We start from the raw sequence: 72089 nt of genomic DNA, 5'->3' as shown, positions 1-72089 counted from the left end.
TCACTAACAAGACCCTTGGGCACTCCATACCTAGTGAAAATGTGCTTTTTAAGGAATTGGAGGACAATCTGTGCATCACAGGTGGTTGTGGCTATGGCTTCCACCCACTTTGAGACATACTCCACTGCTACCAAGATGTATCTAAAGGAATAAGAAGGAGGAAAAGGCCCCATGAAATCAATTCCCCATAGATCGAACAATTCTAATTCTAAGATAAAGTTTTGAGGCATCTCATTCCTTTTTGTTAATCCTCCTGCTTTCTGGCATTCATTACATTGGTGTACATATTCTCTGGCATCCTTGAAGATAGTTGGCCAATAGAAGCCACTCTGCAGTATTTTTGCGGCTGTTTTTTCTGGGCCAAAGTGTCCACCATAAGCTGAACCATGACAATGCCACAAGATGTCTCTCACTTCACTTTCAGGAACACACCTTCTGATCACTCCATCAGAGCATCTCTTGAACAAGAAGGGTTCATCCCATGAAAATTTTCTTGCTTCATTGATCAACTTCTTCACTTGTTGCTTAGAGAACTCTTGCGGTATCTTCCTTCCCACTTTGTAATTTGCTATGTCAGCAAACCAAGGTGCTTGCTGGATCTGCAGAAGGTGCTCATCTGGGAAGCTTTCATTTATGGGCTGGGATGCTTTTTGACTTGTTTCATGTGGTAGCCTCGACAGATGGTCAGCGACCTGATTTTCAGTGCCCTTCCTATCTCTTATCTCAATGTCAAATTCTTGTAGGAGCAGTATCCACCTGATGAGTCTTGGTTTAGCATCCTGCTTTGACATCAAATACTTAAGTGCAGCATGATCAGTGTAAACCACAACTTTGGATCCTATCAGATATGATCTAAACTTATCAAATGCATAGACTACAGCTAGCAACTCTTTCTCTGTTGTGGTGTAATTTCTTTGGGCCTCATTCAACACTTTACTTGCATAATATATGACATGATGCAAATTTCCCTTCTTTTGCCCAAGTACAGCACCAATTGCAAGGTCACTTGCATCACACATGAGTTCAAAAGGTAATTCCCAATCCGGAGGTGTGATGATTGGTGCTGTTGTGAGTCTATTTTTTAAAGTTTCAAAGGCATGCTGGCAGTTTTCATCAAAAACAAAAGGGTTATCAAGCATTAACAGATTACTCAAAGGTTTGGCTATTTTTGAAAAGTCCTTGATAAACCTTCTGTAAAATCCGGCATGCCCCAAGAAACTTCTGACAGATTTCACATTAATTGGTGGAGGGAGTTTTTCTATGATCTCAACCTTTGCCTTATCAACCTCTATCCCTTTTCTTGAAACTTTATGGCCAAGAACAATCCCTTCGGGTACCATGAAATGGCATTTCTCCCAGTTTAAAACCAAATTAGTTTCTTGGCACCGTTTCAAGACAAGGGTTAAATGGTTTAGGCAAGCATTGAAATTATCACCAAAAATAGAGAAGTCATCCATGAAGACCTCTAGAAACTTTTCGACCATATCAGAGAAGATGGATAGCATACACCTTTGAAATGTGGCAGGGGCGTTGCAAAGCCCAAAGGGCATCCTTCGGTATGCAAAGACTCCAAATGGACATGTAAAGGCAGTCTTCTCTTGATCCTTGGGGTCCACCACGATTTGATTATACCCAGAATATCCATCCAAAAAGCAATAATATGCATGGCCGGCCAATCTTTCCAGCATTTGATCAATGAATGGGAGAGGGAAGTGGTCCTTTCTGGTCGCATCATTCAACCTTCTATAGTCTATGCACATCCTCCATCCAGTCACTGTTCTAGTAGGAATCAACTCATTCTTCTCATTAGTGATGACCGTCATTCCTCCCTTTTTTGGTACAACTTGAACCGGGCTCACCCATGGGCTGTCAGATATTGGGAAGATTATCCCTGCATTCCACAACTTCATTACTTCCTTTTGGACAACTTCCTTCATTGTGGGATTTAGTCTCCTTTGAGGTTGAACCACTGGTTTGGAATTGTCTTCCAAGAGGATTTTATGCATACACACTGCAGGGCTGATACCTTTCAGGTCATCAATGGTCCATCCCAAAGCATCTTTGTGGGCTTTGAGTACATCAAGAAGTTCTCCCTCTTCCTTCTTTGTCAGGGATGAATTTATGATCACTGGGAAGCTTTCTGATGTGCCAAGGAATGCATATTTGAGATGGGTTGGTAAAGGTTTCAGTTCTTGTTTTCGTACATCTCCTTATTGTCTTGTCTTTCATCTGGCTCAGTAGAGGTCTCAGCCACTTGTTCCTCTGTTGCCCCTTGATTTCCTTCTTGCTCTTGGAGATTTTCTTCCAATATTTCATCCACTAATCTGTCTATCATATCCACTCTTACGTAATCCTCTTGCTCAGGAACGTGTTGCATTGATTTGAACACATTTATGACCATTTGTTCATTATGGACCCTGAAGATCATTTCTCCTTTTTCTACATCAATGATGGCCCTTGCTGTGTGTAGAAATGGCCTTCCCAGAATGATTGAGTCGTTTCCTTCTTCTTCAGTATCCAAAATTTCAAAATCTGCTGGGAAAATAAACTCCCCAACCTTCACTAACAGATTCTCCACAATTCCACTGGGTGTCTTGATTGATCTGTCAGCCATGACTAGTGACATCCTGGTGGGTTTAAGCTCTTCTATTGCAAGTTTTCTCATCATTGAGAGAGGCATTAAATTGATGCTGGCACCCAGGTCACAGAGAGCCTTGTTGAGAATTATCTTGCCAATAGTGCATGAGACTACAAAGCTTCCCGGATCCTTAAGTTTTGGTGGAATACCCCGTTGAATCACAGCACTGCATTCCTCGGTGAGTAATACGGTTTCCTTCTCAAGCCAACTTCTTTTCTTGTTGATAAGATCCTTCAGAAACTTGGAATATAGAGGCATTTGCTCAAGTGCTTCAGCCAAGGGAATATTGATTTCCAGCTTCTTAAAAATCTCAAGGAATTTGTGAAAATGCTGGTCTTTAACCTCTTTGTTGAACCTCTGGGGATAAGGCAGTGGGGGGTGTGATGCTCTTTCCTATTTGCTGCTGTCCCTGAGCCACTTTCTTTGAGCTATGTAGCTGGTTGTCCTTCTCTTTAAGTTTCTCAGTGCTTTTGTTTGGCATCACAACTTGCTCCTTAGCCTCATCGTCCTTTGCTTGCATCTCATCCTCTGTTGGTTCTTTGATGTTCTCTGCTTGTTTTTTTGTAGTGTCATTGTTGCTTATCAATGTTCTCTCACTCCTTAATTGTATTGCCTTGCACTCCTCCTTGGGATTTGGGATTGTGTCACTGGGCAGTGAGTTTGAAGGTCTCTCAACAGATACTTGCTTGGAGAGTTGCCCAATCTGCCTCTCTAGGCTCTTTAATGATGCTTCATGGTTTTTGTTTGTTATTTCCTGGTGTTTCATCATTTTCTCTATCAAGGTCTCTAAGTTGGTGAGTCTTTGAGGTTCAGGTGGTGCTTGTGGTGGGTTGTGAGATGTGGGTAGTGGTTGGTAAACATTTTGGTTGGTGGAATGGTTATTGGATTGGTACTGGTTGAGATTAGGGTAGTTGTTTTGAGGTTTTCTGTATGTGTTTTGGTTAGTCTGCTGCTGGTTGTAGTTTTGGTTGTTTCTTGGGTTGTTTTGGTTTGAGTTCCTCTGCCATGGGTGTTGGTTCTGGTTGTGAGTGTCTCCCCATCTGAGGTTGGGGTGATTTTTCCATGAGGGGTTGTAGGTATCACCATAGAATTCATTTGGGCTTGAATGCATGTACTGGACTTGTTCCTGCTGTTGCTCCTCTTGGATTTCTTCATTTTGCCCCTATGTGGCTGATGGTTGGCTGGTGTTAACTGCTGCAACTTGGAGGCCATCAATCCTCTTGGTCATTTGCTCAAATTGTTGTTGAATTTGCTGCTGCATTAATTTGTTTTGAGCCAGGATTGAATCCACTCCTTCTAGCTCCATTACTCCTCTCCTTTGTGATGGTTGGCGGCCTCTTTGATAAGCAAAGAAATATTGGTTGTTGGCCACCATATCAATGAGTTCTTGAGCCTCCTCTGCAGTTTTCATGAGTTGCAAGGAACCTCCAGCTGAATGATCCAAAGCTTCCTGGGATTTCAGTGTTAAGCCTTCATAGAAGTTCTGCAGCTTCTCCCACTCATTAAACATGGCAGGGGGACATTTCCTGATTAGAGCCTTGTACCTCTCCCATGCCTCATAGATGGGTTCAGCCTCCATTTGTGTAAATGTTTGTACCTCAACCTTCAACCTTATAATCCTCTGAGGTGGGTAAAACTTGGCAAGAAACTTGGTTACCAAATCATCCCAGTTGTTGATGCTGTCCCTTGGAAAAGATTCCAACCATTGAGTGGCCTTGTCCCTGAGAGAAAATGGGAATAGCATCAGTTTGTAACTGTCAGGAGGCACTCCATTAGTTTTGACAGTGTTGCATATCCTCAAGAAAGTGGACAAATGTTGGTGTGGGTCTTCAAGTGGTCCTCCACCAAAAGAGCAATTGTTCTGAACCAAAGTGATGAGTTGTGGCTTGAGTTCAAAATTGTTAGCATTGACATTTGGAGCCAAGATGCTGCTCCCACAATGTCTAGGATTTGCAAAGGTATAGGAAGCCAAAACTCTCCTCTGGGGTGGGTTGTCATTGTTGTTGTCTGCTCCACCTGGTGGATTGGTAGAATGTTCCTCCATCTCTTGGAATTCTTCGTCTGATTCCTCTTCTCCAACAATGTTTTTCCCTCTTTCAGCTCTTCTTAACCTCCTGAGAGTTCTTTCGTCTTGTTCATGAAAATTGGGTGTGGTTCTTCCTGTGCCTGACATACAAGCATAGCATGAGAAATGCACAAAACCAGTGACACTTCAATCCACTGCTAGATTGAAGTGTTAGTTAGTTTAAGCAAAAAATCAAACAGTTAGTGGGTTAATCAATATTAAAGACAAAGTGCTTGATCTAGATTACCACCTCCCTTAATCATTGTCAATCTAATCAATCCCCGGCAACGGCGCCAAAAACTTGATGAGTATTTTGGTGGAAAAATGAATTTCTCCCAAAACACACAAATCTAACCGGCAAGTGTACCAGGTCGCATCAAGTAATAAAAACTCACGGGAGTGAGGTCGATTCCACAGGGATTGAAGGATTGAGCAATTTTAGCTTAGTGGTTAATTTAGTCAAGCGAATCAAGATTTGGTTGAGTGATTTGTGATTTGCAGAAATTAAATTGCATGGAAAGTAAAGGGAATGGGTAAATTGCATGAAGTTAAAGAGAGCAAGAAATTAAAGTGTTGAATCTTAAAGAACAAGAAATTAAATGGCAGAAACTTAGAATGCAAGAAATGTAAATTGTGGAATCTTAAAGTGCAAGAAATGTAAACGGCTGGAATTGTAAAGGGAATTGGGGATTGGATTTGCAGAATTTAAACAAGGAAAAGTAAAGTGCATCAAACAGAAAAGTAAAAGAGTGTTTGGGTTGAATCGGATCTGAAGCAAAACAAGTAAATGAACATGAAAAGCAAAAACAGAATGTAAATTGGAATTTCAGATCTCAGGGGTCCAGAGACTAGAAAACCAGGTCTAGATCTCACTACCTTCCTTGATCCAACAAGAACAATTGCAAGGGAAAAGTAAATTGCAAAGAAAGTAGATGAAGAGCAATTAACAGAAATTAAATTCAATCAAGTAGTAAATAAAGCAGAGAGATCCAAGGATGAGATTGAAATAGAATTTCTTCAATTCTCCAACCCAAGATCCAAGATAATTGTAATTGAAATTGAAAGCAATAAAACTAAGAGGAAGAGAAGTGAATTCTCCTTCCCCAAGACTACGAAATTAAAGATCACTCAATATCCAAAGCTCTCCGAAAACTATTATGAAAATTTAAAGGGAAAGCTCTCCGAAGAACTTGAATTCTATCCTATTTATACACTTTCTTCAAATGATCTTCAAGCCTTGAGTTGGGCCTTTGCTCTTGGTGGAATTGGGTTGAAAGAGGCCTTGGTTGATTGCTCTTGAAGTTTGGAGAAGAACCAAAGTGAACCAATTGAACCGGGTTGGAGTTTTGCAAAAGTTGGACCAAAAGTTGGAGCAAAAGTTAGGGTCTAACTTTTGGTCCAACTTTTCATATCAGCCAACATAACTTGCTGATACTCATGTTGGTGCAAAAGTTAGGGGTCTAACTTTTGCACCAACGTTGGCCTTCCTTGGTGCACTTGTGGCGCCAACGTTAGCCCAAAAGTTAGGGGCTAACGTTGGCGCAAACTTTTGCTCCTCCCCTTGTAGTTTTCATGTGCCAACGTTAGCCTCAAAGTTAGGGGCTAACGTTGGCGCAAACTTTTGGTGCCCAGGGGTGATTTTCATGTGCCAACGTTAGCCTCAAAGTTAGGGGCTAACGTTGGCGCAAACTTTTGGTACCCAGGGAGTGATTTTCAAGTTCCAACGTTAGCCCAAAAGTTAGGGGCTAACGTTGGGGCTAACTTTTCACCCAAAAGTTTGTGCAAAAGTTTGAGGCTAACTTTAGGTCCAGCTTTTTGCTTCCTGGTTCAATTTCACTTATTCCATTGTCTTCTCTTTACTCCTAGTTATTCCTTCTTGCTTCAACCTTTCTCCAAGCTTTCTTCACCTATCATTAATCAACCAAACACATCAAAGCTATGCTTAAAATCATGAGATATTCATTCTTTCATAATATGTGACAATTATAGTATAAAACCTCATGAAATAGCATGAATTCATACATGGTTGATTAAATCAAAGGAAACATGAAAATCTACCTAATTGGCTTGCTTGTAGCTCAAGAAAGTGCATAATTCTAATGAAATCAAAAGAAAAAGACTAGTTAAAATAGGCTAAGATGACTTGTCATCAGAATTCCATGGGCTCCTCTTGTAGGAGTCCCTGGAACTGGCAATTTTACTGTATTAAAGTGATGAGCTGTGGGTTGAGCTCAAATTTTGCTGCTCGAATAGGGAGTATACAAATGTTTCTTTCATAGAAGTCAGGAGTGGGTCTGTATATGACCCAAAAGTTCTTCTTGGTTGTTGTTCATACCATGGGTCGAGCTATCCGACCTGGGCTGATTGAAGACAAAGTAACCAACCTCTTCAGGTCAGGTGCCCCGACCTCTTCTTTAAAAGAGATCGGGCAGATCGCCACAAGAAGCCCAAGCAAGCCCAAACAAAAGGACACAGCCCAATCTAAAGGCAGCTAAAGCCTAGAAAGGTCAAGGCGGTTCCCTTTAAAGATAAGATGACTTCACTAAAAGATAAGATAAGATGACTAACTTATCTTATCTAAGAAGGTCAGCCCACACTACTATAAATACACTGGAGCACCCAGGTATAACTCATACTTTGATTCTACAATAAATCTGCTTAAAGCCCATGCTAACTTAAGCATTAGACTCTCTTGCAGGTACCACCACCCTCCGTTGACAAAGGATCAACAGCATCTCCAGCTCCACCAACTTCCAACAAGTCGAACGCGTCAGCTCCGGCCACCACAGTAGATCTCATCCGAGATCGACCTTCAATTTCAGGTAACCCTCGGAACATTGGCATCGTTGCCGGGGACTTGGAAGTCATCCCATCATCATGGCAGATAACATTGACAACGACCGCAAGTCTGATCTGGAAAATAGGACGCCGCACAAGAATGCGGACATCACCCCGAAGGATACACCTCAATAGAACGGAGATAAGCACTCTTGAAATACCAAAATTTTAGATGCTCTCCGAGAACAGCAAGATTGCCTCAAACAACTCAAAAAAGAGGCCGAGCATCAACGAGAAGCCAAGAGAAACCTCCGGAGGCAAACTAGGCGACAACGAGAGCTAGAGGACAAGCTCCCAAAACTCGAAGCAGATCTCAAAAACAAAACTGCTCATTCCAACCAGGAAGATAACTCCCACCAGGACCAAGATCCCTTCATCAAAGAGATCATGAAAGCTAAAGTTCCAAAAGATTTTAAGGCTCCCGACATGACTTCATATGACGGTACCTCGGATCCAAGCCATCATTTCAGCAATTTTCGAAGCAGAATGTATCTCACCGACGCCTCGGACACCGTTCATTGCAAAGCCTTCCCAACTACCCTAAAAAAGACGGCAATAAAGTAGTTCGACAATTTGCCTCCCAGATCCATCACAAGTTTTGTCGACCTAGCCAAAAAATTCCTTGCCAGATTCTCCATCCAGAAAGACAAAGCCAAACATGCCCTGAGCCTACTAGGAATCAAGTAAGGAAATTGGGAGAGTCTTCGCAGCTACATGGAAAGATTCAACAAAGCATGTCTGGACATACAAAGTCTGCCAACAGAAGCAGCCATCATGGGTCTCATCAATGGCCTAAGGGAAGGACCTTTTAGCCACTCTATATCGAAAAAGCATCTAACATCCCTGAACGAGGTACAAGAACGGGCAGAGAAGTATATCAACATGGAAGAGAATTCTCGATTAGGGAAAACATCAAAACCTGGACCCTCCTACCCCTCTCGGTACAAGGATAAAGAGTCCAGGAAAAAAGAAGATCAACTGAAGGAGAAGCCCCAAAAATACCACAATTACACCCCTCTTCGGGTGTCTCTTGTAGATATTTTTTGAGAAATATGCAACACTGAGAAGATCCCACCACCTTGCCAAATCAAAAGCAAAAAAGGAGGGAGAAGTCGGACAGGGTACTGTGAATACCACCGAATTTACGAACATCCCACCAATGAATGCTTCGACTTAAAAGATGTCATAGAGAAGTTGGCAAGAGAAGGGCGACTAGATCAATACTTAGCCAACAAAACAGAAGAACCAAGGAAAAGAAGAAGGGACGAAGAGGTCGGCCGAGCTGAGCGACCACCTCACACTCCTGAGAGACATGTTCACATGATAAATGGAGGATTTGCAGAAGGAGAGATCTCTAAGTCATCTCGCAAAAGACACCTTAAAGAAGTATATTATGTAGGGGAATGAGAGAGGTCATCCGACCTCCCCACCATTACTTTTACCCAAGAAGATGCAACAGGCGTCATCCCGGGACATGATGATCCCATGGTCATCACCGTTATATTAGCTAACGCTAACCTCCACAGAACATTAATCGACCAGGGAAGTTCCGTGGACATCTTATTCAAAACCGCCTTCGACAAACTCAGCCTGCAGGAAAGAGAGCTCAGAGAATATCCGAATAGCTTGTTCGGACTAGGAGATACTCCAATCCAACCACTAGGGTATATCTCACTACACACAACCTTTGGAAAGGGAACCCGGTTAAGGACACTTAATATAGACTACATTGTAGTCGACGTGAGCTCAGCTTACAACGCCCTAATAGGTCGGACAACACTGAACTAGCTTTCCGCAGTAGTCTCGACCCCACATCTATGCATGAAGTTCCCAACTCCTGAAGGGATCGCCACGATAAAAGGAGACCAAAAACTGTACGTCGCTATTATAATGAAAGTCTGAACCTTAAAGGCAACCCCAAAGGAGAGAAAGTCAACACTATTGAACTCAGTGGAATTCGAGCTCGTGAAGAACTTCGTCTGCAGCCTGAAGGTGACACTGAAGAGGTCCAAATCGGTGATGCACAGGGTAAGACGACAAATATCAGGGCAACCTAAAAGGGAGACTTAAAGGAGTCACTGATACAGTTCCTCAAGAATAACGCCGACCTCTTTGCATGGAAGGCCATAGATATACCGGGCATAGATCCCAAACTAATGTGCCACAAACTGGCAGTATACCCAGGATCACAGCCAGTACAGCAGAAGCGTAGGAAGCTCGGACCAGAAAAATCTCAAGCCGTGGAAGAAAAGGTACAGGCCTTACTAGAGGCAGGATTTATAAGGGAGGTAACATACCCACTATGGCTAGCCAACGTCGTATTGGTAAAAAAGTCAAATGGGAAATGGCAGATGTGCACTGACTACACCGACCTCAATAAAGCCTGTCCAAAAGATCCCTACCCATTTTCCAGTATAGACACTCTAGTGGATGCATCTTCCAGATATAAGTACCTCTCCTTCATGGATGCTTACTCAGGATATAATCAAATTCTGATGTATCAACCCGACCAAGAAAATACCTCGTTCCTAACTCCAAAAGTAAATTACTGCTACATCATCATGCCATTCGGGCTCAAGAATGCAGGAGCTACCTATCAAAGACTAATGAATAAAGTCTTCGCCGACTACATTGGAAAACTAACAGAGGTTTATGTTGATGACATGCTAGTGAAAACACAAAGTGAGGAATCATTATTGTCTGACCTCACTAAAGTGTTCGACACCATAAGAAAGCATGGTATGCGACTTAACCCCGCAAAGTGCACCTTCGTGGTAGAAGCTGGCAAATTCTTGGGCTTCATGCTCACACAAAGAGGAATTGAGGCGAACCCAGATAAATGTCAGGCCATACTTAACATGAAAAGTCTGACCTGCGTTAAAGAAGTACAACAGCTCAACGGAAGACTCGCAGCCCTGTCCAGGTTTCTAGCCGGATCGGCCATCAGATCCCTCCCCTTTTACCCCATATTAAGGAAAGGAAAGTGGTTTGAATGGACCACAGAGTGCGAGCAAGCCTTCCAAGATTTCAAAAAAATTTTGGGGCAACCACCCATTCTTACCCGACCACGGGAAGGAGAAGCACTCATATTATACCTCGCAGTAGGAAATCGGGCAATAGCCTCCGCACTAGTCAGAGAAGACGAAAGTGGGCAACAAACCATCTACTTCATCAACAAAGCCTTACAAGGAGCCGAACTGAATTATCAAAAGATAGAAAAGTTCGCCTACGCACTCATCCTCACCTCTCGCCGACTTTGCTTGTACTTTCAAGTGCACACTATCAAGGTTCGGACCAACCAGCCCATAAAAAGCATTCTACAGAAGACAGACTTAGCGGGAAGAATCCTACAGTGGGCAGTCGAGTTATCTGAATTCGTTCTTCTATATGAAACTCAGACAGCCATCAAGTCACAGTAGCTAGCCGACTTCATTGCTGAGTACACAGATACCCCGGGAAATCCCACAAAATGGAAAATCTACATGGACGGCTCTTCGAACAAAACTGGGAGTGCCGCAGCCGTGATAATAGAAAGTGATCAGGGAACCCAAGTCTAACTCTCATTAAAATTCGACTTCCCCGCTTCAAATAATCAAGCTGAGTACAAAGCATTACTAGCTGGTTTGAGGCTGGCTAAGGAGATAGGAGTCCAAAAGCTAACCATCTTCAGTGATTCACAAATAGTTACCTCACAAATAGAAGGGAATTACCAGGCCAAGGATCCCACCATGAAAAGATATCTGGACAAAACCAGAGAACAACTTGGACAACTCGGGGAATATGAGATCCAACATATACCACGGGAACAGAATTCTCGAGCTGATGCACTCTTAAAACTAGCCAACACCAAACCAGAGGGCAATAATAGAAGCCTCATCCAGAAAACACTGCAAAATGCATCGATGTTAGAGGAAGAAAAAGTCCTAACCATATCAGGTTAGGATCAGGGGCGGATGACCCCCATAATCAACTACCTCAAGACAGAGGCACTCCCCACAGATAAGAAGGAGGCAAAGAGGTTGGTACGAGAAGCATAGCATTACACCATAGTAGGCAACATCTTATATAGAAGAGGGATCTCAACACCCATCCTAAAATGCGTACCGACCTCCAACACCAAGGAAGTCTTGGAAGAAGTACACAGTGGCATGTGTGGCAACCACTTGGGGGCACGAGCTCTTTCCAAAAAGGTACTACGAGCTGGATTCTTCTGACCAACCTTACAAAAAGAAGTGACAGAATTCGTTAAAACATGCCCACCATGTCAGAAGAATGCTAACTTCCACGTCGTCCCACTAGAAGAGCTCATCAGTGTAACGTCACCCTGGCCGTTCGCAAAATGGGGGCTAGACCTCCTCGGACCCTTTCCCCAAGGATCGGGACAAGTCAAATTCCTTATTGTAGGGGTGGACTATTTCACAAAATGGATTGAGGCAGAGCCCCTAGCCAATGCCACTGCTCAAAGAAGTCAAAAATTTCTATACAGGAATATTATTAAGAGGTTTGGAGTCCCTTACTCCATCATCACAGATAATGGCACTCAATTTACTGATACGGGCTTCAGGAACTTGGTAGTCGACTTTAAAATAAAGCACCAATTCACATCTATATAACACCCACAAGCTAATGGACAGGCAGAAGCCGCCAACAAAGTCATACTAGCCGGGTTAAAACAGAGACTACAGGACACAATGGGAGCTTGGGCAGAAGAACTTCCACAAGTCCTATGGACATATCGGATAACTCTGCACTCCACCACAGGAGAATCACTCTTCTGACTTGCTTACGGAATGGAGGCAATGATCCCAGTGGAGATAGAGGAAGGATCCCCCAGAATAATCCTCTACCATGAAGAAGCCAACTCCCAAAATCAAAAGGAAGAGCTCGATCTACTACTCGAGGTCCGAGAAAGAGCTCGGATTAGAGAGGAAGCGCTAAAACGTTGAATGACTTCAAGGTATAATCAAAGGGTAATCCAGTGAAGCTTTACCTGCAACGATCTCATCCTAATCTGAAATGACATCAGAGTAGGTCGATCAGGAGAGGGCAAGCTAGCAGCAAACTGGAAGGGACCTTACCGAGTTGTAGAGGTACTGGGAAAAGGCTACTACAAGGTGTCTGATCTTGAAGGGCGAGAATTACCAAGGTCATGGCATGCCTGTAACCTAAGAAGGTACTATAGTTTGAAAGTGATAAAGATCTTAGGTCAAGGTGCACTCTTTTTCCTGAAAAAGGTTTTTTAATGAAGCGCCAAGCCAAGATCTACAAAATTGCCCGACTTAGAAGGGTAAGCACTTATATGTATATATTCTTGTCTATTTTTCCTACTTGAATAAAGTTTTTTAGATTTCATAAAAAAGTTACCTACCAAGACGCATTAATCTAAGTGCAAGAATTCACCGTCCGATTACGACAAGGTCGGCAAGATGAAAACCTAATTCATTGCCCGATCACGACAAAATCGGCAGAATGAAAACCAAATTCATCACCTGATTACAAAGAAGTCGGCAAGGTGAAAGCAACAAAAACAGATTAATACAAGAAGTTATAAAAAGTAATCTATAAAAAGTGGCCTGACGAGGTATTACTAAAAATAGACTACTAAAAATAACTTAAGAAGGAACGACAAAGAAGAATTCAGACCAAATCAATCAACGCAAAAGTTATAAAAAGTAATCCATAAAAAGTGGCCTGACGAGGTCTTACTAAAAATGGACTACTAAAAATAACTTAAGAAGGAATGACAACGAAGAAGTCGGACCAAAAAGTTATAAAAAGTAATCCATACAAAGTGGCCTGACGAGGTCTTACTAAAAATGGATTACTAAAAATAACTTAGGAAAGGACCTATAATAGAAGTCGGACCAACAAAAAGCGTGCGCTAAAAGGGACACAACTTTGCCCAAAAAGGCACGACCCCTCGACAAGGCTATCAAAATTATTCAGCCTAACTAAAAAAGTTCTACGAGAACACTAAAAAGTTGCTGGACAGATTAGCCCCAAGGGTCAACTCGCCCTACCAGAAGACGGGTAAAACAAGATCTAAAAGAGGTCGGACAGCAGAATGCCAACATTCTATAAAGATCTACAAAATTTGCTAAGGTTGCAAAAAAAGAATGATCAACATATCAAAAGAAACGAAGCCATCATTAAAAGGCTCAGAAGGCGACCTGAAAGAGGGCCTCAAGAGTTCAAAGTATTTTATTTTTCTACCTAATAAATTGCATAAAAGCAACTAAGAGTCACGGGAGCCAAACCATAAACAAATTACAAAAAACAGAAGTTCAAAAAGCCCACAAATCAGGTTATGCAGATAAAATAGAAATGTTATAAGGGGTTCAAAGTTTCCCCAGTAGTAGCAACGGTAGCCGAAGGAGGAGGAATGATATTCACAGGGGTGGTGTTCACAGTCCCATTATCCCGATTAAGAATCTGACAATCCGGATTAGGTTCAGGATGGCCGACCTCAGCAGAAGGATTTGAAGAAGTCATGGCTGTAGAAGCTTTGGCTGGCGGTACAAGGGGAGGAGGCTCGTCATCTTCGTCATCTGGAGCGGGCACTATTTTACCATCCTCCACCATATTGTCCAAGCTAAAGAGAGTCAGGTCGAGTTTAAGAGCAAGAACTCAGACCTGTGCCTTTAAATTCTCATAAGCAGCCGTTACAATATCCACCAGATGACCCTGGAGATCGCCGTAATTCACAAGAGCAAATTCAAGCCTCTCCCTCAGCTCCAACACCTCGGCATAAGTGTGGGTATAGCTCTCCTTGTAGTTTTTCGCTGTTTCCCCAGCCAGGTTGGCAGCAGCCTCAGCAGCAGTAGCCCGTGACTTCTCCTTCTCCAAATCGAGCTCCAATTTGGCCACCCTAGCATCAAGCTCATCCTTCAACCCCTTAATTCTATTGAACTCCGACTTGGCATCCTCAAGGAAAGCTTTCGTAGCATGAACTGGGGAGCCCTGAACAGTACGGAATAGAGCTGCTCCCATATGGGCCATCCGAATACTGTTATTGGTGATAAAATTCAAGTGGTGAATGATGGACACATCATCCATTAGAAGTCAACCAAAGGGGGCAATCTGATTATCAACAAATCCCACAGCATCAAAATCTGGGGCATCCAAGTCATAAGGTTCAACAGTTTTTTGTTTTTTAGGAGGAGGACCAGCAGTAGGAGAAGCAGCAGCACCAGTAGATGGTCGAACTGGGTCAGAAGGAATAATTCGGACCTGAGGGGTTGGAATAACCTTCCTCGTCCCAGAAGCACTCGATGTTGGTTTCCTTGGAGGAACCTGAGAAGACTCTCCCTCCGCAGTCTTGGCCGAGATGTTGAAGGCAGCTGTCACCTTCTTAGCCCGACAATAGGCCTTCATGGATACTGCAAACTTCACTATTTCTGAAAAAGAAAGACAGAAAAATTATATCACCAATAAGAAAAGTATAGATCGGCAAGCAAATGCAGAAAAGCTAAAAGGACGTCAACAACTACCCAATTCAGCCTTAAGAAGGGAAGGATATCCTAGAAACTTTTTCGTATCAAGAAGGGGAGGCTCTCCCCAATTTTTCTCTAACATATTCACAAAGGCCTGCTCAACTTCATCCAGACTTTCCCAGGAGTACTTAGCTACAACTACATTCTTCTGCCAGCAAAGAGGGAAGGTAGGCTCATCATTTTTATCCAAAAAAAGGGCTGAGCTCCCTCAACAGCTCAGACCTTGAAATAGTAGTTTTTAAAGTCCCTAAAAGACTCGTCGTACATAGAGAAAACTTTCTTTCCTTGAGTAGCTCAGAAAGAAACCCAAGAGGCTTTCTTCTTCGCTGCCCCCGGCTTCGTCAACACAAATAGGTAAAGGAAGAGAGTTTGGGTAGGTCGGATATCTAGTTCTTGGCACAGCAATTCGAAGATCTTTATGAAGCCCATGAATTCGGATGGAGCTGAGAAGGAGCTACGTTGCAAGACCACATCAGCTCAGTCTCAAAAGGGGTAAAAGGAATGGTAATATTCAATTGACTAAAAAAGTAGTCGTAAGCGTAGAAAAAGGGACGTTCTCCTTGAGTCAAAGAGGGAAAGCTAACCCTCTCCTCAGGGTCAGGTGACACTAACTCATAGTTCTTCTCTTGATCCCTATCACTATAAATCCTGTGGTGCCTCCTAAGTTGCACACAATACTCAGAGTCAGCAACGGTGACACACATCAACACAATGGAGTCCAGCCAGTCAAACATGCCATCCGGGATCTTAGTAGACATCTCAACAATATTTTTGCGAGAAGACATAGGCCAACTATTCCTACAGTAAGAAAAAGGAAAAATGGGTTACTACCAGACAACTCGGACAGATATAGAAACAAATCAGACAATAATATACGAATGTCAAGAGTCAAACACGGTAGTAAAACGGAAACCCCAGAATCTATACTAAAATCCTGGGGCACCCTTGGAGACAGCAACAAGGCAAGAACCCAGAAAGAGAGAAATCAACGGTCTATGCCCTAAACATCCCGTAAAACAAGAATCAACACTCCACAATGCGAAAGTCGTCATCATCAAACAAAAAACATCAAAGTCAAAGCCTTTCCTACCAAACAACAGTTCATCATCAGAAGCTATAGCCTTTTCAACCAAAAAATGCATTTGTTCAAACAGAAGCAAAAGGAGGGAATTACAGCATCATTCGAAAACAAAGACACAATCTTTTCGCAAAAGGATGAAAATTTTCAAAGACAAAACCAGTAAAAATCACATGCAACAGTGAAGACAATCAAAGAGGTGACTAAACATAAAAGGGGAAAGAAAAACACTCACCTATAGAAGACGAAGGAGTAAGCGTGAGGAAAGGATCTGGAAGAATCAGCGACAAAAAAACACCAACAATCACTTTCGAAAGCAAGGAAAGAGGGGAGCACGAAGAACGCGAAGAACAGAGGGTCGAGAGGAACAAAACGCTGTAGCAAAGCAAAGGCGAAAAAGAAAGAAGAAGAGAAACTGAAAGATGAGATTTTAAAATTCAAAATGAAATGAGAAAGAGGGAAAGAAGAAAATGGCAAAAGAGGAGTTAATGAGCATTTAACCCTTGCACATTCCCAAGGAAGCGCAACGCGCGTGGTAATTAACAAAAGGAAAAAGAAAAAATGCTCCGCATTTAAAAGAGTCCAGCAGGAGCTATATAGAGATTGACATGCTCAAGTTCGACTTCTCCAAAAGGGTCGAAGTCTGAAAGACACGACCCTAAAAGGTAAAAAATCGAGCTCAAGCAGAGGCACTGTTCATACCATGGGTCGAGCTATCCGACCTGGGCTGATTGCAGACAAAGTAACCGACCTCTTCAGGTCAGGTACCCCGACCTCTTCTTTAAAAGAGATCGGCCAGATCACCAAAAGAAGCCCAAGCAAGCCCAAACGAAGGGACACAGCCCAATCCAAAGGCAGCTAAAGCCTAGAAAGGTGAAGGAGGTTCCCCTTAAAGATAAGATGACTTCACTAAAAGATAAGATAAGATAACTAACTTATCTTATCTAAGAAGGTCAGCCCACACTACTATAAATACACTGGAGCACCCATGTATAACTCATACTCTGATTCTACAATAAACCTGCTTAAAGCCCATGCTAACTTAAGCATCAGAGTCTCTTGCAGGTACCACCACCTTCCGGTGACAAAGAATCAGCAGCATCTCCAGCTCCACCAACTTCCAACAAGTCGGACGCGTCAGCTCCGGCCACCACAGTAGATCTCATTCAAGATCGACCTTCAGTTTTAGGTAACCCTCAGAACAGTTGTGCATTCTCAAGTGGATTAATACTAAAATATTTTTTTTTGTTCCTGCCTACATGATGAGCGGATAATTTATACGCTTTTTGGCATTATTTTTAGTATGTTTTTAGTAGAATCTAGTTACTTTTAGGGATGTTTTCATTAGTTTTTATGTTAAATTCACATTTCTGGACTTTACTATGAGTTTGTGTGCTTTTCTGTGATTTCAGGTATTTTCTGGCTGAAATTGAGGGACTTGAGCAAAAATCAGATTCAGAGGTTGAAGAAGGACTGCTGATGCTGTTGGATTCTGACCTCCCTGCACTCAAAGTGGATTTTCTGGAGTTACAGAACTCAAAATGGCGCGCTTCTAATTGCGTTGGAAAGTCGACATCCAGGGCTTTCCAGCAATGTATAATAGTCTATACTTTGAACGGGTTTAGATGACGTAAAAGGGCGTTGAACGCCAGTTCTACGCTGCTGTCTGGAGTTAAACGCCAGAAACAAGTCACAAACCAGAGTTGAACGCCAGAAATACGTTACAACCTGGCGTTCAACTCCAGAAAGAGCCTCTGCACGTGTAACATTCAAGCTCAGCCCAACCACACACCAAGTGGGCCCCGGAAGTGGATTTATGCATCAATTACTTACTTCTGTAAACCCTAGTAGCTAGTTTATTATAAATAGGACTTTTTACTATTGTAAGAGACATCTTTTGATCATCTTGGGACGTCTGGTTCTTAGATCATGGGGGCTGGCCATTCGGCCATTCCTGAACCTTTCACTTATGTATTTTTCAACGGTAGAGTTTCTACACTCCATAGATTAAGGTGTGGAGCTCTGCTGTTCCTCAAAGATTAATGCAAAGTACTACTATTTTTCTATTCAATTCAACTTATTCCGCTTCTAAGATATTCATTCGCACTTCAACCTGAATGTGATGAATGTGACAATCATCATCATTCCCTATGAACGCGTGCCTGACAACCACTTCCGTTCTACCTTAGATTGAATGAGTATCTCTTAGATCTCTTAATCAAAATCTTCGTGGTGTAAGCTAGATTGATGGCGGCATTCATGAGAATCCGGAAAGTCTAAACCTTGTCTGTGGTATTCCGAGTAGGATTCAGGGATTGAATGACTATGACGAGCTTCAAACACGCGAGTGCGGGCGTAGTGACAGACGCAAAAGGAGGGTGAATCCTATTCCAGTATGATCGAGAACCTCAGATGATTAGCCGTGCTGTGACAGAGCATTTGGACTATTTTCACAAGAGGATGGGATGTAGCCATTGACAACGGTGATGCCCTTACATAAAGCCAGCCATGGAAAGGAGTAAGATTGATTGGATGAAGATAGCAGGAAAGCAGAGGTTCAGAGGAACGAATGCATCTCTATGCGCTTATCTGAAATTCTCACCAATGATTTACATAAGTATTTCTATCCTTATCTTATTATATAATTTTGAAAACTCCATAACTATTTTATATCCGCCTGACTGAGATTTACAAGATGACCATAGCTTGCTTTATACCAACAATCTCCGTGGGATCGACCCTTACTCGCGTAAGGTTTATTACTTGGACGACCCAGTGCACTTGCTGGTTAGTTGTGCGAAGTTGTGATAAAAAGTTGAGATTACAATTGAGAGTACCATGTTGATGGCGCCATTGATGATCACAATTTCGTGCACCACTACACAAACAAAGAACAAAGCAAAGAAAATGTGGGGGTCTCTATGTCAAGTATAGAGAACTCCCAATGAGATGTCTTATAGAGATATGAAGTGTATTATAGCAATAATAATAAGGATGACAAATTTAATAAAATAGAAATATGAGAGTCGATCCAAAATTTTTGAATTTTTAAGACTTAAACAGGAAAGGAGTTCAGAATATTTTTGAAATTTAAAATGGAAACAACTAATTGGGTACCAAACTTAAAAGTGTTGAAATCAAGGATACTGATTTCAAAAATAGAGAGAGAAAAACACTAAAAAGACACCAATCTTAAAGATTTTAAAATCACACAAGAAAAATATCAAGAACAATTCGAACAATAAGACAGAAACTAAGGACAATTTTTGAAAAATTCAAGAAAGGAAAACCCAACAAGAACTAAAGACACTAAACTTAATGATTGACATACGACTCAAACAAAAGAAAAAGATGGCTAATGATAAAAGCTTTTTTTTAAAGAAAACAATTAAAAGAAAAACAGTAAAGATACCTGATCTAAGGAACAAGGTAACTGGTAGCCTGTCAATCTCAAACAATTCCCGGCAACAGCACTAAAAACTTGGTGCGTGAAATTAAAACTCGCACAACTGAACTGGCAAGTGTACCGGGTCGTCCAAGTAATACCTCATGTGAGTGAGGGTCGATCCCACGAGGATTGTTGGATTGAGCAAGCCGCAATTATCTTGTAGATCTTAGTCAAGCGAACTAAAAGATGGTTGGTGTTGTAAACGCATAAAACAAATTAATAGAGAAAGCAATACTGAATTGACATAGAAACGATGATGGAGGATCAGTTAAGGCTTCGGAGATGCTTGTTCTTCTAGATTTACACTTCTTAATGTCAACTTCAAGAACGAATGATTCATTCAATGGCAAGGCTGTAAATGACTAAAGCCAGGGTTAGTGGTCATTAATCTCCTCAAATCCAAACCAAACGCCAGGGTCAGTGGTCATTCAATCTGGACGAGGGTGAAGCTCACGCATTCAATCTCTGGTGATCCGACTCAAAATGCGACAGACAAGGTCGGATCTTCCAGATTTGAGAATGAAGCTCTATGGTTCTAACCTTAGCGCCACAGGAATCTCAGTTACCCATGACTAACGAGATTTTATGTCACATATCCCAATTAGCCCATATACATGTTGGAATCTATGATGCACTCTCAAGTTGTAGCTCAATACTATCTTGTCGGGGACTTGCAAGAACTCATGTAGAATCAGGGGTCGTACATTAGTTCCACCCTAGATCCATAACAATGAAGAACGAAAATGCATCATAAAATATAATCAAACATAAATTAAAGTAGAAAGGAAATTGTATTAATCCATAGGAATCAGTAGAGCTCCCAACTTTAACCTTGGAGGTTTAGTCGCACATACTGTACAGAAAATAAAGTATGATATATTTTGAGGGGATGAAGATCCTAAACATGGGTGATCTTTGCCTATATATACTAATACTAAACCTAAAAAGACATTAATAATAATTAGAAATTACAAAAATAAAATAACAAAGCTAAAAGGTGCAAAAAATCCACTTTTGGGCCTACTTGGTGAATGTTTGGGTTGAGCCTGGCATCCAACTTGAAGGAGTGGGTGTTGAACGCCCACTAGGGGTTAGATATGCTGCTTCCTTGCTCCCTTTGTGCCGTTTAACACTGAGTTTGGGCGTTAAACGCTGTCTTGAGTCCCTTTGGGGCGTTGAACGCCAGAAAGGGGGTAAGTTGGGCGTTCAACGCCCATTTTGGATAGTCCAATCCAAAGAGAAGTATAAACCATTATATATTGTTGGAAAGACCTATAAGTTAGCTTTCCAAATCCATCTAGAACGTGCCATTTGGACCTCTAGAGCTCCAGAAATGCTCGTTTGAATGCATGGAGGTCAGAATCTGACAACATCTGCTATGCTTTCCTTGCCTCTGAATCAGACTTTTCTAAAATCTTGCCAAATTCACCAAAAATTTACCTAAAATCATAGAAAAATCGCAAAAGCTCAAATTAGCATCTAAAAGGTGGATTTTGCATGAAAAACTACTAAAACATAATAAAACTTAACAAAATATACTGAAAACACTAAGAAAACAATGTCGAAAAGCGTATAAAATATCCACTCATCAGTATGAAAAACAACAACATATGTATTGAATGAGAACCAGAAGTTCTCAGCATGGTAATGGTGCCCACATACATAATATATAAGGTCCCAGGAAAGCCAGAGGCAATCCTTGAACTTCGACACTCAGATTTAAAACTTAAAGATTAAAACTGGAAACCATAAACAGGGTAGTTTGTCTAAGACTCTTAATCCTAACTCAATTCTAACTTATTCCCTCAGCTCCTCACCTTCTTCAATCCTCCAAAACTCCGGTGAAACTGCCCTCGTCACTCCTCCTCCAGACGAGGGGCCTCTCAGATGCACAAACATACAATGCAGACAAAGAAAACACAGATAGAATGCAGTTACAGCAGGTATAACATATAGCAAATAAACATAGATATTCAAATAGGCAAACCCAAGTAATGAAAACTCAAACAAGACAAACAAATACATATGATGTATACCTTTCCTATTGGCTGTGAGCTCACGTATCGGTTACTTTGCCAGAACCCGACACACCCAATAGCTAACCCGGATATCGTCTCTCTGACATGCCTCCAAACACTTGGGATATAGTGCCTTGATGATTCCATATTTTACGATATACTTTGGTTTGATTTGAGTGGATCTCATCACATAAACCCTCATTTATTCATCTAAATAGTATGCTTTAGAGATTTCTTCCCAAATTGTGATTGAAAGTGAAAACATGCTCTTTATGCTTAATTTAGTCGATTTTAAGTTACTTTAATCCCATTTGGTGCCTTGATGTATTTATTAAGTGATTTCAGATTTCCAAGGCAAGCATGGGTTGAAGAAGTGAGGCAAAGAGCATGCAAAAAGGAAGAAACTATGAAGAAATAGAGTTTAGAAGTTTCAGCACCCGTGCGTATGCACAGGTATACATGCATACGCACAAGGAGGATTTGCAAGCGATGCATACGCATGACCCATGCGTACGCATGGATAGACTTTTGTGCAGCGACGTACGCGTGACCCACGCGTACGCATGACACGAATTACGTCAGCTTATTAATGCAAATCGCTAGGGGCGAATTTTGGGCCTCCAAGACCCAGTCCAACTCATTTCTGAACCTATATGAGGCCAAAGTGAAGCTGAATGAAGGGGGGCAGTTAGGGTTAGTTTTTATCATGTCTTAGTGTAGTTCTCTAGAGAGAGAAGCTCCCCCATCTCTCTAGAATTAGGGTTCTTTAGTTTAATTTCTTGTAATTTCTATATTTAATTCTTGTTTTCATTTACTTTTCCATGTCCTTTATTGTTATTGCATCTTTCTTCTTCTTCATTTCTCTTTATATTTTCTTTATTTTGTCATTTTATGTTTTATGAACACTCTTGTCATTTTAATTCCAATTAATGCAAATTTATGTTTCTATGTTATTTATTGCTTTCTTTAGTTGTCATTGTTACTTTCTTGCTTTGGTAGTTTTAGAATTTATTTTATTACAATTTAATATTATTTTATTCTCATACATACCAAGTGTTTGATAAAATACTTGGCTTAGTCTTTACTTAGTTTTTCTACACTCTTGGCTTGGAATTGTTGACTTTGGTGATCCTTGAGTCATTGATGTCCATTCTTGTTTGATACATTAGAGTAGTTAGTTGATTTGGTCTTCATTGACTCTATGTGACCCTTAGAGTTGACATAGGACTTATGGATTGAAATTAGCTATGCCTATTTGACTTATCTTCGATGTAAGGTTGACTAAGTAGGATTAACTCTTCATCATATGTTTGTGGTCAATGGCTAGGATAGGTAACCTTAACTCTCAATTACTTGCCAAGATGTTTTCTTGCATTTGAAGTTTCCTTTCCTTGTATTTAATTGCTTTCCTTTTAATTCCTTGCATGATCAATTGCTTCCTTGCTATTTACATTCCCTTGCTCTCTTGCTTTCATTCCCAAATCCCCATGCTTTCTCTCATAGCCAATAATATGCACTTCATTGTAACTCCTAAGGAAGATGACCCGGGAGCTAAATACTCTCGGTTATTTTGTATTGACTTTATTATTTGATTGATGCTCAATTGTTGGGTTTGGACTATACTTACAATGGACAAAATCTACTTTTAGTGTAAAATTCCAAACCCGTGCAATTGGGCCATCGTCATGCCTCTCATACTCTCAGGATATAGTGCCCATCGCATTTCTCGGGATAAAGTGTTCCCACACTCTTGGGATATAGTGCCCATCACGCTCTTGAGATATAGTCCCCGACACACTCATGGGATATAGTGCCCGACACAATTCTCAGGGTAAAGTGCTCCCACACTCTTGGGATATAGTGTCCATCACGCTCTTGGGATATAGTGTCTGACACGCTCATGGGATATAGTGCCTGATACACTTTACAACAGAGAGAAAACTCAAACATACTCATCACCAATCATCTTCATTTATCATTATTCATTCAAGCTCAATTATTCTTATTCATAATGGCCAATACTCATCACATACTCAACGTTTCCACACATCTCAATCATAATACATCACTTCACAAACTTTCTTCACTTCCAAGTTACCACCCTTTCAAGGTTCAACTCCCTCACTATGTATAAAACTAAGTTTTAGGATCTTAGAAAGTAAAAATAGAGGTTTAGAGGTTTAAAATCATGTTTAAATCACAAAACACAATGTTGCTGAAAAACAGGATCCCGCATACGCGTGCCATGTTGCGCGTACACGAGTTCCCCTGGACAAAATTGATTACTCGTGTTGCGTGGCACTTGCCCGCGTATGCGAGCATGTAAATTTAACCTTCTCCATATGCAGGCACACTCCCGCGTACGCGAGCACATCTGGGCAGAACCAAATGGCCACGTCGCGTGTGCACTTGCATACGCATGCCCCTTAAATTTGTCAAAAGGCTGTTAATGCTACAGAATTTAATTTTACACACCAAACTTCCGACGCGAATAACTTTTTCGTTAAAAATACTTTTTCATCCATTCTTTGAACGGCGTAAACTTCACGGACCTAATTTTCATATAAAATAAGTTTGAAGGAAATTGAGGATCTGGCAGCCCAATTATGGCTTGCCAAAGTTTGGCCAAAACCAAGTTTTGAACAAAAATCACAAACCTCTATTTTCACAATTTCCATTTCAAAACCAAAGTGTTTCCATTCAAATCACCATTCCTCTATTTTAGCAAACTTCAATTCACATTCAATTATTTCACAACTATAACAACCCCAATTCTCTCAAACATTTCTCGTCATCAACACTCTTAACCATTTTTCACTCAAACCACACATAATCATCATTCATACAAGTATCATCCTCATAATTCAATATCATCATTTATCATCACACTTCTTATCATCAATACTTACCATCTCAACAATACATTCCCACACCTTCCAACTCTAATATACTCATTATTCAACAATTGCACATACATACATACCACTCATCAAATTCTCAATTTATCATCATTATTATTCACAATTGTCCATAACCAATCATCATACATTCCAATCATTTACTCAATAATTCTAAGCACAAGTATCTAATCCTCAATCATACATATTCATACAACTTAACCTATGACCATCTAGCCTAAGTTTTCACAAAACATTACATGTTATCTATGAGAAACCAAAATCATACCTTGGTCGATTCCTTGCTAAGTCAAAGACACCTCAAAGTAGCAAGATCACAAGCCTCCACCACCAAAATTCCAGCACCCAAGCTTAATCCAACCATCCAACCTCCTTAAATATGCTGCAAATCACATATATATACTACCTAATTCATATAATCACATTTATACACACAACTCAATACCCAACCACATATAATCAAGGAAGTTCACTAGGGTTTGAGAGTTCTTACCTTCTTCATGCCTCAATTGAGTGGCTGATGCCATTTTAGTTAGTGGATTGGGTTGGGCCTTGGGTCTAATAAGGGCCAGGTTCAACTACTTTAGTCCGTTTGGCCCAATTTTAGGCCAAAACCTTTAAAATTGGTGTCAAAATTTGTATTTTAATTATTTCTTCCATTTTAAACTATAAAATTTAATTTTTTAATTTCTTTAAATAATAATTAATTTATTAAATAATTATTTACTAATTTTACGGGTTTTACATCAAATGTGTCGAATTCTAGCAGTTTAACCAACACGTGAGCTCATGCCCAATAGGACAGACATGCATCGTGTACATCTATGTGCAATTGCTTCAGTATGCATCTTGTGTTTGGTTTGTCTAAGTGAATATCTCTGTTTAACTACTAATTGCTATATATGTTGTAATTGCTCTTGATTGTGTTTGCACCCTATTACTTGTGTTTGCTACTGTAGTACTATATATTAATTGGCCATGATACTGAAAGAGAGAGGAATGTTGAGATATGTTGTGAATAGTAGAAGATATGGACCATTGATATAGATGAAGACTTAGTATGGTTGCCTTGTTTAGTTTAGTAAACCCTAGGCTTGAATCTCGGGTGTTGAAGTTTAGGTTTGCCTAGCAGGTTCGTGTATTTTTACATCGTCTCTATTTTGGAACTGTTACCCTACTAGGAACCTTCGGGTTCTTACCCGTAGCGGATTTTGTTGTTTTTCAGATACAGAACGTGATGCACCTTGCTGAGCGTGTTGAATTCTCTTGGATAGCGAAGACTCCTTTATATTTTGTATTTTATGCTTGGTGCTATTTTTTTCTCCACTTTTGTATATGTATATGTATATCCCACTTAGAGGTTGATCTTTGGAGAAACAGTAATATATTTTTTTTAACTTTTGGTTCTGTAATATACCTTCTTGTCGGCCTTTTTCTTTACGGATCGAGACTAGTACTTGCTATGTATCTCTTTTGGATCGGAATTCTATGTTTATATACATCTTTTGTTTTCTATATTTAGACGCCTTTATCGTTAATGTTTTTGAGTGTGATGCGATTCTCGTTTTGGTTATTCTTTTTCACAGGCTCTTAGCTAAATCATATTTCTTCGATTACTATGTATGTACTTTTCCATTTTAGAGGTCGTAATACCTCACTAATGCTTATTTATAGCTATAGCATAAGACTTTGTGTGGTAACGTGTTACATTAACAACTTTTACTAATTTAGTTTTTGAGATCTTAATTACATTATACGATATTTTAAATTGAACTTTACATACCATAATGATTTCTGAATCTCTTTTCGACGCCATTCAGCAAACACAGTAATAATGTAGTCTTCCTCGACTAAATTGAAATAATAACATTTTTGTTTGGCACCAAATTAAAACCAAAACAACACTATTTTAACTATGGTTTCGACCTTTATTGGACATCAAAACAAAAATATTATCATTATTTAACGCCAACTCAGTGTGGTGAAAGAGTACTATATTATCACTACGAATTAGTATTTAAAAGGAGTTCAGAAACTATTATGATATTTCTAGTTCGATTTGAAAGACTAATATAATTGTACTGGATGCCTCCGGTACGGGTTGAGAGATGGATCGAGAACTTGCGAGTCGAGATGGATGCTGGATTATCTGACTGGAGCAATGGGAGGTGGTACCTACAAAGACACTCTGACGCTCAAGTCAGAATGGATCTGAGAGGTATAAGATGTGTAGAGCGAATGACATACCTAAGGGGGCCAGGGGCTCCCTTATATAGGTGATGGTGATTATCTTTATCTTATCTTATTTGGTTAAGATAAGGAAAGTGTTTGAATTTGATTGTTGGTTAGAAGTTCTAGCGGGTCGGTTCCGAACCTTCTAGAAAGACTTACGGGTCGGACCCGGTTACATGGGTTCAGAGGCCGTTCTGGGTGTGAGATCCGTGGGCCGGATTCGTAACAGTTACCCCCGCAGCGAGAGAGCGAACAAGGTTGGTCTCTGTCGCTGGAGGATATGATTTTGACCGTTTAGTGAATTTCGTCGATTTGTCAGGATAGAGTTCTCGGTGGGCGGATTTTGTTTACCGCGTGGGGTCGGTGCGCCGGCACTGGGTTTTGTGTTTCAACTGAGGCTCGTCTTCTTCGGAGTTTGTGTCGTTTGATTGATGCAAACCTTCCGCTTTCCTGCGTCCGTTTCATTTCTCGAGGCGTGCTGTCAATTTTACTTTTCCAAAGGAGAATTTATTGCGAGGGGATGTTTAGGCTACTTCTCAATTTTACCCTTCGCGCTCTACTTATTCATTGGGTTATTTTTGTCTTTTTGTTGGTTTGAAACCATTTTGGTTTTTATTCTTCCTTCCCTCGTTCATCTCATTTCTTAGTTCTTCTTTGTGAAACTCCTTTCCTCTCCCTTTTACTCTGGTGTTGTTCTGTCTCTCCGCAGTTGTATTTTTGCTTCCCTGCTTTAGCACTTTTCAAGTTTACGTTTTGCATTACCATGTTGGTTTCCTTTTGCCTTTGTCATTATGTGATATTTGTTTTTCTGTATTTGCCATGTATTGTTGCCTGCTGCTTTCTGGTGCTGTGTTTTGGGTAGGGGTAGTGGTTTTACTTTTTGGAGGGATTGAGCACCACTGTGTGGATTGGTAGTGGGTAATAGGTTTTTGGTTGTCCTTTCTGCTTCCGCGTAGTGTTAGTAGGCTGACGGTGGTGCTCTTCCCTGTTTTAGGTATGCATCGACAGAGGAATGAAGGTGTGGGTGCTCCGATAGCTCCTTCCAGGGGCGTTCCTTCCCGCTATGACTGGGTGACTAACGATGTTTGGGGGGTCCCATCACAGATGATGGAGGCGGATCTCTAGTATGCGAAATTGCTACTCAGGTTGTGAATTGTTGTTCAAAATTGATTCCCTGGCAATGGCACCAAAAACGGATGCACAGGACCATGGTCTAAACATATCTTCACAACTTCGCATAACTAACCAGCAAGTGCACTGGATCGTCCAAGTAATACCTTACGTGAGTAAGGGTCGAATCCCACGGAGATTGTTGGTATGAAGCAAGCTATAGTCACCTTGTAAATCTCAGTCAGGCGGATATCAAATGGTTATGGAGTTTTCGAAAGTAATATAATAAAATAGGGATAGAAATACTTATGTAAATCATTGGTGAGAGTTTCAGATAAGCGAATAGAGATGCTTTCGTTCCTCTGAACCTCTGCTTTCCTTCTATCTTCATCCAATCAGTCTTACTCCTTTCTATGGCTGGCTTTATGTGATACATCACCACAGTCAATGGCTACTTTCGGTCATCTCTCGGGAAAATGATCCAATGCCCTGTCACGGCACGGCTAATCGTCTGGAGGCATCACCCTTGTCAATGGCTTCATCTTATCCTCTCAGTGAAAATGGTCAACACACCCTGTCACGGCACGGCTATTCATCTGTCGGTTCTCGATCATGCTGGAATAGGATTTACTATCCTTTTGCGTCTGTCACTAACGCCCCGCAATCGCGAGTTTGGAGCTCGTCACAGTCATCCAATCATTGAATCCTACTCGGAATACCACAGACAAGGTTTAGACTTTCCGGATTCTCTTGAATGCCGCCATCATTCTAGCTTACACCACGAAGATTCTGATTAAGAGATCTAAGAGATACTCATTCAGTCGATGGTAGAACGGAAGTGGTTGTCAGGCACGCGTTCATAGGGAATGATTATGATTGTCACGTTCATCACATTCAGGTTGGAGTACGAATGAATATCTTAGAAGCGAAACAAGATGAATTGAATAGAAAACAGTAGTACTTTGCATTAATCTTTGAGGAACAGCAGAGCTCCACACCTTAATCTATGGAGTGTAGAAACGCTACCGTTAAAAATACATAACTGAAAGTCCAGGTATGGCCGAGAGGCCAGCCCTCAAACGTGATCTAAGATAGCATACAACTGATCAAAGATCCTAATACAATAGTAAAAGGTCCTATTTATAATAAACTAGCTACTATGGTTTACATAAGTAAGTAATTGATGCATAAATCCACTTCCGGGACCCACTTGGTGTGTGCTTGGGCTGAGCTTGAGTGTTGCACGTGTAGAGGTCCTTCTTGGAGTTGCACGCCAGTTTTTGTGCCAGTTTGGGCGTTCAACTCTGGTTTTGGCTCCTTTTCTGGCGCTGGACGCCAGATTTGGGCAGAGAGCTGGCGTTGAACGCCAGTTTGCGTCGTCTAAACTTGGGCAAAGTATGGACTATTATATATTGCTGGAAAGCCCTTGATGTCTAATTTCCAACGCAATTGGAAGCGCACCATTTTGAGTTTTGTAGCTCCAGAAAATCCATTTTGAGTGCAGGGAGGTCAGAATCCAACAGCATCAGCAGTCCTTCTTCAACCTCTGAATCTGATTTCTGCTCAAGTCCCTCAATTTCAGCCAGAAAATACCTGAAATCACACAAACTCATAGTAAAGTCCAGAAATATGAATTTAACATAAAAACTAATGAAAACATCCCTAAAAGTAACTAGATTCTACTGAAAACATACTAAAAATAATGCCAAAAAGCGTATAAATTATCCGCTCATCACAACACCAAACTTAAATTGTTGCTTGTCCCCAAGCAACTGAAAATCAAATAGGATAAAAAGAAGAGAATATACTATAAATTCCAAACTATCAATGAAACATAGCTTCAATCATATGAGCGGGACTTATAGCTTTTTGCCTCTTGAATAGTTTTGGCATCTCACTTTATCCATTGAAGTTTAGAATGATTGGCATCTATAGGAACTCAGAGTTCAGATAGTGTCATTGACTCTCCTAGTTCAGTATGATGATTCTTGAACACAGCTTCTTTATGAGTCTTGGCCGTGGCCCTAAGCACTTTGTTTTCCAGTATTACTACCGGATACATAAATGCCACAGACACATAATTGGGTGAACCTTTTCAGATTGTGACTCAGCTTTGCTAAAGTCCCCAATTAGAGGTGTCCAGGTTTCTTAAGCACACTCTTTTTTTGCTTTGGACCTTGACTTTAACCGCTCAGTCTCAAGTTTTCACTTGACACCTATACGCCACAAGCACATGGTTAGGGACAGCTTGGTTTAGCCGCTTAGACCAGGATTTTATTCCTTTAGGCCCTCCTATCCACTGATGCTCAAAGCCTTGAGATCCTTTTTATTTGCCCTTGCCTTTTGGTTTTAAGGGTTATTGGCTTTTTGCTCTTGCCTCTTGGTTTTAAGAGCTTTTGACTTTTTCTGCTTGCTTTTTCTTTCTATTTTTTTTCGCCTATTTTTTTTCTTTTTTTTTCTGCAAGCTTTGTTCTTTGCTGCTTTTTCTTGCTTCAAGAATCATTTTTATGATTTTTCAGATTATCAAATAACATGTCTCCTAGTCATCATTCTTTCAAGAGCCAACATATTTAACATTCTTAAACAACAGCTTCAAAAGACATATGCACTGTTCAAGCATTCATTCAGAAAACAAGAAGCATTGTCACCACATCAATATAATTAAACTAAGTTCAAGGATAAATTCAAAACTCATGTACTTCTTGTTCTTTTGAATTAAAATATTTTTTTAAGAGAGGTGATGGATTCATAAGACATTCATAACTTTTAGACAGAGTTACTAACTACTAATGATCATGTAATGAAGACACAAACATAGATAAGCACATAACATAGAAAACGAAAAACAAAAGAGATAAGAACAAGGAATGAATCCACCTTAGTGATGGTGGCGTTTCCTTCTTGAGGAACCAATGATGTCCTTGAGCTCTTCTATGTCTCTTCCTTGTCTTTGTTGCTCCTCCCTCATTGCTTTTTGATCTTCTCTTATTTCATGAAGCATGATGGAGTGCTCTTGATGTTCCACCCTTAGTTGTCCCATATTGGAACTCAATTCTCCTAGGGAGGTGTTGATTTGCTCCCAATAGTTTTGTGGAGGAAAGTGCATTTGAGGCATCTCTGGGATCTCATGGTGATGAGCTTCATACGCCTCTTGAGCTCCATGAGTGGGCTCTCTTGCTTGCTCCATCTTTTTCTTAGTGATGGGCTTGTCCTCTTTGATGAGGATATCTCCCTCTATGTCAATCCCAGCCGAATTGCATAGGTGGCAAATGAGGTGAGGAAAGGCTAACCTTGCCATAGTGGAGGACTTGTCAGCCACCTTGTAGAGTTCTTGAGGTATAATCTCATGAACTTCCACCTCTTCTCCAATCATGATGCTATGGATCATGATGGTCCGGTCTATAGTAACTTCAGACCGGTTACTAGTGGGAATGATTGAGCATTGAATGAACTCCAACCATCCTCTAGCTATAGGCTTGAGGTCCAATCTTCTTAGTTGAACCGGCTTGCCTTGGGAGTCAATCTTCCATTGAGCTCCTTCTACACATATGTCCATAAGGACTTGGTCCAACCTTTGATTAAAGTTGACCCTTCTAGTGTAGGGGCGTTCATCTCCTTGCATCATGGGCAAGTTAAACGCCAACTTCACATTCTCCGGACTAAAATCTAAGTATTTCCCCCGAACCATTGTAACATAGTTCGTTGGATCCGGGTTCTTACTTTGATCATGGTTCTTGGTGATCCATGCATTGGCATAGAACTCTTGAACCATTAGGATGCCGACTTGTTGGATGGGATTTGTTAGAACTTCCCAACCTCTTCTTTGAATTTCATGTCGGATCTCCGGATACTCATTTCTTTTGAGGTGATCCTGTGGGGTCCACAGATCCTGAGGTGTCAAGGATTTACATCCCTGCACCCATTAGGCATGTAAAATGCCTTTGCACACAACTCTGGGCGTTCAGCGCCAGGTTGGTGCCCATTTTGGGCGTTCAACGCCCATTTGTTGCCATTTCTGGCGTTGAACGCCAGAACCATGGTTGTTCTGGGCGTTCAGCGCCAGAATGCTGCCCATTTTGGGCGTTCAGCGCCAGAACCATGCTCTGTTCTGGCGTTGAACGCCAGGCAGATGCTTCCTCCAGGGTGTGATTTTTCTTCTGCTGTTTTTGATTCCGTTTTCAATTTTTATATTTATTTTGTGACTCCACATGATCATGAACCTAATAAAACATGAAAAACAAAAACAAAATTAGATAAATAAACATTGGGTTGCCTCCCAACAAGCGCTTCTTTAATGTCAATAGCTTGACAGTGGGCTCTCATGGAGCCCAACAGATGTTCAAAGCATTGTTGAAACTCTCCAACACCAAACTTAGAGTTTGGATATGGGAGTTCAACACCAAATTTAGAGTTTGGTTGTGGCCTCCCAACACCAAACTTAGAGTTTGACTGTGGGGGCTTGGGTTGACTCTGCTTTGAGAGAAGCTTTTCATGCTTCCTCTCCATGGTTGCAGAGGGAGATCCTTGAGTTTTAAACACAAGGGAGTCCTCATTCCATTGAAGGACTAGTTCACCTCTGTCAACATCAATCACAGCTCTTGCTGTGGCCAGGAAAGGTCTTCCTAGGATGATGGCTTCATCCTCTTCCTTTCCAGTATCCAGGACTATGAAATCAGCAGGGATGTAAAGGCCTTCAACCTTTACTAACACATCCTCTACTTGTCCATAAGCCTGTTTTCGTGAACTGTCTGCCATCTCTAATGAGATTTTAGCAGCTTGCACCCCATAGATTCCCAGTTTCTCTATTACAGAGAGGGGCATGAGGTTTATTCCTGAACCAAGGTCACACAGAGCCTTGAAGATCAAGGTGCCTATGGTGCAGGGTATTATGAACTTTCCAAGATCCTGTCTCTTCTGAGGCAATGTCAGTTGATCCAGATCACTTAGTTCATTGATGAACAAGGGAGGTTCAACTTCCCAAGTATCAATACCAAATAATTTGGCATTCAACTTCATGATTGCACCAAGAAACTTGGCAGTTTGCTCTTCAGTGACATCCTCATTCTCTTCAGAAGAGGAATACTCATCAGAGCTCATGAAGGGCATAAGGAGGTTCAGTGGAATCTCTATAGTCTCTGGATGAGCCTCAGAGTCCTTTGGTTCCTCAGAGGGAAGCTCCTTATTGACCACTGGACGTCCCAGGAGGTCTTCCTCCTTGGGATTCACGTCCTCCTCTCCTTCTTTGGGTTAGGCCATGGTGCTTATGTCAATGGCCTTGCACTCTCCTTTTGGATTTTCTTCTGTATTGCTTGGGAGAGTACTAGGAGGGATTTCAGTGATCCTTTTACTCAGCTGGCCCACTTGTGCTTCCAGATTTCTAATGGAAGATCTTGTTTCATTCATGAAACTTACAGTGGCCTTAGATAGATCAGAGACTAAGTTTGTTAAATTAGAAGTATTTTGTTCAGAGTTCTCTGTCTGTTGCTGAGTGGATGATGGAAAAGGTTTATTATTGTTAAACCTGTTTCTTCCACCATTATTAAAGCCTTGTTGAGGCTTTTGATCCTTCCATGAGAAATTTGGATGATTTCTCCATGATGAGTTATAGGTGTTTCCATAAGGTTCACCTAAGTAATTCACCTCTGCTATTGCAGGGTTCTCAAGATCATAAGCTTCTTCTTCATAAGAAACCTCTTGAGTACTGTTGGATGCAGCTTGCATTCCATTCAGACTCTGAGAAATCATATTGACTTGCTGAGTCAATATTTTGTTCTGAGCCAATATGGCATTCAGAGTATCAACTTCAAGAACTCCCTTCTTCATAGGCGTCTCATTACTCACAGGATTCCTCTCAGAAGTGTACATGAACTGGTTATTAGCAACCATGTCAATGAGTTCTTGAGCTTCTGCAGGCGTTTTCTTTAGGTGAATGGATCCACCTGCAGAAGTGTCCAGTGGCATCTTTGATAGCTCAGATAAACCATCATAGAATATATCCAGGATGGTCCATTCTGAAAGCATATCAGAAGGACACTTTTTGGTCAACTGTTTGTATCTTTCCCAAGCTTCATAGAGGGATTCACCTTCTTTCTGTCTGAAGGTCTGAACATCCACTCTAAGCTTGCTCAGCTTTTGAGGAGGAAAGAACTTGGCTAAAAAAGTCGTGACTAGCTTATCCCAAGAGTTCAGGCTGTCTCTGGGTTAAGAGTCCAACCAGATTCTACCTCTGTCTCTTACAGCAAATGGGAAAAGTATGAGCCTGTAGACTTCAGGATCTACTCCATTAGTCTTAACAGTATCACAGAACTGCAAGAATTCAGTTAAGAACTGAAAAGGATCTTCAGATAGAAGTCCATGAAACTTGCAGTTCTGCTGCATTAGAGAAACTAATTGAGGTTTCAGCTCAAAGTTGTTTGCTCCAATGGCAGGAATGGAGATGCTTCTTCCATGTAAATTGGAATTAGGTGCAGTAAAGTCACCAAGCATTCTCCTTGCATTATTATTATTTTCAGCTGCCATCTCCTTTTCCTGTTTGATAATTTCTGACAGGTGCTTACTGGTTTGTTGTAATTCAGCTTCTTTTAGTTTCCTCTTCAGAGTCCTTTCAGATTCTGGATCTGCTTCAACAAGAATATTCTTGTCCTTGCTCCTGCTCATATGACAAAGAAGAGGGCACAGAAAAATAATAATAATAGAGATCCTCTCTTTTTTTTTTAGAGGAGGGAGAGATGTTAGTAGATGAATAAACAAATAGAAGGAGATGAGAGAGAAGAGAATTTTCGAAAATTATTTTTGAAAAAAGAGTTAGTGATTTTCGAAAATAGTTTTTGAAAAAAAGTGTTAGCAATTTTCGAAAATAAAAATAAAAAATTAAAATAATTAGTTAATTAAAAAGAAATTTTTGAAAAAGAGGGAGATATTTTCGAAAACTAGAGAGAGAGAAAGTTAGTTAGGTAGTTTTGAAAAAGATAAGAAGCAAACAAAAAGTTAGTTAGTTAGTTGAAACAAATTTTGAAAAGATAAGAAGTTAGGAGGTTAGAAAAGATATTTTGAAATCAAATTTTTGAAAAAGATAAGATGAGAAGATATTTTTGAAAAGATATGATAGAAATTAGTTTTTGAAAAAGATTTGATTTTTTTTTAAAATCACAATTAATGACTTGATTCATAAGAAATCACAAGATATGATTCTAGAACTCAAAGTTTGAATCTTTCTTAACAAGTAAGAAACAAACTTGAAATTTTGAATCAAAACATTAATTGATTATGTTATTTTCGAAAATTTGATATAAAAATAAGAAAAAGATTTTTGAAAAATATTTTTAAAATTTTCGAAAATAACTAAGAAATTTGAAAAAGATTTGATTTTTGAAAAAGATAAGATTTTTAATTTGAAAATTTGATTTGACTCATGAAAACAACTAGATTTTAAAAATTTTTGAAAAAGTCAAATCTAATTTTCGAAATTTTAGGAGAGAAAAAGGGAAAGATATTTTTTGATTTTTGAATTTTTAATAATGAGAGAGAAAAATTAAAAACATCATTTTCATGTTTTTCTCTTTTATTTTTGAATCAAAACAAGGAATGCATGCAAGAACACTATGAATGTCAAGATGAACACCAAGAACACTATGAAGATCATGATGAACATCAAGAACATATTTTTGAAAAAATTTTAATGCAAAGAAAACATGCAAGACACCAAACTTAGAATTCTTTAATGCTTAGACACTAAGAATTCCAGAATGCATATGATAAACATAAAAAGACACAAAACACAAAATCATCAAGATCAAACAAGAAGACTTACCAAGAACAACTTGAAGATCATGAAGAACACTATAAATGCATGAATTTTCGAAAAATGCAAGATGCACATGCAATTGACACCAAACTTATGACATGACTCAAGACTCAAACAAGAAACACAAAAAATATTTTTGATTTTTATGATTTTCTAAATTTTTTTTGGATTTTTCGAAAATTAATTGAAAAAGGAAAATAAGGATTCCAAAATTTTTAATATGAATTCCAGGAATCTTGCATTCTTAGTCTAAAGCTTCAGTCCAGGAATTAGACATGGCTCACTAGCCAGCCAAGCTTTCAATGAAAGTTCCGGTCCAAAACACTAGACATGGCCAATGGCCAGCCAAGCTTCAGCATGTAATTCAGACATGACATGCCTGACATACCCTTCAGTCGTGTAACAGCTGATGGTTGGAAGCCTCAGTCCAAAAGAATTAGACATGGCTTTACAGCCAGCCAGGCTTCAACATGCTTCATGAAACACTAGAATTCATTCTTAAAAATTCTGAAAATTTTTTTTTTTCGAAAACAGATGAGAAATTTTTGAAATATTTTTGAAAAAAATTTTTGAAAAGAAAACAAAAAGAAAATTACCTAATCTGAGCAACAGGATGAACCGTCAGTTGTCCATACTCAAACAATCCCCGGCAACGGCGCCAAAAACTTGGTATGCGAAATTGCTACTCAGGTTGTGAATTGTTGTTCGAAATTGATTCCCTGGCAATGGCACCAAAAACGGATGCACAGGACCATGGTCTAAACATATCTTCACAACTTCGCATAACTAACCAGCAAGTGCATTGGATCGTCCAAGTAATACCTTACGTGAGTAAGGGTCGAATCCCACGGAAATTGTTGGTATGAAGCAAGCTATAGTCACCTTGTAAATCTCAGTCAGGCGGATATCAAATGGTTATGGATTTTTCGAAAGTAATATAATAAAATAGGGATAGAAATACTTATGTAAATCATTGGTGAGAGTTTCAGATAAGCAAATAGAGATGCTTTCGTTCCTCTGAACCTCTGCTTTCCTGCTATCTTCATCCAATCAGTCTTACTCCTTTCTATGGCTGGCTTTATGTGATACATCACTACAGTCAATGGCTACTTTCGGTCATCTCTCGGGAAAATGATCCAATGCCCTGTCACAGCACGGCTAATCGTCTGGAGGCATCACCCTTGTCAATGGCTTCATCTTATCCTCTCAGTGAAAATGGTCAACGCACCCTGTCACAGCACGGCTATTCATCTGTCGGTTCTCGATCATGCTGGAATAGGATTTACTATCCTTTTGCGTCTGTCACTAACGCCCCGCAATCGCGAGTTTGGAGCTCGTCACAGTCATCCAATCATTGAATCCTACTCGGAATACCACAGACAATGTTTAGACTTTCCGGATTCTCTTGAATGCCGCCATCATTCTAGCTTACACCACGAAGATTCTGATTAAGAGATCTAAGAGATACTCATTCAGTCGAAGGTAGAACGGAAGTGGTTGTCAGGCACGCGTTCATAGGGAATGATGATGATTGTCACGTTCATCACATTCAGGTTGGAGTACGAATGAATATCATAGAAGCGAAACAAGATGAATTGAATAGAAAACAGTAGTACTTTGCATTAATCTTTGAGGAACAGCAGAGCTCCACACCTTAATCTATGGAGTGTAGAAACTCTACCGTTAAAAATACATAAGTGAAAGTCCAGGCATGGCCGAGAGGCCAGCCCTCAAACGTGATCTAAGATAGCATACAACTGATCAAAGATCCTAATACAATAGTAAAAGGTCCTATTTATAATAAACTAGCTACTAGGGTTTACAAAAGTAAGTAATTGATGCATAAATCCACTTCCGGGGTCCACTTGGTGTGTGCTTGGGCTGAGCTTGAGTGTTGCACGTGTAGAGGTCCTTCTTGGAGTTGAACGCCAGTTTTTGTGCCAGTTTGGGCGTTCAACTCTGGTTTTGGCTCCTTTTCTGGCGCTGGACGCCAGATTTAGGCAGAGAGCTGGCGTTGAACGCCAGTTTGCGTCATCTAAACTTGGCCAAAGTATAGATTATTATATATTGCTGGAAAGCCCTGGATGTCTACTTTCCAATGCAATTGGAAGCGCGCCATTTTGAGTTCTGTAGCTCCAGAAAATCTATTTTGAGTGCAGGGAGGTCAGAATCCAACAACATCAGCAGTCCTTCTTCAACCTCTGAATCTGATTTCTGCTGAAGTCCCTCAATTTCAGCCAGAAAATACCTGAAATCACAGAAAAACACACAAACTCATAGTAAAGTCCAGAAATGTGAATTTAACATAAAAACTAATGAAAACATCCCTAAAAGTAACTAGATTCTACTGAAAACATACTAAAAACAATATCAAAAAGCGTATAAATTATCCGCTCATCAATCTCCAAAGACTCCATGATCAGGGGGCAGTTTGTGGGGGCGATTATGCGGAGTGGCAATATGAGCTCGCCTCCCGACGCTAATGAGAGGGTTTGCTAGCTGAACCTCGATTCACCAACCGTTCTAGATTGGATGTGGGTCTATGAATCGATGTTAACTCATCTTGGCGTGCAGCTTCCATTTTCGCCCTTTGTCCAGGCATTGCTGAGTTGGTGTTCCGTGGCGCCGTTTAAGCTTCATCCGAATAGTTGGGCAGCTGTTCGCACTTTTGAGCTCGTGTGCAAATTTCTCGAGCTTCCGGTCTCGTTTCCTGTTTTTCTCTTTCTTTTCTTATGCACTCTTCCGACCAATGAGGGAAAGCATAAAAAAGGATATATGTCGTTTAGGGCTCAACCTCATCGGTGTATATTCGGGTTGTTTGAGGACTCCTTTCATGGATTTAAGAAGGAGTATTTTAAGGTGCGCCCTATTCACGGGCATCATCCTTTCTGGTTGACGATGGAAGGTGAACGTCGGTTTCCGACTTACTGGAACTTTGGTGCTGGGCCGTCGGTGTTGACGAGAGTTACCTATGATGGCTTGACTCCGGAGGATAAGGATATTGCCTCCGTCCTCTGGCATTTGTTTGGGGAACGATCATTGAATCCTCGAGATATTATGGGGGACCCCGTGGCTTGCCGGTCGTTTGTTGGTGTGTGTGTGTTTTTTTTTTGGCGTGTTGCCGAGTTTGGGACTTATGTTTTTCCTTTCCCTTTTTAGTTGAGATGGCTGGTGGCTTGACCTCGCTGGCGAGACTCAAAGCTGCTATGATCGGGAGAAAGCGTCGTCGGCTGCTCCTTCCACCCCAGTGTCTCAACCAGCCACGGACTCCCGGGTTATTTCGCAAGAGGTGATCTCGGCTGGGGCGAGGGTTGAAGCTCGGGTTTCCCTGGGTCCTGTGGATGCTTCCGAGGAGGAGGTAATTGTGGTCTCAGCGGCCGAGGCTTCTCGGAAGCGGAAGAGGCCCGAGGAGATTAGTAGTGAGAATTTGGAGGAGGAGGGTGTTGTGCCTTCCATGATGGATCGGCGCTTCGATGCTTCGGCTTTTATTGACCAGCATCTGATGCCTGGTACTGATGAGTTTTTTGATGACTGTGATGTGGCCTTCCAAGCCAAGTCTATTTATCGCTCCCTCCTCCGATCCACGGTTATTGTTCGGAAGGCTGAGCCCGTGATGGCCCAGGTTGGCCTTTTGGACAGGAAGTTGTGCCATTCCCAGGCCGAGGTGGCCAAGCTGAAGGAGCAGCTTGAGGCTGCGGAGGTGGCTAAGGAGAACGGTGTAAAGTCATCCAAGGAGGCCGGTGCTGAGATCCTCCGTCTTTCTAAGGTCGAGACTTCGCTTTTGTCTCAGGTGGGCAGGGAGCGGAAGAAGGCTTCTGATGCTAAATCTCAGGCTGCTGTGCTCATTGCTGAAGTGAACTCCCTGAAAGCTGAGGTCGCGGGATCGGATGTTGAGGTAGAGGTGCTGAAGAAGGAGAAGACAGAGCTTCTCACCGTAACAATAATATAATAATTAAAATAAGGAAAATTAAATTGATAAAAGCGATAGATCTGAAGAAACATGTCTAGCGTATGATACATTATTAAACATGTCAAAAACGTTTTTCTTTTTATATATTTTAATAATTAAAATTTAACACATATAATCGATTAAACTATGTTATTTTTATTAAAATTAGACCAGACAAATTAGTTTAACCCAAAAATTAATAAATTAAATTTTAAATTGGTCTAAATTAATATTTTTTTATAAAAAATGACTACAACATTTCTTTTATAAAAATATAAGAACTAAAATATTCCTATATATATATATATATATATATATATATATATATAATTTTTTTTTAAAAAGTCAAAATCCTAATCTTATGACCACAAAGAAGTAAAGGGTTAGAATTTAAGATTTTCAAAATTAATATATATAATAGAAGTATTTTAATTATTTTCTATAAAAAAAATAATAGGATAAAAATATACTTCTTGTCTCTGAAGTTTGACAAAAGTTTCAAAAATACACTTCAGTTTTATTTTGTTTCAATTTTGTCCCAAAAACTTTTTATTTGCATCAAATATACCTTTGACGGCTAATTTTTTAAAAAATTTAAGACAAATTCAACAACAATTTCATAAGAACAACCCTCAACACAAGCAAATCAAACATAATTTTCATACATTATTGTTAGATTTGTCTTAATTTTTTTAAAAATGTAACCGTCAAGGGTATATTTGATGCAAATCAAAAACTTTTGGGACAAAATTGAAACAAAATAAAACTTAGAGGTATTTTAAAATTTTTGTCAAATTTTAGGGACAAAAAGAATACTTTACCCAAAATAATATTAATTTAGACCAGTTCAAGATTTGATTCACTATTTTTTTCGATCAAATTAATTTGCCTGACATAATTTTGACAAAAATAACAATTTAGACGATTATATGTGTTAAATTTTAATTATTAAAAATTATCTTAAAAAAAACGTTTTACACGGTTTTATTTGAGTGGTTTCCTTAACCGAAAATGTATATAGTAACATTTAAACTTGTATTTTTAATGCTTGTGATATTTTAGTAACGCTGTCATTTAATTTGGTTTTTTTTACCTTGATAATATAGCTTTCGTGGAGCCCCCGACCCCCCCCCCCCAAAACCCCCACAAAAAAAAAAAAAAAAAGCACACACACAATGATATCTGTTCATTTGATACAAAGAGTTTTATGTCTTGGAATCTAGTTAAAATTCATGCATATATATCTGCTACAACAATAATTCACCATATAGCAATTATTCGTGTGGTACTTCCTTCTTAATTCGGCGGTTGCTTTTCAAAATCAGTAGATATGGTAGAAGAAGAACATTTATGAATATAATTCTACCCTCTTCTTTTACAGTAGTAGTAGTAGTAATCAACCCTTATATATACACACACATAGCGTCTTGGCTATATACTAAGGCACCATATCATATAAAATAAGGGTACAAACAAGAATTGGGCATGGCAAGTTGTGTGGTATCAATAGTGACAAGTTTTCTGTGTATGCTTTTGGTTTGTGTTTGTGTGTCTGCACAACATCAAAGGGCTTTCTTTGTATTTGGTGATTCATTAGTGGATAATGGGAACAACGATTTCTTAGCAACTTCTGCACGCGCAGATGCACCCCCTTATGGGATTGACTACCCTACTCACACACCTACTGGACGATTCTCTAATGGCCTAAACATCGCTGACATAATCAGTATATAACTACTTCTTTCACATTAACTATTATTATTATTATAACATTTGCATGTGCATGGAACTATATATGGTTAATTATTATTATTATGTCAGGTGAGCAACTTGGATTAGAGCCTACAATGCCATATTTGAGCCCTTTGCTTACTGGAGAGAAGCTCCTTGTTGGTGCCAATTTTGCATCTGCAGGGATTGGAATTCTTAATGATACAGGATTTCAATTTGTAAGTCCTATTATTAATTGCTAATTTCAATTTTATGTATTCAAGAGCATGAATCATCCCGAATATTCTCCCAATTTAACTAAAGAGCTAAATTCTTTAAGGGAACACCTAACTTTTACTAATTTTAAATTTTAATCACTAAATTTTAAATTCTAAATCTTAAATTATATATCCTAAATTCTAATTTTAAACCATAAATTTTCTATAAATGAAAGTTAAAAAATATATTATAAAAAATTTAACTAATATTAACTATTTAAAATTAATTCTTTATATTTTTTAATAGGGTAAAGTATATTTTTTGTCCCTAAAGTTTGACAAAAGTTTCAAAAATACCCCTAAGTTTTATTTTATTTCAATTTTGTCCCAAAAGTTTTCGATTTGCATCAAATATACTCTCGACGGCTAAATTTTCAAAAAATTTAAGACCAATTTAACAATAATGTATGAAAATTATGCTTGATTTATTTGTGTTGAAGGTTGTTCTTATGAAATTGTTGTTGAATTGGTCATAAATTTTTTGAAAAATTAGCTATAAGGGATATATTTGATGCAAATCGAAAACTTTTGGGACAAAATTGAAACAAAATAAAACTTAGGGATATTTTTTAAACTTTTATCAAACTTCAGGGACAAAAAATATACTTTACCCTTTTTAATATTTTACAATCTTGTTTGAACTGATTTTATACATGTCTATTTTTAAATAAGTTTAAATTTTTTCTATCTTTGTATTTGTGTTTTAAAACACCTAATAAATGACACTAAAAGATTATAAGAACATATGTTAAATTAAGGTAGTGCAAGTAAATTTTGGGTGTAAAAACAATTTAAACTTTTTTTCTTATAAAAGAAATAGTGTATGAGTAATTTGATTGATTATTGGAAGTATATAAAAATAAAACATGTGGAAAAGGTGGTTAATTTGTAGAAATTGTTTTGGCAGCTAAACATAATCCACATCTACAAGCAACTGAAGCTATTCGAGCATTACCAGCAAAGATTGAGTGCACGCATTGGAGTAGAGGGTGCTCGGAAACATGTGAACCAAGGACTTGTTCTCATAACTCTTGGAGGCAACGATTTTGTTAACAATTATTATTTGGTGCCTTATTCAGTTAGATCTCGCCAGTTTGCTCTCCCTGATTACGTTCGCTATCTCATTTCTGAGTACCGTCTAATTCTCAGGGTATTAATCTATCTTTGAATTGAACCATGAATTATCGATCTTATCATATATCATATTATAGTCTTTGTATGTGTATGTACACATAGTTCAATAATTGCAAAAAAATGTAGCTTGCTTACCTGTTTATTCTTAGAGTGATTCTTGTTCGTGTCTAAAAGGCTATGTGAAAGTTATTGAATGAGGATTATTTTTCATGCACTTGCTTGCATGGTGATGACACCAACCAAAATTATTGGGTTTTCTCACCTCATAATCTTAGTCAAGAAGACGAAAAATTCTCATACAATTTTAAATTATCACTTTAATATTTAATTCTACCCATGTAAAATTGATACATAAAAGTCATGAATAATATTAAAAGAAGAAGAAATGTCATAAATTCTATTTTTTTTGTATATTTTATATAATATTAAAAGGGATCGATAAAAAGTGAGAAAAGATAAAATGTTTATCAATTCCATAATGAAGTTAGAAAAACTCATTTTTATTCCAGTAAGACAAAAATCTCTGATTTAGAACCATGTTTTGGTCAAGATTATTTTTGTTTTTTGGTAGAAATATTTTTACCGAAGTAAAGTGAGGTAATTATGTGATGGATGCAGAGGGTATTTGATATGGGAGCTCGTAGGGTTATTGTGACCGGAACTGGACCAATGGGCTGTGTGCCGGCGGAGTTAGCGTTGAGAAGCAGAAACGGCGAATGCGACGTCGAACTTCAGAGAGCTGCGTCTCTATACAATCCACAGCTTGGTGATATGATCAAAGGACTCAACCAAGAGATCGGCTCTGATGTCTTCATTGCTGCTAATGCATATCAAATGCACATGGATTTCGTTTTCAACCCCCAAGCTTTTGGTAACCTCTTCTCAATACTATTTAACTAATAATACAACCATGGGTTAAAAACTTAATTGGGTTCTTTTGACCTTTAAAACATTCCATTTTTATTTTAAATATATTACTTTTAGCGTTATTAAATAAGTCAATTTAACCTAATGAAACTTATAGGTTATACGAGTTAGTCTGATTAAGTTTGTTTTGTTTATAGACTATAATTTTTTAATCCAGATTGTTTATGATTAATCTAACGAATTACATTTTTTATGAAAAAGTATTTTAATTAAAAAAAGCTATATTTAAGTCTAAAACTTAAATAAACAGAATTTTGAGTTGAAAGATTTTTGAGCTAGATCAAGGAGATTATTGATCAAAAGTGTTGATTTTTTTTTTTCAAAATGCAAAAAACATAAAATTAAATGGGCCACCTATTTAATTTATAGATTTGTTTGTTTATCCCAAAATTTAAATAGGTTTAATTTGGAGATAAAAACTTGTTCGTTTAAATAGATAAACAGGTTTGTCCCATGCCAATGAGTTATACCTCAAATGACATAGTCTCCCCATACTCAATTAAGAGGTTGCGGCTTCAAATCTCTTATCTTTGATAAAAAAAAAAAAAAAAAACAACAACAACAACAGGTTTGTCCCATAAATTTAGCACATTTTGACAGTGCTAATTATTTTGTTGTAATACTATCTTTTGATTAAAATTATAATTTGTTCATCTAAAAATATCATTCTAATTATTTTTTTTATTTTTATGTTATTTTCATTCTTAAATTACTAAAATCGTTACTATAACCACTACTATCTGATTTTTGCCGTCATCTAAAAAGAAATTATATTGGAAGAAAGTATATTTTTTGTTAAAAAAAATTAATTTTGACCAAATGAATAAAATAAAATATTTAAGATAAAAATAAAATGTTTCAAATATTAAAGACAAAAATAAGAGTTAATTCAAATATTAGAAACTAAAAAGATATTTTATGCTTTTTAAGTTAATTTTCTTGTTTTTCCTTTTGTTGATTACATGTTAGATTGCAAAATTCTTGGTCATATTAACAGCTAATATACTTAGCATGGACCTACAGGATTTGTTACATCAAGGATAGCTTGTTGCGGACAAGGCCCATACAATGGGATTGGATTGTGCACACCCCTATCAAACTTGTGCCCAAATAGGAACCTATATGCATTTTGGGATCCATTCCACCCTTCTGAGAGAGCTAACCGAATCATAGTACAGCAGATCTTTACAGGTTCAACCGATTACATGCATCCCATGAACCTTAGCACCATCATGGCCCTTGATTCTAGAGCTTGATTCATTCATAGTTTTAATTTATAGTTGCAATTTTCAGTGTTGGACCCCCTATGTAAGTTTTGCTCATCTTTTGAATTTTGACAATTCCCCTTAGCTATAGTTAGCGTGAGTTTAAGGTGCCAAGTTTATGTGTTGGTTTGTCATCCCTTAACTGCTATTGCTTTATTGGCAGCAATAAAATGTAGTATTTAACTCCTTTGATTGAATTGCTATGACAAATGGAAGTACGACTTATAATTAAAAGGTTAATGCTATTCTGAAATTAGAGAAAGAATGGGGAAGGGAAGAGAGAAGGAAGAATAATTCTAATTATAAAAATACGAGGATGGATAGTAATAGGGGGAGAGGGGTGGGAGAGAGAGGGGAGAGTGAGAGTCTCGCATAAATAGAAAAATAAAAAAATAGAATAATTTTGGAAGCTAAGAGAGAATAATATCACTTAAAAATTAATATTGATATTGTCACTCTAATTTGATTTGTTAAAATTTTGTTATAAATATACTTTGTATTAAAAGTAAACTCATTTGAGGATTTGGGGATGGAAGAAAAATCCATTTTTAGATAGACTTATGGATCCCAGAGTTTGAGAAGCTCAAAGAAGTAGTTGTGATTAATCTGGATGCATAGAAATTAAATGAAATTATGGACTCGTATGCTACGAGTTAGGCAGAATGGGATTAGAAAGATCTTCATCAGGTCTTGTTGGAAGAAATTACAAAATTATTGCATACTATGAAAGCACATAATCCTAATATCAGAATGATTGTATCAGCTGGTTTCCATCTCCAAATGGTATCCTCACTGTGAAATAAGCCTATGATAATATAATGAGGGGAAAATAGAGACAAAATCTTTAAGATAGTTTGGAAGACTAAATTACCACACTTTTAGTTGCCTTCTTACACGAGGCTTTACTAACAAACTACAACAAAAAGAGAAGAGGACTTACCGAAGATGGAAGCTGCCCCAGATGCCGAGGAGAAGACGAGACTCTGCTCCATATACATTGATTTACAAGCTAGCTTTTTTGCCAAACTGTACAATCAGCGGATAAGAACTAACCTACTGGAAGTCACTCCATCCAAAAATGGTACACCTTGGACCATTATTTTAATCACAACCTACAACGTAGCATGACGGAAGCGTAATGAGCTTGCGTTCAATAATCAATGTAATCAGAATAACAATCTTCAACATATGATTAAGCCTCTAGCAGAAAACTACGATTTAATTTTGAACATCACTAACAAAGTAGGAAGACCTTAAGACTCATCATTAGAGAGGAGATGATTGGGTGCGATCCACCGGATGAAGGCTGAGAAAAGCTCAGCATCGATGGTTCCATATTTTCGCCTCGCAGTGAAGGATTAATTCACGACAGCAGAGGGAGATTTCTAGGAAGATTCAGCTTGAACCCAGGAAGAAGTACAATAATTATTTTCTTTAATTTTCTCTTGTCTTTGGGCCTTAGGCCTCGTCCAACATAAAAAAGAAATATCAATTTGGAGTTTCAAAATTTACTCTTCAACAAGTTTAATCACCCGTGCCATGCACGTGATAAGATTGAAATTATAATTTTAAGTTGTTATGTTAAATTTCATTTTAATTATAATAATTTAATTAATAAAAGAATAACTTGTATGCGTTGTTTTTCTTTTCTTAATATAGTGTTAATTGTATTAACTATAAAATAGTTATTTAATCTACCTTTTTCAATAAATCAGGCATATATACTCAATATGACCATAAATAATCTAGTAATACTTAAATCTACCAACAAAGTTTTATATGTTGGTTTACTGTAAAGTAAGAAAATATCAAAATCAGCTCAAAATGAAGAACAAATTAATAGAGAAGCCTAATGCAGAAAGTTTTGTAATAAATAATAAATAATTTAAACCTACTGAATAACGATTCAATGCTATCCTTTGATACCTGCAAAATATATACATAAAATAACATTGTATCAATGTTTGTATATAAAATTATATGATTAACGTAATTATAAAATTGTTTGTCAAGAGAATAAAATTATACGAATTTTTATGATAATTTTAGTATTCTCAAACTATTAATGTACAATAAGAAAGATGGAAAAAGTAATATAAAAACAATTATAACATGATTACAAATATAATATAAATAAATATGTCAAATAAAAGGTTAAATTAATATGCTTACCAATGTACTGGTTGAATTTTGCAAATTGGATAATAACTATATATTCGGTTGCCTGGTGATCACATAGATAATTGAGTAGTTGAGTTGCAAATTGATCCCATAGTGTGCATTTAATTTTTTTCCTCATTTCTAAATAAAGGCAGAAATTAGAACAAATAAGTAATAATATATAATAAAAAATTTGCATATGAATAGACAATTGTTACAAAACAAATTCTAATTGTGACTTTTTAAATCTTCATATACTGCAAATTATGGAGATCAACCACAATGTAATGGCCACATTTTCCTGCTTTTGACCATGATATAAGTTCTCCTTTTCCGGTTAAGAGTCAATAACATCTAATTTAAAAAAAAAAGACGAATTAAAAACATGAAATTAAAGACAAATAAATGAAACAACAACAACAATAACAACAACATAATAATAATAATAATAATAATAATAATAATAATAATAATAATAATAATAATAATACAAATTAACTACGCACCAAATAAGTTAGCTTTTTCATTTGTTTGTCTCATCGAGAAAATTGAAATGATTGTAAGGAATGTTACGATCATCGATCGTATTTACTATATGTGACTCCTTCTTAAAGGTTATTCTACACACATGTGTAGTCGGAAGATAAATTCCGCTTGATTTCTCAATCAGAAAATTTGAGAAGACATAAACTTTATCCTCGATCAGATCATTCTCAAACATCTTTGCTAAATAATTCTTCACTGAACAATGGATTTTATCACACTGTAAAACAAATTGAAAACGAAGACTATTAGCACTTACAACTCTATTAAATCGCAATGTGGTTGATTCCTCCAAGAGTTTACTCACGAAATAAAGTTAAAATGTGAACAGTAAATATATATAAACTGGACCTAGCATCACTCGAAGAAATCATGTAGAATAATCAACCTACCTTATCATCCATGAGAACCATTTCTAGATAAGCTGTCTTACTCTTGTCAAATTTGGATGGAACTTTTCAGTTTTCATAACCTTATAATCCTTGCCTTTATTTTTCAAACCTTTTCATTACATAATCTACTACAGGTAATACTGTTGATAGAATCATAGCTTGTAGCCATTAGGTATGAAAAATAATAAAGAGAAAAAGAAATACGAATAAGGTACAAATTTTGTAGATGAAAAATAATTGAAACAATTGACTATTACGACTATATATATATATATATATATATATATACACACTAATTACAAACGATATGAATTTTTAATGGAGATACTTGATACTAATAGAAAAAAATTATATAAATAGAATTATTTAATTTCAATTTCAATTTCATAGAACAAAACAGTAGTTTTCAAAAATTATGGAATCTTTTTTTTGACATATGTATTATGCCATACGTATAAATTATACGGGTTATTATATAAATTCATATATATGCATAACAAAACAGTTTAATATTATATATTTTCTACATTAATTATATGCTAATATTTTGAAAAAGAGATAAAAGAAGAGATATATAAATATGTATAATATTATTACTATATATGAAGCAGTTTTATATTACTTTAATTATAAAGACTTACTATAATTATATAAAATTGAATTTGAGGAAATAATTTCCCTTGCCATAAATAATATACTAAAACTGTTAGTATATTATCTTCTTTATGGTTAATTGAATTTATCAATGATTTTCCCGTGTAAATCGTTATTACCCAGTTTTTAATAATTACTTAATATACAAAATTTGAAATTGGAAATTGTTATTACTAATTCAATTAACTGATTAATTGAGTAATAATTGTCAAATTATTAAGGTACAAAATCATTGATTTACTCAATTGATTTTCATATATTATTTATATTTCAAGTAATAATTTAAAATTATATTATTTACCCAGTTAATAATACTATTATTAAAAATTATTTTTTGCATTGATTTTTAAATCAATTATTAAATAATTATTTTTGTTAAGATAATTGTTTATAAATTATTTTAAATTATATTTTGTTAAGATATTATTATTTAGATTATTACTCATGACACGGGTATAATTTCATTTTATACCAATTAATCAATTATAATTATATGACACGGGTGTAATTTCAATTTTATCTATAGATTATTTTCCGTAATAATATACAACATATTATTTACCATGATAATTTGATTTGATTGATTTCTAATTATTTACGTACATAAATGATTAAAATATATAACATAAATATCGTAATTATTATAATTCTATGATATAATTATAATTAACATATTTTATCATAATTAAATATTGATTTGATATAATTATAATGAAAATACTTTTCCAAAATAATATAATCTACTATTATTCATCCACTAATTATTTGGCAATAAACCTTAATATAATTTTTTACATTTCCGCTATGGAAAATAACTACTTAGATATACCAAATAATATGTAACATATTACTACCTGTATAAGTTAAGGCACAAAGACAGAATTTAATTAAGATGATTGAAACTTTCACCATACAGAATATGACCTCAATCGAATAAAAAAAGGTACTCGATTTTGCATTAATTAGCTAATCGAAAAAATAACATACTTATTCATTATTCATGTTTCATTATATTTTTTAAATAATATATAGAAAACATATATGTATAAAAATGTGACTATTAGTAATTTTATTAATAAACCTTTTTTTAAACTATTACTAATTTCAATTTTAATAGAAAATCTGAGGAAATAATTTCGCCTGCCATAAATAATATACTAAAACTGTTAGTATATTATCTTCTATATGGTTAATTGAATTTATCAATGATTTTCCCGTATAAATCGTTATTACCCAGTTTTTAATAACTACTTAATATACAAAATTTGAAATTGAAAATTGTTATTACTAATTCAATTAACTGGTTAATTGAGTAATAATTGTCAAATTATTAAGGTGCAAAATCATTGATTTACTCAATAGATTTTCATATATTATTTATATTTCAAGTAATAATTTGAAATTATATTATTTATCCCGTTAATAATACTATTATTAATAATTATTTTTTGCATTGATTTTTAAATCAATTATTAAATAATTATTTTTGTTAAGATAATTGTTTATAAATTATTTCAAATTATATTTTGTTAAGATATAATTATTTAGATTATTACTCATGGCACGGATATAATTTTATTTTATATCAATTAATCAATTATAATTATATGACATGGGTGTAATTTCAATTTTATCCACCGATTATTGGCAAATAAATTTTATTCCAATTATAAATCAAATCTGTTTTTATTGACAAATAAATTATCTTTAGGTCAACGATTTAATATATGTGTAGGTTCATTTTTTGTCAAATATAATAAAAATACAAATAAAGAAATAAAGGATAAAAATAAACTTAATAATATCTGACACTACTTCATTTTATTAAATTATTAAATTATTTAAAAATAGCACATCCACAAAAAATAATCGTAATATATAAATTGAGACAATAATTTAAAATTCTATAATTATAATTTAATCAAATACTAATAGTAAAACCAAATTACCTAAACAATATTGAACCTATTATAGTCCTTAGTCACGTATAGTATAGAATCATTCTTGTAACGACAACCAACTGAAATAACATCGTAAGTTTCAATATTTAGAATTCGTGCAAAATCAGACCATCCTCTTGTTAGATAAGCTTCATCATCCGCTATCCATGCAATGTCGCAAGGTATAGAATTGCCACACCGAGAAACCAAACTAACTCTTATTCCCCTCAATGGCATTGCATGCATGCAAAAGAAAACTGGTAATTTCTGAAAAAAATCAAAATATGTTAAAAAATTATTCTAATAATGAACAACTTAAACTAAGAAAATTTAAATATATTACCAATCATTGAAATTGCATATCTAAATTTGTCGCGAATTTAGCAAAACTGAACTGAAACTGAGGGAATTCAATTTCATTATGTGCTCCACTTCGAAGATTTTCGGGCAGACGTAAAAAGCATGGAGGGGATGGAACTTGAACTTGCCCTATAAAGTTCCGTGGATGCAATTCCTCAATCAAAAATCGAACTCCTCCTAAGAAATCTAACTTTAACCACATTCCATTGGGTTGGTCATAATATGTGAGTAGATCCAACTATCCTTCGGTAAAGTAGAAACTATTGCCTCTTCTTTGAACGCTTACATCCATGTAGTTGGAACCCGAATCAGTGAAGACAACTCGATGAGGTATTTCATGGATGTGATGCATTGTAAATGATTGTGGCAAAAGACAATCGAACTGGAACATTAGACGATAAGAATAACTTAGAGTAACAACAAATAAAAAATTATCAAAAGAATAATATAATAGAATGAGTATATGAAAAATATTATAAAAAATTATAAATTGTACCTTAAAAGGATCAACTTCAATAAAAAACGTAGAATACATTCTTATTCTATGAAGTAGTAAAAAAAATATTAAATATAAAATTATGAATTGACTCTCAAATTTAGATTCATGTACCACAGGAAAACACTATATATAGACTTTAGTAAAACAAAAATAAATATGTAAATTACCTATTATTAAGGTAATTTTTTAATAATACATTAAATTTTGATTTGATACAATTATAATGAAGATATGTTTCTAAATTAGTATAATTATATATTATTCATTAAATATTAATTAGAATATAATTATATTAAAGATATTTTTTATAAAATAATTTAAAAAAATTATTTGATATACGTGAATCGGGTAACAAAGATTTTTTATTATTATTATTATTATTATTGATATTATTATTATCATTAAAATTATTAAAAGTATTTTTAATTGATAATTGATAAGTAGTTTAATAGTGCATTAAATATTGATTTGATATAATTATAATGAAGATATGTTGCTAAATTAGTATAATTATATATTATTCATTTAGTATTAATTATAATATAATTACAATAAAATAATTTAGAATAGAAAAAAATTTTATTCGTTTTGGAGGGAAAACGGAGGCATGAGAGATCGACACGTCACCTTTAGTAGCAGGGGAAAAACCCAGTTTTAGTATATTAAGTAGATTACAATGAAATGATAATTATGACATCTGTTATATTTTGATTGTTTAATTAATATTATATATACTTGTTTACAGATTTGAACATCTTTAATTATTCAATATGCTATATCTCAATCAAAGTAAAAAAAAAAAAGAAAAAAGAAAAAATTGTAAAGTGTACCATTTTATATAAAGAGCATGACTTAATTTAATATTCTAATGAAGGAGGAGAGATTGAAGCTAACTTACAGATGCAGTAAAACTATAAAAAGGGAAATAATATGCACCTTAAATCTAATTTTAAAAACTGAATCGGACCGGCCAATTGGGTTGGAAAAATCGGAGAACTAGTGTTCAATCAAGTTCGATTAAAGGTTTTTTTGTCTTGAGTTCGTTTGAGGTTAAAACCAAGTAAATTAAAAATATATTTGAAATGAAAAAATTGGCCAAGATCAATTGGAACCTAACCAATTCTTTTAAAAAAATAAAATATCCCTAAAACAGAAGAAAACAAAGTCCGAAACAACCTTAGAATGTCCTTTTCTTCAATTTCCACTGCCTACACCACCTTAACACTAGTCACGTTGCAGTAGACGATACCGTCAAGGATAACATCAAGGGAAAAATACAATGTCAACCATGACAATAATAGTAGAGGTAAGAGAAGATATCAACGACGAAGCCTGAGATAGAACAAAATCAGTGAGTAGAGGTAGAATGGTGACCAACAACAAAAGTGGACGTGTGTTTTGTTTTTTGTGCGTGAAAAATACAACGAATATTTGAATAGAGATTATTGAAAAGAAAGATGTTAAAATTAGGTTTTAATCCTTTTGGGATGTACAATGTGACTAAAAATGAAAATTCTTTTAATCTTTTGGGTTGGATTGCTCATAATTAAAAATCGAGACAAAAACAGAAAAATGAATGTAAAATTAACAATTTATATGGTTATGAAATTTAAAATGTTAAATTTGACTGATTTCTTTCTATAATTTATGTTGAGTTTAAGAAAAATATAATTTAACTTGATGATGACAAACCTATCATATTTGGTTGGGTCTAAAAGCCTAAGTGATTTGACAAGGTGCATTTTATGTGCCCAAGTGTTTGTTTGATAAAGTGCATTTTATGTGTAGCCCAAGTTAAAAGTTTAGCCCAATATTAATGCTTCTTATGCAAATTACTAGTTTTTGATTCGGACGGCACATAGGCCCAGCTTATAACACAACAAACAACCATAGAAGGAAAAGGCTTTGTGTGTTGCATTCTTTATGCTAGAGCATCAACTCGAGTAAAAGAAGTTACAAGGAAATTAGGTTCTCTTAAATATATGTTTTCATCAAATGGTTGGAGGGAAAAAGATTACAAGAAGAATCAATGGTGATGATTCAAGTAGTATAACAAAGGACAAATGACCATTACCAGAAGGAAGAAAAAGTAGCAGCAAGGACAACTGACAAAGCACTTCTCCTAAGCACAATTTTCTGCTGCAGCTGCATTGCTCCTCTGCAATTTCGCGCCTCCACTACTTTTGGGATTCTGCTCTTATTCTAGGAAAAGAAGACAAGCAATACACTGTCTTTATACTTAAACATTGTCACCAAGGACAACTTCAAGTTTTGAAAGTGTAATGGCCTATTTTTTGGCAAAATGAAACTTTTTTTCAAAGAAACGGATTTTTTTTTTCAAAAGTTCAATGAAGTAGGCATCTCTATTGTGCAGTCAAGCACCTCTACTAAACAAGCAAGAACCTGAAGTACCTCACCATGCAGTCAGCTCCCAATGCGGTAGAAAACTGAGTTTTCGAACCACTTCGGCTGGAAATTTTAAAATCTCGAGAATCACGGTTAACTTCGCCTCAATGAGTCATAACCGAATTTCGAGAGAAAAATATATTATATTATATTATATTATATTATATTACATTATAATTTTATTCACTTTAGTTAAATCTGAGATAAGTTTAATAATATTATAACCAAATCTAAAAATCTATCAGCATGAACTAATGCAGGCATTTTCCAATGAACCTAGCTATGCTAATGCATCATCATAGATCTTTTATAGCCGAGATAATTATGTTACTAGTATCATTTATACTAGTAGCTCATATATTTACTCTGGTAGTTGGTGTGGATTTAGAAAACCACAAACTAACTAGCAAGTGTACTGGGTCGTACCAAGTAATACCTTAGGTGAGTGAGGGTCGATCCCACAAAGATTGATGGACCAAGAAATAATAATTGAATGACTTACTTAGTCAGACATGCAGAAAAGAATGTTTTGAGTTCAAATTGCATTAAAAAGTTAATCAAGAAAATTGAGAAAGCAAGCAATAAATTGGTTGTGAGAACTATATTAGAAAACAGTTAAGGTTTTAGAGATATTTACTTTTCCGTATTAACAAATTCTTATTAACCACTTTGATTATACAAAGATTCAATTCACAACAAACTTTAAGTGACTAGATTTTAATTCCTTGGTAATTTAATCTTCCTCTAATTGAATCAACTGCCAATTCCTTGGTCACTTAATCTAATTAGAGGGTTTAAGTTCAAACCCTTGTTTATAGCCATACAAAACCCTAAATATCCAAAGATAATATGATTATATGTCATGTATCACATGAAATTCAGATAATTAGAGAGTTATGAGACTTCAGTTTCAAGCTGTTATTCAAGTGAGATAACTTTTCCAAGATTCAACGAGAATTTAATTTAGAAAATAGTTATTTTCCAATACACTTTAATCCGTAGAATGAGAAAGGAAATAGATTCTTGAATATAAATCAATGCATTAATCAGAAGTAGGAAATAATATTTATTAATCCATTCAAATAAATAGAACTCCTAACTTTAACAATGGTGGTTTAGTTGCTCATGATGTGAAAACCCCAGCAGTGAAAAGTGTAAAGCGCAAAAAAAGAGAAGAAGCCCTAGGCCAAAACTTCTTCTCCTTTTATATCTAATCCTAATTCATGTAAAATATATTTTCTAAAACCTAAAATATTTTTTCTTAATTTGAAAATTAAACTCTAAACCTAATTAAATCAAATAATAAAATCTAAATATTGCGCGGAAGTCTTCTAGGTCAGAGTCTGGCGCCAAACTTGAGTTATACCAAGTTTGGTGCCATATTGTGCATACAAGGGCTCCAATTCCAACGTCTTCAGCGCCAAATGCCAGTGATGCGGCGTTTGGCGCCACCATGGCCGAATCAGATTGTGACTTATGTAGTGATCCTGGTGCCAAACTTGGAGCTTCTAAGTTTGGCACCACTATGGCCGAATCAATCAAGGGCTTTATGAGTTCCTGGAGCTAAACTTGGATGAGTGAAGTTTGGCCGAATCAATCAAGGGCTTTATCACGTGGCTCCATTTCTGCTTTCTGAATTCCGTCAAATCCGCTTGAATGCTACTTGAAAACAATCAAATTGCACACAATTCAAAGTAGCATTCATAGTCGTTTAAAACACCTAAAACTTGATTAAACTTAACAAATTCAAATGCAAATTTACTAAGAAAAGATAAAGAAGATGCTCACGCATCATTAGTGTAAATATATATGATCTAATATATCTAGATTTATTAATTGTCTCCCTAACAATATTTTGAGATTATTTTTCTTAAACTTATAACTCTATGGCCCACCCAAGAACCAGCCACCTCCACCTTCATTTTGCTTCATGATCCATCAAGTTTGAGAGAGAAAAAAAGCAAGCACACACCTCCATTTTCAAGCTTCCAAGTTTGGTTTCCTTAGCCTCTAAAACTCCCATTCAATTTCTAAACCGGTTAAAGTGTTTTTCTTTTCCTCATCTTTACTTTCAAACCAGATTTTATAAGGTAGAATGAAGTATTTTGGTTGTTCATCTTCTTGAAATTTTTAGCCATGGATAACCATGGAGGACACTTGATGTTTTTGATTTTATAAAGAGTTGCATTCTTCGGGGAGCAACCAACCTGCAGGTGGGCCACATGGGGACTTGCCTAATGGCGATGTATGATTCCAATTTAGGTACATAAGGCAGCCAGCTTAGAGGCTTTTAAATGGGCAAGGCCCTAGGGTGTTGTATATTTATATATGTATATATTTGCTATATAGTTCTATGACAAGGTGTATACTAACTGGATCTATATGCACATTTCCTGATGATAGCTTTTTGTTGTATATTATGAGTTGTGGATATTTGATGGTTTTATTTATATTTCTGTTGGCAGTTGTTCTTGTATGGCTTGTTATATTTATTCGGCAAATATTTTCAGAAAAAATTAGCCCGTAAGTTAACCACATTTTAACTATGTAACATGCTCATATATTAAATAATAGTTAAAGTTAAGAAAGCAAATTAGTGACACTTGATTTCTAGTACGATCATGACGTATTGGAAATCGGGTTATTACAATTTGGTATCAGAGTAGTTCATCCTTAGTGGATCCTGGAGAGTGGACTGAATCATGTTTCATTGCATAATCTGTTGTTTGTCTCATGCAGATAGGATATCCATGTGATATGCATTACATGATCGTATTTGTGTATTCATTCTAGAAATGTTCACGCTTAACTTGAAGTGTTAAGATTGATCACCTTGATATTAATTTTTTGGTGTGAATATGACCTCGATAGCTTTACAGAGATGGGGTACTCAGAGAGAAACTCCCAGTAACATTCCTACGAGAGATGAGGAAGCTTTTATCGCTACTATAAACCCCATGTTCGAGCCCGTGCATGAGACAGTGGCTGCGGCTATCAGGGACGTTGACCATCTAAGGGGTGAGTGAAGAACTGAAGATTGATGGTTTAGAGGTTATAGTAAACTCTCGTTGCAAGTATAGTTACTAAACAAAGCAATCAACCTTTCTTACAAAAGTTTTGGTTGTCACAAGTAACAAACCCCTTTGAAATTGATAACCGAGTATTTAAACCTCGGGTCGTCTTCTCAAGGAATTGCAGGGAGGTGTTCTTATTATTGGTTACGAGTCTTGTAAATTGGGGGTTTTGAAAGTAAGAAACCAGTATGTTAAATGATAATAAAAATAAAATAGTAATAATAAAATAAACTCTTGGCAAGGTATTAGAATTGGAAGTCCTATCCTTATCAATTGTGATGAGAATTGGATTTTAATCCCACTTTGTTAACCTCTAACTATGAAGGTAAATCAAGTGGATTAATTAGCTTAATCCTCAGGTCCTAGTCAATTCCTATGGAAAGACTAGAGTTATTGGAGCAACTCCCAATTTCAACCAATGCTTTATTTGACAGCTCAAGTGTTACTAATTACTTAACCAAAGCCAAAAGGAGGAAAATATCTAAATTAAATTAAAAGCATCAATATAAATAAAGCAAAGCAATCTTAAATCTGAAATACCTCAAATAATATTAATTAAGAAAATCATAACATGAATGGTTCATAAGCCAAATTGAAAAGATAAATAACAATTAAAGTAATAGAATAAAAGTAGAAAATAAATTAAAGGAACATTGAACCTGAGAAGAAGTTGAAATTCTAAATCCTAATATAAATCCTAATCCTAATCCTAAGAGAGAGGAGAGAACCTCTCTCTCTAAAAACTACATCTAATCCTAAAAATTATGAATTGTGAGCTTCTATTATGAATGAATGGATTCCTCCACTTTATAGCCTCTAATCTATGTTTTATGAGCCAAAAACTGGGTCGAAAACAGCCCAGAAATCGCCCCCTGTGATTTCTGTTACGTTCAGGTCGCAGGAAAGTGACGCGTAGGTGTCGTCCACGCGTCCACGCGGATTGAAGTTCGCAGATGCGACGCGGGCGCGTTATTCATGTGTTCGCATTGCCTAACTTCGGGGAAGTTATGGCAAATTATATATCAAATCGAAGCCTCGGACGTTAGCTTTCTGACGCAACTGGAACCGCGTCATTTGGACCTCTGTAGCTAAAGTTATAGCCGTTTGAGTGAGATGAGGTCAGGCTGGACAGTGATGAGGCACAAAAGTTAGTGAATTAAAAATTATTAAAATAGTTACGTTGCAAGTATAGTTCTTAACTCACCGAAAATCTGCCTATCAATTTAGAAATATGTCACAGAGAGTTTAAATTAAAAATTACTGGGAGTTTAAGTCCCAGGTCGTCTCCCAACGAGTTGCAGAAAAGTGTGCCATTTTATTAATCAGATGTTCCAAGAGGTTGAGTTAAGTAGGTGGGAAATTAAATTGAAAAAATTCAAATAATATGAAATAAAAGCCTTGACTGGGAGTTGATTAGTTTGAATCTCTATTGTTGATGGGATGATTTCAAGATTAATTTATAATTAATGGTTGTTTTATTTAGTTATCCTTTACTAGGTAAAGGAAAGTCAAACAAGTTGGAATGCTAAATCTGTTCACGAGTTGCAACCCACTTGGTTCAAAGGGATTGGTGTTAGTGATTAGATAACAATCCAACAGTTAACCCAATTACAAATTTTCTTTCAATCCTTCCAACTTAAGAGTTCCTTTCAATCAACTCCCCATCAAGTGAGGGAACTACTCACTCATTGTAAATAATAAACCCATAACACATGAAAGGGAATTAAAAGAAGACATGATTATTGGAATGGAAAATAAATTAAAATGGAAGAAATAATCCTTGTACTAAATAATCATGAAAGTATTCAAATGACAAAATTTGACAAAGCAAAGAACATGGAAGAATAAAACCAAGTTAAGAGAACGAACTAGAATGACGAAGTCTTGATGAGGAAATAACTCTTCTCAATGTTCCAATGCTAAGACCAATTGAAAATTAAAATTCCTAAAACATAGAGAAAGAAACCTAAGGGAGTAAAACTAGATCTAAAAACTAAAACTGTGTAGAATGAATGTTGTCTTTTGTTTCTGCATATTCTCTGGCTCTAGTCTGCTGTTCCGGGCCAAAAACTGGGTCGAAATAAGGTCCAAAATCGCCCCCAGTGAATTCTGCAGATTATGCAGATCGCACATGTCACGCGATCGCGTCATTCATGCGGACGCGTCATTCGCGCTTTTCCTTGCTACGCGTTCGCGTCGTCCACGCTACCGCGTCGCTTGAGCTTTTCCAATCCGCGCGGCCGCGTGAGCCATGCGGCCGCGTCACTGCGATTTGCTCTCCTTCGCGCGGTCGCGTGAGCCATGCGACTGACGTTAAGATTTTTGCCAGTAAAGAATGTCATAAAAATAGTCGCGTTGTAGATATAGTCTCTAAACCGACAAAAATCCCTTCGCACAAACGTTTTGGGTGTCACAAGTAACAAATCCCTTTAGAAATTGTTAATCGAGTATTCAAACCTCGGGTCGTCTTCTCAAGGAACTGCGAGGAAGTATGTTCTTATTATTGGCTATAAAGGTTGTAATCGGGGTTTAGAAGATGAGAAGCAAGTAATTTAAATGACAAGTAAAGTAAATGGCAATCAAAATAAATAAATACTGTAAAGCAGACTTTTGGTAAGGTAAAAGAAGTTGGAGGTCCAACGTAGTTATTTCACTCAACTATAATAAAAGTTGAATCTAAACTCCACTTGGTCAACCTTTACTAAAGCAAAGGAGATTCAAGGGACTAATTAATCTGGCCTTTGAATCCTATTTATTTCTTAAGAAAAGGGTGGGATTATTTAAGTTCAGCTTAATTAGCAAGATAACGATTATCAATTATGTTGAGTTTAATAACTGTTGAGTTACTAAATTCTTAACCAGAACCAAAAGAAAAAAAAGTAAAATTGCTGGAATGATAAAAATATCCTTAGATGGGAAGCAATGGTAACTTAAATCAAAGAGAACAATCATAAACTGAAAATACCTCAATTATCATTAATTCAAAGAACAATCTGTGACATGGAATAATTCATAAATCAAATTATAATAATCAATTCAAATGTTGGAATAAATAAATAAAAGTAAAACTAAAATAAAAGAACATTAAACCTGGGATCCAGAGTTACTCTTAAAACAAGAAGAAATCCTAAATCCTAAAAGAGAGAGAGAAGATCTCCCTCTCAACTAAATCTAAATCATTGAAAAGTAAAATATGCGAGCTCCCCTTTGAATGGGTGCATTCCCACACTTTATAACCTCTGATTTATGCTGTCTATACTTGGATCTGGGCCAAAAAGGGCTTCAGAATTCGCTGGGGGCGTATTCTGTAATTTCTGGTGCGTGGCCTCTGTCACGCGTCTGCGTGGGTCACGTGATCGCGTCATTCGAAGCTTTTCCTTGCCACGCGGTCGCGTCAGTCATGCGACCGCGTCATGTGCGTTCTACTTAAGGCGCGTGGTCGCGTCAGTCATGCGGCCGCGTCGCTGTTGATTCGTGCTTGGCACGCGATCACGTCGTCCATGCGATCGCGTGAATATCAGTTTCCTTAAAAGCTCTGTTTTGCTTTCTCCTTCCATTTTAGTATGTTTCCTTTTCCATCCTTTAAGTCATTCTGCCTTAGAAAATCTGAAAATACTCAACACACTAATCACGGCATCGAATGGAAATAAAGGTAATTAAATTAATTAATTTTAAAGCTTAGGAAACATGTTTTTCATTTACATCACATAATAAGGAAGGGAAAGTAAAACCATGCAATTAATGTGAATAAGCAGGTGAAGGATTGTATAAATCACTCAAATTAAGCACAAAAGAACTCATGAAATATGGGTTTATCAACCTCCCCACACTTAAACACTAGCATGTCCTCATGCTAAATCCAAGGTAAATAATTAAAGTTAAAGTGATGGAATGTCATGCAATGCAACCTAATTTAAATGCAACTACCTAAATGAATGATGCATCATGCAACTCTAATTTATTTACTCATATATAAAGCTTACATGTAGCCAAGTTAATTCACATTCTCAAGGAGTCATGTATATATATATATATAGCCAACCCTTAAATAATAAAGCAATTTAGCAAATGAGATGGGAAAGAAAATATTTGTACAAACTTGCAAAACAATTAGTAAATTTAAGCATAGATATATGTTGATGAGTTATTGAACCCTCACTGGATTTTGTGTTTACTCTCTAGTCACTCAGTGTTTATTGGGTTTATTCACTCTATTTTTCTTTTTATTCTTACTTTCTATAGCTTTGTTCTTCATCTAACCAATCAACAATTACAGAATATAGTCGTACCAAAAAGTCATGAGGTCTTAATTGAGGTTGTAATGGGGCCAAGGTAAGGGTAAGGATTTATGTATAGGGTTAAGTGAGCTAATAAGTGAATCCTAATTAGACTATGATCTTACCTAACATACATATTTAGTAAAATAAAATCTTTTTACCTATTTTCCCATATTATCCCACTTATTGTTACATGCTCATGTTTCACTTTTTATTTTCATCCCATGTGCATTGTTTTTATTTTGCATTGGGGAATTTCTTTTGTATCCCCTTTTATTTAGATGCTGAAAAATAAATTTTTTTTTGATGCACATGGTAATTGAATCACCTAGATTTTCTCATGAGCATGCTTCCCAAATTTTATTTTTATTCCTTTTAAATTTTCTGCCTTTTTGTTTCTATCATCCATGTTCCCAAAAGGTTTCCCACATTTAACTCTATTTGTAATTTTCTATCTTAAGCTAACCAAGGATTCACTTGGGATTTTCTTTTGTTTTTCTGCTTAAGGCTAGTGATTTGGTTAAATAGAATAAAGGGGTTTTAAAAGGCTCAAGGGGGCTAACAAGGGTGATGTAAAAGGTAGGCTAATTTGGGGTAAGTGAGCTAAAATTAAATGATGGCCTCAATTATTCTCTTGGTATGTATCTATTCTATATTCTATAATTGGACATATAGATTAAAGCAAAGGAAAGAACATCAGAATAAAAAGAAATGTAACACACAGAAATGAAATTATGGTTTGAATGTACCCATACAATTTAAGCTCAAGACTCACAGGCTGTGTGTTCTCTAACTCAAGCATCATATATCATTTATATATTGTATGCAGGTTTAGTTAAAAATTCCCATTATTCTCATAAAAAAAATTGTTTAAGGTAGCTTTTTAAAGTTTTAATGTTCCTCCTTGATGAAATGTTGTCAGCTTAACTACATCATGTAATGCTATATATAAGGTTTGTGGATTTAAATCTGATATGTTCAATTTCCTAGCTTACTTCCTTTTTATATTTTTCTATTTAAACTATACTATCTTATGCTAAAAAGGGTAAACTATACTAATTAATCCACTAATAAATCAGAATTGCAAACTAAACTAAATAACTAAAATAAACTAAATGGCTAAAATATGAGCTAAAGATGCAAAATGTAGAAAATGGAGTAAAAATACATAAAAGCAATGTATAAGTACTCAGAAAATAACAATAAAAAGAAAAATACAGAAAAAATATCCAAAATAAAAGAAAAAGTATGTAGTGGTTCACCAAAATAAACGCCAGAGATGGCGACCTCCCCACACTTAAAAGGAAGCATCGTCCCCGATGCTCAATCAAGCCGGGTGTGAAGGAGTGTCATCACTGGGAGGGATGGTAGCTGGAGTCTCAATGGTGGTGGTGGGCTGAGGGTCTGGCTGCTGTGGAGGAGGTGCTGACTGGATCGGGATCTCAAGATCCGCAGCCTCAATCTGATGTGGGACCGCTGCCTGTGGTACGGCTGGTGCTGCCTCCTAGGGATGGGTCTCTGCCTCGGGCGCATCCGCCTCATCCTCAGATGCCTCGGATGGTGTGTCAGGCTTGGAGGGAATGTCACCGGATCGTATCATCAGCTTTAGGTGCTCATAGCGCCGCTCCATCTGGTCAAGTCGTCGGAACAAGCGGTGCACCAGATGATAGACGGGCTCTGTGGCAGGTGGAGGTGCAGTGGTAGGTGGTGCAGCAGTGGAGGAAGAGGGTCCAGCAGACGGTGGGGCTGACTCATCAGTAGCAGTGAATGGCGGTGGTCTGTGGCCTAAGGCTAAGAAGTTCCGGCTGTGCGGAATGATCTTCCTGCAATCCGCCGCTGGTGGTCTCTCATCGACATCCTCCCATGGCACGTCAGCTCGACGGCCAAGCTGTGTAACCAGATATGGAAAAGGGAGGGTGCCTCGGACGTGGACCCTGGCCATATAGTGCCAAATGAAGCGTGGCAGATAAATGTCCTTACGCTCCAGCACACACCAAAGGAGGGTGATCATAGCAGCCGGGATCTCCGTCTCGTGAGTACTCGGCATCACATAATTACTCAAGATCTGATGCCATAACCGAGCCTCATCGTTTAAGTATGCTCTCTTGATCCCTCTAGGCATGGTAGTGTCCTGACCCATCTCCCAAGGAACTGTCGGGTCGAGAGCTATACGTGCCTTCACGGCATCCCAATCAAACTGCATCTGACGCATGTCCTCCTCGGCCTTTGAATAACCATCAGGCTGATCGGACTTGGCTGGGAGCCAGAGAATGTCCTCTAAGGCCTCTTCAGTGACCAGAATTTTTTTTCCTCTCAGGTGCACTGCATCTAGGGTAGTGAGATAGTAGTTGCAGTAGAATTCCCGTACCCAAGAGGAATTGACCTCTGTCAGTGTTCTTTCCAGAAAGAACCAGCCCCTTTGCTTGATTTTCTCAGTGGTGTACTGCTGAAGGGCTTCTAGAATCTTCAGAGTTCGTTCCAGGTATAGATTTCTGGAGTTTGCAAAAGCCGGGTACTTCAGTTCACAGTACCGGTTTGCAAATTTGATAGGGTCATTTGCAGGGAGCAGCTGGTCAGCTTTCTCCTGCTGTGTGAAGTTCTTCTCCCGCCATGAAGAATCGTGCATTAGAGCAATGATGGACTGGGAGGAATCTCCTCTCTTCCGCTTGCCAGTAGCTTTGCCTTTGCCTTTCCTCTGTGAGGCAGACATCCTGAAAAACCAAAAACCAGGATATGATAAAAATAGTAAACCAAATAGGCAATTAAACAAAGGAAACTCAAAGCGGCAAAGGAGAAATAAAATAAGGAAAATGAGTATAAGAAATATGATGAATGTATGTTAATTGGAAAAAAATAATCAATATGCCATGGTTAGAAAGTTAGAGGAAAGTGAAAATAATCAGAAAAGAGATCAAAAGGGTTAGTATGGTTAGAATTTGAAAAAGAAGTTAGGAAATTAAAGTTAGTGAGTTAGGAAAGTGCGGGTTAAAGTAAGTGGCATAGAGAAGAAAAAAATCCATATAACAAGGATTCACAGGTAAGAATAGAAGTACTCATAATCAAACAAGGAAAACAGGGTGATGCTGATTCGAATAGAAATAAAGAAAGCAAAAATTGGAATCAGTGAATCACAAATGTAGTTTATGAACCAGGAAATCAAAGAGGGTAAGAAAGTTTGCCATAGCATTCATGAAACGGTTTGGGTAAAGCAGAGTAAAACAGAGTGCAAAAATGCCAAACCAAAACATGAATGAAAACAATTTACAAAAAATTTGGGCAGCATTCCGGCTAAAATTGGATTGTCCCGGAAAATAAACAGCAATCATAGCATTTCATATGAATTAAAAACATGCTGCAGTTACCAATAACGAATAGAAACAGGGAAATTTAGAGTAACAAGCAGCAATTGCAAGAAATCATAGCATATGAACGAGGTCACAGGAATAGCAGAATTGCAGTTATAATAAAACATAAACTGGAACAGTACAAGTAAACAGACCTAGATCCACTAACCACAGCCTAAGCTACCTAACAACCTAAAAATCCACTACAGCATGCATATCTATCTATCCTAATGATCAACAGAAACAGAAAAAATTACAGAAAAACGACGAACGGATAAAAGGGGGTTGCGTTTTGCGGAACCTGGTAGGCGGGAGGGGTGGAACGGGGAAGAAGGTGGCTGCGGCGGCGTCCGACGCGGTGGCGGGGCACGGCATTGCGGTGGCGGCTGAGGGGGCAGTGGCGGAGAGGTTTTAGGGTGAGTGATAGAAGAAGGGGGCGGTTGGGTGACGGAGAAGGGGGGGCGGCTGATGGCCGGCGGTGGTTGGCGGTGGGCAGTGGTGGAGAGGGGAGGGGAGAGGAAGAAGGAAGAAGAAAGGAGGGGAGGGGGTTGCGGCGGCGGCGTCTGGACGGCGGTGGCGTCCGGGTGGTGGCGTTGGTGGCGGCTGGGTAGTGCCGGAGGAAGAAGGAGGAAGGAGGAGCAGAGAGGGGGAAGAGGGTTGGGGGTGGGGGGGTTGCGCGACTGATAGGGCTCGCGGGCTAGGGGGTTATATTTTCGAATCCACGCGGCCACGTGGGGCATGCGGTCGCGTGGTTGGGATGAAATTAGGAGTGACGCGATCACGTGAGGCGCGCAATCGCATGAGAGGGGGAAAGAAGGGTGACGCGATTGCGTGGGTCGCGCGATCGCGTCGCTGGAATTCGTGCTAAACGCACGACTCCAGCGCCGTTTTAGCGCAACTCTCTGTCTCCTTTTGGGGTGATGTGCAATCCATGCGACGCGATCGCGTCGCTCACGCGGTCGCGTGGGATTGGTATTGTGTAAGTGATGCGATCGCATGGGGCATGCGATCGCGTGGGCCAATTTGTGCGAAACGCACAAGGCCGCACGATTCCAGCCTAACTTTCTGTTCGTTGGATCCTTACGCCGATATATATATCACGCGGCCGCGTGGGTCACGCGGTCGCGCGGGTGGTGTTTTTCGCAATATGACGCGATCGCATGGGGCATGCGGTCGCGTCGTGCACCCCTTTTTTTTTATGCATGAAAAATGCATAATGCAATGGTTGACATGAATGCTATGCATGATTCCAGGTTTAATAAATTGAAATTGAAAAAGGAAAAATGAAAGCAATCAACAAGAAATAAATTGAAAAAGAAGCAACCATACCATGGTGGGTTGTCTCCCACCTAGCACTTTTAGTTAAAGTCCTTAAGTTGGACATTGGAGGAGTATCCTGTTATGGTGGTTTATGTTTAAATTCGTCCAAAAATCTCCACCAGTGCTTGGAATGCCAATAGCCTCCGGGGTCCCAAACTAGGCATGTGAAGCTTCTAAGCAGCTTCAAACAGATTGTTAGGCTCCCGGGGTGACAAATGTCAGAATAAACTCCAAGATTCCAAGCCTTGCTTTTAAATCCGCCTCTGTCTTGATCTACATGTCTCCATTCGGGCGGGTTAAAGAGTAGAATCTCACCTTGGTGACCAAATGTTTTCCGTGATCTATGCAATTGAGCATGATACCAATCCGTGTACTTCGAAGTGAAGCGTGGAACCTTATTGAGCCTTGTGCACCAGCTCTGAGTACGAGCCATTTCCCTCTTACTCTTAAAACCGCAGAGAGCTCTAAGCTGGCCATCTGTTTCAAGCAAACCATATTCAAGTTAATAAGTAAAATTATAAGTTAAGGATTGTACCCACTTGAAGCTTGTATTAGGTGGTAATGGCCTTGGGGTAGGTGTTTTTGGTGGTTCTGCAAGTTCCGTTTCTTTGTGCTTTTCTGTGAATTCTTCCACTTCTTTGCAAAGATCTTCAATTGTATCTGTGTTCTGGTCAAGGTCTTCTATGTCTTCCTCATCACTTGAGTCATAGATTGGAGGTTGAGAGAAATCTACCTCTGTATCATCTTCATATTCACTTGGGGAAGATTCTTCGATCTCAGAGAATTCACTTGCGGATGCAAGTTCATCACTAAGAGAGTTAGACTTGTGACTATCATCATTAAGGAAATTTGTTTCTTGGGTTATTCCGTCTGATTCCTCATAAACGACTTGCCTTGGAGATTGTACAGCATCCTCCTTAGCATCAACTGTAGCATCCTGGATGGAGTTTTCCTCAATTCTGGATTCCCATGGAAGTTCAGCATCTCCTAGGTCTTCAACCAACTCTTCTTCTTGAACAAAGACAGCTTCTTCTAATTGTTCTAGTACAAATTCATGCTCTGTCTTGTCCACTAGAGTTTCTGGTATCTCCTTCATGCTACGCTCTTCATTGGGCTGTTCACATGGAGCTGTGGCTGATCCTTGTGTATTTAAGCGCCTAGAAGCCCATTGAATTATCACTTACTCTAGTTGTTGAATGGTTGTGTGAAATTTTCTTACTGTTTCCCTTAGGCGATCCTCTGCTTCTTAGGTTGCTGGACTTGGACATGATACAAAGGAAAGTGGTGGTGATTGGGAACGATTGGATTGGTATTGGGGTAAGAAAGGATCATATGGTGGCGAATGGTGAAGAGAAGCTCGTGAGTGTGGTGGTTCGAGGTTATGTTGAAAGGATGGTTTATATGCACGGGGTGGGGCTTGTTGGTAGTTACAAGGTTGTCCACCATGTCTTTCAGCTGGGTATGCATTGTAGAATGGTCTATGTCCAGGATATCTCGGAGGGTGTTGCTGCCAAAAGGGTTGATTAGATCCTCTTGGTTCCATCCATCCTTGATTGGTCTGACCTTGATGCACATTCCTGCTGTAACTTCTATTTCCTTTAACAATATTAGAACCAAACTCAAAGCGAGAGGGGTGAGAGTTCACAGTAGCAAATAAAGATAAAAAGGAAAAACAACAATAAATAAACAAGCAAAAGAAAAATATTTACAATAACCAATAATAAGGCACACGTTAGCAGTTCTCCGGTAACGGCGCCATTTTGACGTTAAGATTTTTGCCAGTAAAGAATGTCATAAAAACAGTCGCGTTGTAGATATAGTCTCTAAACCGACAAAAATCCCTTCGCACAAACGTTTTGGGTGTCACAAGTAACAAATCCCTTTAGAAATTGTTAACCGAGTATTCAAACCTCGGGTCGTCTTCTCAAGGAACTGCGAGGAAGTATGTTCTTATTATTGGCTATAAAGGTTGTAATCGGGGTTTAGAAGATGAGAAGCAAGTAATTTAAATGACAAGTAAAGTAAATGGCAATCAAAATAAATAAATACTGTAAAGCAGACTTTTGGTAAGGTAAAAGAAGTTGGAGGTCCAACGTAGTTATTTCACTCAACTATAATGAAAGTTGAATCTAAACTCCACTTGGTCAACCTTTACTAAAGCAAAGGAGATTCAAGGGACTAATTAATCTGGCCTTTGAATCCTATTTATTTCCTAAGAAAAGGGTGGGATTATCTAAGTTCAGCTTAATTAGCAAGATAACGATTATCAATTATGTTGAGTTTAATAACTGTTGAGTTACTAAATTCTTAACCAGAACCAAAAGGAAAAAAAGTAAAATTGCTGGAATGATAAAAATATCCTTAGATGGGAAGCAATGGTAACTTAAATCAAAGAGAACAATCATAAACTGAAAATACCTCAATTATCATTAATTCAAAGAACAATCTGTGACATAGAATAATTCATAAATCAAATTATAATAATCAATTCAAATGTTGGAATAAATAAATAAAAGTAAAACTAAAATAAAAGAACATTAAACCTGGGATCCAGAGTTACTCTTAAAACAAGAAGAAATCCTAAATCCTAAAAGAGAGAGAGAAGATCTCCCTCTCAACTAAATCTAAATCATTGAAAAGTAAAATATGCGAGCTCCCCTTTGAATGGGTGCATCCCCACACTTTATAACCTCTGGTCTATGCTGTCTGTACTTGGATCTGGGCCAAAAAGGGCTTCAGAATTCGCTGGGGGCGTATTCTGTAATTTCTGGTGCGTGGCCTCTGTCACGCGTCCGCGTGGGTCACACGATTGCGTCATTCGAAGCTTTTCCTTGCCACGCGGTCGCGTCAGTCATGCGACCGTGTCATGTGCGTTCTGCTTAAGGCGCGCGGTCGCGTCAGTCATGCGGCCGTGTCACTGCTGATTCGTGCTTGGCACGCGATCGCGTCGTCCATGCGATCGCGTGAATATCAGTTTCCTTAAAAGCTCCGTTTTGCTTTCTCTTTCCATTTTAGTATGTTTCCTTTTCCATCCTTTAAGTCATTCTGCCTTAGAAAATCTGAAACTACTCAACACACTAATCACGGCATCGAATGGAAATAAAGGTAATTAAATTAATTAATTTTAAAGCTTAGGAAACATGTTTTTCATTTACATCACATAATAAGGAAGGGAAAGTAAAACCATGCAATTAATGTGAATAAGCAGGTGAAGGATTGTATAAATCACTCAAATTAAGCACAAAAAAACTCATGAAATATGGGTTTATCAGCGACCGCGTCACTTCTCGCTGGTTATCTCCTCAAATTCTTGTGTTCCTTCCATTTTTGCTAGCTTCCTTTCCAATCTCTAACTCATTCATGCCCTATAAAGTCTGAAACATTCAACACACAGATCACGGCATCGAATGGAATAAAGGAGAATTAAAATTACATAATTAAAGTCTCTAGGAAGCAGTTTTCAAACATGTTATAAATTCAGGAAGGAATTATAATTTCATGCTAATTTAATGAATAAGTGGGTAAGGATCATGATAAAACCACACAATTAAACACAATATAAACCATAAAATAGTGGTTTATCAACCTCCCCATACTTAAACATTAGCATGTCCTCATGCTTAATTAAAGGAGATAAGGAAATAAGTATGAACATGTAGAAATTCATGAAATGCAATGCAAGCCTATATATATAAATAAATGCAACTATATGATTCTTGCCCACTTGATCAAAAGTAAATAAGCTCTTCAAAACAATTACAAATCAAATTCTACTAATTCTATCAATATACAATAAAACAGATAAAAGTGCAAGAAGATAGCTCATGAAAGCAGGGAACATGAAAATTCAAGCATTGAACCCTCACTGATAATGTATGTACGCTCTAATCTCTAGTGTATAGGGTAATCACTCTATCCTTCTCTAATCATGCTTTCTAACTTTTGTTCTTCTCCTAACCAATCAACAACAGTTAATATACCAATGCAAACATCATGAGGTCTTTTCAAGGTTGTAATGGGGCTAAGGTACAGGCAGGGGGTATGCATTTGGTCAAGTGATCTAATAAATTGAATCTTTAATTAACCCAAGCTTCAACCCAACCTATATATTTTTAATGTAATCTTAAAGTTTATACCCTTTGATTCTATCATATGTGCATTGATCTTTGAATTCTGAATTTAACATTGGGGTAATTTTTGTCCCCTTATTTATTTATATAAATTTTTTTTGACATTAAAATAAATATAGCTTATCAATGCACATAGATTTTTAATTCTTATAGTTTCACATGAGTAGGTATCCAAATTCCCATTAAATTCTCATGACACATTCCATTAACAACTTTTGTTCCCACAATTTCCCATACTTAACTAGCACACACAATTCTATCTTAAGCTAACCAAAGATTCAATTTGGGATATACAATTATTTTTCAGCTTAAGGTTAGTAATGTGGTAAAATATAGAACAAATGGGATTTAAAGGCTCAAAGTGGTTAACAAAGGTAATTGAAAAGGGTAGGCTTAATTTGGATAAGTGAGTTTAAACAAATAATGGCCTCAATCATGTGCAAGTATGCAAATATAATAAATATTAGACATATAAGATAAAACAAAATATAGATTACAATTATAGAGAAGTAAACACACAAGAATGAAATAATTATGGTTAAATAATGTAACCATACATAAAGGCTCAAATCTTTCACAGGTTGTGTGTTCTTTAGCTCAGATATCATGTTCCAAATACAACTCAAGCAATTTTATCATAAAATTTTGAAAAATTAGTGAAATTTTGTTCTAAAGATAGAGTCTTAAAAGAAACTTATTGTCTTTTCAATCAAGTAGAACATGCATGCAACTATCCTAACCTATGCAATTTATTCTATTCTATAAAAGAAAGAAAATCTAACTAAAATATCCTAATTATTGGTGCTAGGGAAGAGAAATTACCTCCGGAAGTCAGGTACTGACCGACCTCCCCACACTTAAGGCTTTGCACCGTCCTCGGTGCCGTCTGTCAGGAACAGGGGTGGGCTGGTGGCAGTATCTCCACAGTCGGGGCCATTATGGCTCCCTGTGCTGGTAAAAGAAGTGGAGTCCGGGGTATCCGAGTCCTTGAAGTGTCCCTTGAGTAGCTCCTTGAGGTGTTTGAATCGGCGCTTGTTACGGCGCTCTCTCATCTTTGCTTTCTGTTCTTGCCGATCCAACCTTTCAATTATCTGCTGGAGCAATTCATCAGTTGTAGGTGCTTATGGTGTTGAAGAAGGATTATCTTCAACTGGAGTAGTAGGAAGGCTTGTAGTGGCTGCTGGGAGTCTGAGGTATTTCCCGTTAGGGACATACTGATCATCCCGCAGAAGCACGGCTTTGGTGTCCCCAGCTCTGTAGGAGACTCCAGCTGCTGAGACAAGATCTGAGACCAAGGCGGGGAAAGATAAGTTGCCCGCAATTTGTACGTGTCCCATAGCATTCCGGATATGTCTTGAGAGATGCAGAGGTTGGTCTGTAAGGATGCACCATAGTAGAATAGCCATGTCCGCAGTGAAGGAGGACTCATGAGTGCTCGGAAAGACATAATGGGACATGATCTGTTTCCATACGCGAGCCTCCAAGGTAAGTGCTGAAGCCAAGATTCTCTTAGGGCAGGTACGGTGGTATTCGTAGATCCAACGGCTGCCAGGTAATGCGATAACTCCGAGAACGGAGTCCCAGTCAAATTGGTACCTCTGGCGCTTGAGTGCGGCTTCTTGGAAGGCGTCCATTCCTTCTGGAATAGGGGGAAGACTTAGAGCTTGCTAAATGGCCTCTTCTGTGATGGGGACTTGCTTTTGCCGGACATAAACAGACTACAGGGTTGGCATGTAGAAGTTAGAGTAGAACTCAACTACCCAAAAAAGATTGACCTGCCTTGGCTGTCTCCGTAGGAAACCCCATTGTCTTCGTTCAATTTGCGGCTCAACAAAGGAAGCAATATTGGATGGGAGGATAAGAAGGTATTCATTGTTATAGTTTCTTTCTGCCAGGATAGGGAACATCTACTCACAGCAGCGATTGGAAAATCGCGCAGTGTCCTTTGCTGGAAAGACTTTCTCCTTCTCATCAACCTTTATTATCCTCTTAACTCTTTTTGTTGAGGGCTTGACTGCGGTTGAAGAAGGCTCTGCCACTAATGCTCTTTTAGTTCCTCTTCTTGCTGGTGGTTTGGAAGTAGCT

At 37.6% G+C, this 72089-nt stretch overlaps 1 protein-coding gene, 1 long non-coding RNA gene and 1 other non-coding gene across 3 annotated transcripts; 2 read left to right on the top strand and 1 right to left on the bottom strand.

The window, feature by feature from the left end:
* The first annotated feature begins 33853 nt into the window (after positions 1-33853).
* On the top strand, positions 33854-33961 carry LOC112780433 (small nucleolar RNA R71). The gene has a single exon (XR_003191271.1). It is a non-coding gene; the product is annotated as a small nucleolar RNA R71 (small nucleolar RNA).
* A 7033-nt stretch (positions 33962-40994) lies between these two features.
* Positions 40995-45091, top strand: LOC112775057 (GDSL esterase/lipase At5g33370). The gene is made up of 5 exons (XM_025818530.3): positions 40995-41317; positions 41413-41540; positions 42487-42729; positions 43332-43584; positions 44664-45091. The coding sequence occupies exons 1-5, from the start codon at positions 41077-41079 to the stop codon at positions 44894-44896; spliced, it is 1098 nt and encodes a 365-aa protein (XP_025674315.1). The 5' UTR covers positions 40995-41076; the 3' UTR covers positions 44897-45091.
* A 435-nt stretch (positions 45092-45526) lies between these two features.
* LOC112776979 (uncharacterized) lies at positions 45527-46302 on the bottom strand. Its single transcript, XR_003190240.3, has 3 exons — positions 46158-46302; positions 45846-46017; positions 45527-45710 (listed from the first exon to the last, which is right to left on the bottom strand). It is a non-coding gene; the product is annotated as an uncharacterized lncRNA (long non-coding RNA).
* Positions 46303-72089: the final 25787 nt, after the last annotated feature.

This window comes from Arachis hypogaea, chromosome 19 (assembly GCF_003086295.3).
Source record: "Arachis hypogaea cultivar Tifrunner chromosome 19, arahy.Tifrunner.gnm2.J5K5, whole genome shotgun sequence".
NCBI lineage: Eukaryota > Viridiplantae > Streptophyta > Magnoliopsida > Fabales > Fabaceae > Arachis > Arachis hypogaea.
The sequence above is the reverse complement of the archived record's forward strand: the minus strand, read 5'-3'. Positions and strand labels throughout refer to the sequence as shown.

Bases quoted from the DNA above. Each gene is read 5' to 3' on its own strand.
- LOC112775057 (XM_025818530.3), top strand. From the start codon at position 41,077: ATGGCAAGTTGTGTGGTATCAATAGTGACAAGTTTTCTGTGTATGCTT. The intron at 41,541-42,486 runs GTAAGTCCTATT...TTGTTTTGGCAG, and splicing joins ATGATACAGGATTTCAATTT to CTAAACATAATCCACATCTA. The intron at 43,585-44,663 runs GTAACCTCTTCT...ATGGACCTACAG, and splicing joins TTTCAACCCCCAAGCTTTTG to GATTTGTTACATCAAGGATA.